At 47.5% G+C, this 56,145-nt stretch overlaps 1 protein-coding gene across 2 annotated transcripts; it reads right to left on the bottom strand.

Annotated features, from left to right (window-relative positions):
• Positions 1-228: 228 nt before the first annotated feature.
• ST8SIA5 (ST8 alpha-N-acetyl-neuraminide alpha-2,8-sialyltransferase 5) lies at positions 229-55,825 on the bottom strand. 2 transcript variants are annotated; one of them, XM_081929912.1, is made up of 8 exons: positions 55,357-55,821; positions 35,595-35,702; positions 20,465-20,557; positions 15,544-15,630; positions 13,403-13,547; positions 10,322-10,434; positions 7,978-8,070; positions 229-2,925 (listed from the first exon to the last, which is right to left on the bottom strand). In XM_081929912.1, exons 1-8 carry the CDS (start codon positions 55,485-55,487, stop codon positions 2,457-2,459), a joined length of 1,239 nt encoding a protein of 412 aa, XP_081786038.1. In that variant the 5' UTR covers positions 55,488-55,821; the 3' UTR covers positions 229-2,456. The 2 variants fall into 2 exon arrangements, with proteins under 2 accessions (XP_081786038.1, XP_081786039.1); XM_081929913.1 differs by lacking the exon at positions 35,595-35,702 and having other exon boundaries at positions 55,357-55,825.
• Between the last annotated feature and the right edge of the window lie 320 nt (positions 55,826-56,145).

The following is a 56,145-nucleotide window of genomic DNA, read 5'->3' as shown; positions in this document are numbered from 1 at the left end:
ATTCCCCTTCCTTCCCCTCCCCTTTTTATGAAGATTACCTGCTCTGGGATCCCACAGCTAATTCTCCCCTGGTCTCCTCGCTGGCCCAAATAGGACTAATTTAGCCAGCTATTCCTGGTGATCATCTAATGTTTATTGGATGGATTTCCCCCCTAAATTGATTTTTGATTTTTGAATTTATTCTTATTCATGTTTTATACTGTATTTTATGCTGTTTTTTGTTGCATCGATTAAGTGTTTTAAATTTGTTGTTAGCCGCCCTGAGCCCAGTTTTCTGAATCGGAAAGGGCGGGGTATAAATAAAAAATTATTATTATTATTATTATTACCACGCAACCTATTATATAACAGGTATTTTGTGATCCATGGGTGCACCACAGAGCAGACAGCGTGTCCCATGCCGTCAAACACTACTGGAAAGCAACCTTCCAATTCAAGATCTGTCCGCTGATAAGCCTTTGGACATGTTTGGTACGTTTCACAGTGACAGATACACATGGCAATAAATACCCATCGGCTTACACAGAAAACATTTATGGCTTTCTAAAGGGAACCTGAGGGCTGCTGCTCATGATCCAGCTTGAAACTGAAGGATCGATGCCACGGGACACTTCCTGGGCATCAGCTGGCCGCATGAACCGTCCCTCCACCACCGCAGCCATATCATGAGAAACAGCTCCCAGCTATAGCAACAACACTGAGGCCTGTGTTATTTATTTACACGACTCTAATATCAGGTGCGCTCAAAGCTTTCTATGCGTTTTGCTAAGGCAATGGTTTTCAGACTAGGTCCTGCTCCGCTTGCACCTTCCAACGTGAACCAGAACCAAAATAGTTCTATGCTTTGAAGGAGAAGGTCCTTTTTAAAAAATCCTTCTTTAACCCTAAGGCTGTGGAACTGGCAAGCAGACGGAAAGTGGTTATGGGGTGTTTAGTCCACAGTAAGTTGTTTGAGAGAGCAGACTGGCGGGGAGAGGAAAGAGACGTGTATTATTTCAAGGAGCTCTGAACCCTGATCCTCCTGCCAGTGGTACTTATGGAAAACTAAAAGGGAAACAGCAGATTTGCAGGAAGGGTACAGAAACAACGTCCCTTTGGCCACATCCGTACCACACATATAAAGCAGTTTCTCTGTTTCTACTTTTTAACCCCTTCTCCCTCTTTATCTCTATTGTCTCTTTCTCCTTTTCTATTGCTTCTTTTTCTTGCCTTGCAACTTAAAGGGACCCCTGACCATTAGGTCCAGTCATGGCCGACTCTGGGGTTGTGTTAACATCTCGCTTTATAGGCCAAGGGAGCCGGCGTTTGTCCGCAGACAGCTTCTGGGTCATGTGGCCAGCATGACTAAGCCGCTTCTGGCGAACCAGAGCAGCGCACGGAAACGCCGTTTACCTTCCCGCCGGAGCGGTACCTATTTATCTACTTGCACTTTGACGTGCTTTCGAACTGCTAGGTTGGCAGGAGCAGGGACCGAGCAACGGGAGCTCACTCCATCACGGGGATTCAAACCGCCGACCTTCTGATCGGCAGGTCCTAGGCTCTGTGGTTTAACCCACAGCGCCACCCCACTTAGCCACCTCTAATAAAAATCTTATTGGAAAAAATAAATAAATAACCCACATGGCTTCCCGCAAAGAATCATGGGAACCGCCGTTTGTTAAGGGTGCTGGGAATTGTAGCTCAGCGAGGGGGTAAACTGCAATTCCCAGAATTCTTGCTGTGGAAGCCTTGGGCTTCAAATGTATGGAGTAGATGCAGCCTTACAGTGTTTTTCTTAAGCACCCCCTGATGAGTGCTAACGTTGTCACACAAGGGCATTGGCACTACACCTTAAGAACAACGGGTCGAGATCCTCAGCTTTGTCAAGTACGCTCAGGTTTGGTGCGTTTCCGGAGGTGAAATAAGGAATCATAACAGTGATGTGCTCTATTTCTGGCCTAAAACCACTAGTCAATGTGCTTCTCCTGTTTGTCACGGGCTCCAAGGCAGGGTGTAGATTCCTGCGGTGGAGAGAAGGTGGGATTCAGCCCAAACAGCAGCCACCCCACAAGGCTGGCTAAGCGAGGGAGGGTGTCAGAAACCCCAGCTCATGAGGAACAACGCAAAGCCTTTGAAGAAATGTATGGTTATCAAACATTATTGCATAAATCTCTCAATGTCATCATAAAAAAACACACCACTCCGCCCTCTCCGACACAGATTGTGCTGTGCCAATCCGCACAGCCGCAAGTCTTTTTCAGAACGTGGCAGCTGATAACCGTACCACGGGGAATCTTTCAGGAGACATGGATGCAGAAAGGTGCCAAAGCAGCCTTGCAGAGACTCTTCCCCTTACAAAAAAACCCAGTTGTGCAACTTGGTTCTTGAGACCCAGGGCTGCGGGTGAGTCGTCTCCCTTTCTTCCTTTCCTTTACACAACTCGGGAGAAGAACCGAACTTCCTCCTGTCCTGACCGCTCAGGAGCAAGTGCAGGCATCCGTGTGTACCCTCAGAATGCCTCTGCTGTGCATATGGAGAAAGTTGAAGATTTCCGAAGGCATGGCATGGAATCCCGGACGAGGTTTGACGTTGTCGTAGTAATGGTGGGTGATAAATATCCCTGAGGGGTTCATAGGGAAAGCCCAGAATCCAAAGAGGTGAACTTCCTCGCACAGCTCCAAGGCCGCCGTCACCAGGATCAGGCCCGTGCTGATGCGCTTGGCGCGCACCCCTTGAGCCAGCCAGTAGCGCGAGACGTTGATCAGGTACTGTGGGTGGAAGAAGTAGACGGCCTGCTGGGACTCGAAGTCGTCCAGGACGTACCGGACCCGGGTAGAGACGTCCGTGTTGCGGGTGTTGTAGAAAGCCGGGAGCAGGACTGAGGCGTTTTCGTACACCTGCAAGACCTCGAAAAAGGGCTTCCTCCACTTCTCCAGCTTGTGGAACCTGGTTATTTGGGAGGATTAAAGGGAGAGCAATCAGGGAGACTGGAGAGCCACAACTCTCGCAACCGCTGCCAACGCTAGGAAGAGCTTTGGCTTTTCCAGGCAAAATAGCAGCAGTGTAAGAGAACCAGATAACAGATCGGTAGGGTGGCCCCAGTGGCGTAGGAAGGGAAGGGCTGGGAGCCATGGCCCGGGCACAAATTTCTGAGGGGGCGCAACCAGGTGCGCCCACAACAGGCTCCCTCATCGAGGCTGGAGCCGTGGGGAGGAAAGCAATGCCCAGACCGGGCCTTCGGACTGGGATGGTGCTGCCTCCTCTTCATGGTCTGCGAAGAGACAACTGTGCACACCCAACCCCTAATAATAATAATAATAATATTAAATTTTATTTATACCTCGCCCTCCTGGGCTCAGGGCGGCTAACACCAATAAAATTCACAGTAAAAACATAATAAGGGGGAAAGAGAGGGGGGAAACCAATTTAAAATACAATTTAAAATGCAGCCTCATTTTAAAGTAGCTGATAAATCAAGGCCAGAAGGGGAAGGAAACATAAGGGTCAGACCGAGTCCAAACCAAAGGCCAGGCGGAACAGCTTTGTCTTGCAAGCCCTGCGGAAAGATGTCAAGTCCCGCAGGGCCCTAGTCTCTTGTGACAGAGCATTCCACCAAGTTGGGGCCAGTACTGAAAAGGCCCTGCCCTAGTTGAAACCAATCTAACCTCCTTGAGGCTCAGGACAAGTGTTGTTATTTGTGGACCTTTAGGTCCTCTGCGGGGCATACCAGGAGAGGCTAGCTGACAAGGAGGAAGGGAGGGGGAGTGTGCTGCACCCCCACCCACCAAGGAGGGAGGGAGGAAGAGGAAGCCAGGAAAGCACTGCTGGAGCCAAGTGTGTTGCCCAGGGCGCATCACTGCAAGGACAGGGGGGCAAGGCAGCAGAGTGGTGTTCCTAGCTTCGCGTATGTCTGTCTTATCTCTGCTCCCAGGTTGGGGCTAGTTTGCAAGGAGACTCCATTGATTAGACGCTGGCCAGCGAAGGGACTGACCACTGCCCAGTCCACCGCGTGGGGCGCAACACTTGGCATGGGCAACCTACGCTACGCCCCTGGGAAGAATTTAAATGTGGGGTCCCAGAAAGGGTTTCTTCATAGAAGAGGAAAGGGAAAAGGGAATAGACAGCAGGCTTTCTCAACCTGTGGGTCCCCAATGTTGTTGGACTACAACTCCCATCATCCCTAGCTAGCAAGGCCAGAGCTCAGGGATGATGGGAGTTGTAGTCCAACAACATCTGGGGACCCACAGGTTGAGAGCCCCTGGAATAGAGGATCAGGCTAATTCAAATTGAAGGCCAGGAGGAATAGCTCTGTCTTACAGGTCCTGCGAAAGGAGATAAAGCCCTGGAGGGCCCTAGTCTCGTGGGACAGAGCATTCCACCAGGTCAGAACCATCACCGAAAAAGCCTTGGCCCTGGTGGAGGATAGTCTGGCTTCCTTAGGACCTTCAAGCTATTATTATTCATGGACCTTAGGGTCCTCTGCGGGACATACCAGGAGAGGCGGTCCCATAACTACGAGGGTCCTCACCCACCTTTCTGTCCTGCTGACGGGAACCTGGAAGGCCACAAGATGTCGTGGTTGATAAATCTTTGCTTTCCCACCCAACCACCCACTTCTTCCCCACATGGCTTCAGGACTGCAGAGAGCCAGTGTGGTGTAGTGGTTAAGAGCGGTAGACTCGTAATCTGGGGAACCGGGTTCGCTTCCCCGCTCCTCCACATGCAGCTGCTGGGTGACCTTGGGCCAGTCACACTTCTCTGAAGTCTCTCAGCCCCACTCACCTCACAGAGTGTTTGTTGTGGGAGAGGAAGGGAAAGGAGAATGTTAGCTGCTTTGAGACTCCTTTGGGTAGTGATAAAGTGGGATATCAAATTCAAACTCCTCCTCCAAGAGAGTAAAGCCTCTCTCTTTCTGGCAGCATGATTCTCATACTCTGGATATGCCAAAGAAAAACATGTCTGGGAGCGGGGGAGGATTAAAAGGGAAAGGCCTCGCCAAATTTAACCTCTTTGAAGTCCTGCTGATTTCAGTGGGCTTGAAATCAACAGGAGTTAAAAGGCCTTTGGTGTGGGTAGGCGGAAATATGCATTATATCAAATAAATACTGCATATATCTGTACATTTTATTGTGAGATCCAAAAACCTGGAGGAGGAAGTAAGTTAGAACGGGTGGCGTTATCACTAGGCGTCCTTCTTCGTAGCAAAAGAACGAGGCAATTAGCCAGAGGTTGAAACAGAGAGACCTGTCATCAGTGAAACACTGGATTCTCAGGAGGTAGGGTATATGGTACAATTTGAAACTTAAAGGTATTAGTCTGCTCGCTGTATTGAGCTTTTTGTACACTTCTTAGAGGTGATAGCAATTAAGCAGCACAGAAATGGTCAGAATAATAGTAAAAAAACAGAGAGGGCAGACGAGGAATTTTTTTTAGCGAAAAACAGTCTCTACCTATTCATTTGCTATTTGCGAAGCTCAACATCAAAAAAACTAAGATCATGGCCACTGGGCCCGTCACCTTCTGGCAAACAGAAGGGGAATAAGACAGCAGTCATGAAATTAAAAGACTCCTGCTTCTTGGGAGAAAAGCAGTGACAAAACTAGACAGCATCTTAAAAAGCAGAGACATCACCTTGCCAAAAAAGGTCCGTATAGTTAAAGCTCTGGTTTTCCCAGTAGTGATGTATGGAAGTGAGAGCTGGACCATCAAGAAGGCTGACTGCCGAAGAATTGATGCTTTTGAATTATGGTGCTGGAGGAGACTCTTGAGAGTCCCATGGACTGCAAGAAGATCAAACCTATCAATTCTGAAGAAAATCAGCCCTGAGTGCTCACTGGAAGGACAGATCTTGAAGCTGAGGCTCCAATACTTTGGCCACCTCATGAGAAGAGAAGACTCCCTGGAAAAGACCCTGATGTTGGGAAAGATTGAGGGCACAAGAAGAAGGGGACGACAGAGGACGAGATGGTTGGACAGTGTTCTCGAAGCTACCAGCATGAGTTTGACCAAACCGCGGGAGGCAGTGGAAGACAGGAGTGTCTGGCGTGCTCTGGTCCATGGGGTCACGAAGAATCGGACACGACTAAACGACTAAACAACAACAACACCTATTGTGTTTCTGAAAAGCCTCTCCTCACAGAGGAACACGAGACATTCCCGCGTCAGCAGGGGGACGTATTCAGCCCCCTGCATCTCTTTCCTGGCTGCCGCACCGCACCCACCAGGCCAGCCAATAGGGTTGGCTTGGGGGTGGGGTCTAGCCGCATTCAAGCGGCTGCAGCAGCACTGCATCTCATTCTGCTCAGCGAGGCGGCCCCGTTTCGAGACGATGGCGTTCATTTGCCTAATCAAGGAAATGATATGTGGTTGGCTGCTATCATCAGTTGCATTAGGGATTGGTTGGAGCTGTGAGGGTATTTGGCTGCGAGCTTGGGTGGTGGTTCGGCACTGGAATATTTGTCGTGTGTTGGTGGGCAGGGTGTGGCCATCACCTATCTCTCCCCTTGTTGGGTATTCCGTTAAAGGAATGCAGCAGTCGTGGATCCTGTCCAATGCCCTGCTGGTGGCTAGGGCCATGGCACTGTTGCAGGAACCCGCCTCCCCAATCATTCAATTTGTACAAACACGACACACATACTCACACATGACATACGCGATGTTTCTGTTATAAATTCATAGTAATTCAATAGTACATTGGATTTACACCGGTCCACTTTTATTTTGCTCCATGAAGAAAGGACTATCAAAGAGGGATGGTTTGATACAGGACGACCATAATCCCTTAAGCGTACCAACACGTACTCAGGAGCCCTACCCAGTTGGCATGCCAACCTTGATGGTCCCAGACAGAAGACCATCAGGGTCACAAAGGACTTGCATATGGGAGTGGATTCAACACGGACTGAAACAAAGGACAATGATCAGATCTTCCCTCTGGGGGCAGGAAACTGCCAGCTCCCCTTTGTCCTCTGGAAAATACTCATGGGGAGGGGGAAAGGAGGAACCAGCCAGGTGACAAGATACTCAGGTTACCTCCACAACTCCTCCCTCAACCCCTCCGTTTTGTGATGTAGTTGTGATGTATTTGTGATGTGGTTGTGACGTAGTCTTAGGGGTGTAGTTTGGGGGATTAGCAACTAATAAAAATTGGGGACTTTTTTGTGCTGGGCTTCCATTTTGCTTCATCTTGTAGTGGGTGGGAGTCCTATCGCAACAGTCTACAATAAAGACCAAGCCTACAGGCTGCTGTTTTGCTCCAAATTGTCCTGGTTGGTGTCCTTGTCTTTTTGTCCAAGGGAGCCCTCGGATTCCTCCATTAACAGCACAACCCCGGTGACATCAGGGGAAGCTTCCAGTTGTATTTGCATCAACAAGCTCCTCTCACTGGTTGTTAACCCTCAAATGACTCCCCGCCGAGTGGGGTGGAGTCATGTATAGATTCTTTGACCCAATGCCTAAGCCAATACCACTCACACGCTGTAACCAATAAAGTTGTAGCCTTCTTTAGCCCATTAACCTAAAATACATGTGTCCTTGTGTCTTGTTTACCACTGGTGGAGGGTCCTCGACTCACAACAAAAAGGTACTATAACTATAAAGCTTATTGGGAGTCTCGCAAAGGCAGATAATTAGCGGATTTATTTGAATTTCTTTTTCTCCTCTCTTTTGAAAATGCAGAGCATCAAGGGATACCACTGTTTAATGCATTACTTATTGTGGATCTTACTTTTTCCAGTAAGGAAGAAGAAAAACGTCAGAAAAGGAGCCAGGTGAGTTGTAGGGCGGAAGTGTGCAGGGACCTTCTGAACACATTTGCCTCGCTGAGAAGAAGGCCCGGTTTTGTTCTGATTTCCAGTTGCTATGAAATTACAAAGTCAAGAACCGCCAGAGCTAATAATAAGGCGCCATTGCTCCTTTCCTGAGGTTTGTCAATTTCACAAAGTCGCAGGAGGAGGAAAGTGTGGGCAGAAGTGGGCAAGGAAGAGGCAAGCGACTGACCTCTCGGTGATTATGCTGGGGTTAACCGTCACGACGTCCGTCTTTACACCAACATCTACAACGTATTTCTCCGAAATGGGAGGCAAATTGCACCTAGAAAGAACAGAGCAACAAAGAGGCCATTATTATTTCCCTCCTTCAAGGAGCTAAGATGTGTAGGCTGAATAGACTGAATGAGTGAGTGATCTGGCTTAATGGAAGCGCGATTTGAACCTAGCTCTCTCTGATTCCAAATAAAGTAGGGTGGGTTCCCCTTCTGCAGACTGCTTCCTCTGAAAGGAATATCTTCCTGTACTGATCAGCTGGTTATAAATGATGCTCTCAGCGCCGCAAGAGAAATGACCCATCCGGAGAAGCCATTTGTAGTGGCAGCCCTCCATTCTCCACCTCAGGCAAAGAGATTTATAAAACAGGCACTCTTTAGACGTTCCCTCGGTCCTCTTTCCCCCCTAGATCACTGTTTCTCAAACTCAGCCCTCCAGATGTTTGGGGACTACAACTCCCATCATCCCTGGCCACTGGTCCTGCTAGCTAGGGATGTTGGGAGCTGTAGTCCCAAAACAGACCTAAGCTTGAGAAACATCGCCCTAGATGTTCAGCACAAATATTACCTTTATAGTTAATTCCGTCATCCAAAACATTTCAGAAAGAGTCAACAATAGGTGCAGCTTGTGATTCCTTAATGTACAACGTTCTTTAAAATTACAAAAAAGGGGCTTAAATTGAGAGCCTCTTGTCCCACACCCTGAGAAACCGGATAGGTTCACCCTCTGAACTCTAGGTGGAGCCAAGCATCAGACAGAGTAGGGACCTTCTGCCTTCAGAGAACTCTGGCCACTTCGGATTTGTATGCTGTGGGAGAACACCAGTGCAAGAGACAGGAGCCATGGCAAAGGGTTGCCGTAGCTCAGTGGTAGAGAATATGTTTTGCATGCAGAAGGTCTCAGGTTCAACCCTGAAGTGGGAATGGGGATGTCTCAGTCAGTGGTGACAAGACTGAAACAGATGGACCAGTGGTCTGAAGCAGTGCAAGCCAATTTCCTTTTACCTTTAGTACCTACTTTTACAGTAGGTACTAAAGGTAAAAAAAGGTAAAAGACCCCTGGATGGTTAAGTCCAGTCCAAGGCAACCATGGGGTTGCAGCGCTCATCTCACTTTCATGCCGAGGAAGCCGGCATTTGTCCACAGGCAGCTTTCCTGGTGTCATGTGGCCAGCATGACTAAACCGCTTCTGGCACAACTGGACAAAGTGATGGAAACCAGAGCGGACGGAAATGTCGTTTACCTTCCTGTCACAGTGGTACCTATTTATCTACTTGAACTGGCATGATTTCGATTTCCTAGGTTGGCAGAAGCTGGGACAGAGTAACGGGAGCTCAATCTATCATGGGGATTTGAACAGCCAACCTTCCAATCACCAAGCCCAAGAGGCTCGGTGGTTTAGACCACAGTGCCACCCGCATCCCTGTGGGTGCTACAGCAGTCTTCCTCAACATGGCTCCCTACTGATGTTTTGGACTAGAATGGCCTGCAGGATCACACCAATGGCCCGTCCTGTTCTCACAGTGGCCAACAATATGCCTTTGGGAACCCCACCAATCATAGCCATTGATAGCCTTCTCCCCCATGAATTTGTCCAATCCTGTTTTGAAACCATCCAAGCTAAGATCCACCACTACTTGCTGTGGGAGTAAGTCCCAAAGCTTAACTGTGCTTTCTGCTTGGCTTCCCAAAGAAGTTTAGTGAACTTTTGGAGACTCTGGGCTCCTTCTAGGATACAAAGCTTAAAACCTATTCCCTACTTTTAAGTCAGGGATCCCTTCCCACTTGCTCTCTTTTACTGCCTGGTATTGATGATATATGCAAGGCCCAGTGAACCATGTGTGAAGAAAGATCCCAAACGTTGATCACATACACATCAAAAACTCACGGCAAAACATTCATGTGCTATGGTAAATGGACACCTGACCATTAGTTCCATTCGTCACCGACTCTGGGGTTGCGGTGCTCATCTCGCTTTACTGGCGTACAGCTTCCAGGTCATGTGGCCAGCATGACTAAGCCGCTTCTGGCAAACCAGAGCAGTGCACGGAAATGCCGTTTACCTTCCCGCTGGAGTGGTACCTATTTATCTACTTGCACTTTGACGTGCTTTCAAACTACTAGGTTGGCAGGAGCAGGGACCGAGCAATGGGAGCTCACCCCGTCACGGGGATTCGAAATGCCGAACTTCTGATCGGCAAGGCTTAGTCTCTGTGGTTTAACCCACAGCGCCACCCGCATCCCCTTCATGTGCTATACACAACTGCTAATCCCTTGAAGGAATTGCACCAGAACTGTTACCGGAACACAAAATCGGCACTGTCGATCTCCCGGCCACATCTGCTGTTCTTCAGAATCCCTCCGTTTCCAACCACAGCGCACTTCTTGAACTGGGACCGATAGTACGGCATCTCCTAGAGAGAAATGGAGTAAGCCGGTTCATTAGCAGTGGCAACCCTCGCGGGAACTGGTTTTGTTCCCTTGGATGAAAAGATGAAACACAGTTAACTCTGGGCTCACACATGCACACACAAATATGGTCATCTCTTGAGTTTTCCCTGCATCTGATTACTCTACAGCAGGCTTCCTCTAACTCGGCCCTCCAGATGCTTTGAAACTACTATTCCCATCATCCCTGACCGCTGGTCCTGCTAGCTAGGGATCATGGGAGTTGTAGGCCAAAAACATCTGGAGGGTGGAGTGTGAGGAAGCCTGCTCTACAGTCAGTGACTGGCAGTGCAATGGATGGACTAACTCTGCAGGAAAGCTCTGCTGTTGCATTTTAGGTCATACATACAAAACATCCATGTTATTAGATCTTGGTGGCCTCACCCACTACCCCATCATGACCAGCAGCGACCAGGACACTGAGTTGGCAGCTAGTGTCCCTGGCTAAGGAGCCAGGCCCAAATTCCTAGCTCTGAGCCTGAATTCTGGTGATCAGAGCCCAACTGAACCCAAGGCTGTCCCATCAAGATCCCAAGGAAACGAGCTATCTCACCAGTGCAGTGACCTACGAAGAACACAAAGGCGGGAGGTCATGGAGTGAAAGAAAAGTGCTGGTTTTCAGGCCAGAGTTCTGGACCCTTGAGACGTAGACTGAATGCACAAGTCTCAAAAGTCCTTGTTTAACCCACCCCACCCATCTTCCACCCCTCTCCCCCTTTTCTTCCTAATGTCTCGACAAATGAAACTGATGTGTAAAAATGTTACATGGAAAAAATACAAGAGAGAGACATTACACATACTTCTGTAAATCATGAAAATCTTTAATAAAAATACCCCCAAAAAAGGTCCTTGTTTTATGTTGGAGCCAAGTGCACACTAGGAGCTCTCCATGGTGCTGAAGCAACAAAACCTGCCTTGCCTGGTGTCTTCCTCCACAGGACCAAAACAGAGAATACTGTGGTACCTCTGGATGCGAACGGGATCTGTTCCGTAGCCCTGTTCGCATCCTGAGCAGAACGCAACCCGTGTCTTCAGAAGTTGGAGTCAAACCCATCCCTGGTTTACATGGACAAACGATCTGATGCATTAGCTTCCTTATAATGCCTGGCACCTCACGGAGATGGAAAGACTTGCTTATGTAAGCATGCAAATGCTGCTATTAGTACATGCATAGTTTATGAGTAATTCCGCAACAGTAAAACAAAAATACATCTGAAGGAAACGGTGACATGAAATGTGGTGTGGTTGTTGTTGTTGCTTTTAATGTGATTTATTTATAGCACACGTTACATGGTGCTCATAATGGCAGAAAGCCCAATGGCGCAACGAAGAGTCCTCTGAGATTTGGGGGCAAAGAGAACCACGTTCAGAAATGGACCAGCAACATTAGGTTGGAACTGACATATGGGAAGCAATAACACCAAGGGTCAAACGTTTGATTGATCCAGCACGCAATTTAGGAAAAGGGGTTGAAAATAAAGCTGCCATTATGGGGATCAGGCTTCAGGCCCCAGGCCCTGTTTGCAGACCAACTGCGTTTTACAAAGATGTCTGCAACTGTGACATGAAGGCTGGTAACATCAACCTTGATATGTGGGGATCTCTTGCAGATGACGGCAGTGCTTAGAGACAGGCAGGCAGTCGTGCATCCAAAGCAGTGGACCAGAGGAGGAACGACCACCGGGAGGAGCGTGGAAAGAAGAGATGCCATGGTGCATCTGCAGCAGCACAAATGAATGCCTTCATCTGCATGGATGCATGACCTGACAGCCTGTCTTCAACTTGTTATAAGTGGCCTTCCAATAGCCTTCCAGACTGCTGATCAAGTCCACCTGCAACCACTTTCTACGATGCTACAGTATTGGCACCTGTAATTCGTTTTATACCTGTAAACCACTTAGAAGCCAACTTGGTAATCTGAATTAATTTAATTAATTAATTAAAGCAACTACTCTATTCCAAACTTAAAAATGGAAAGCGTAATGCTGGTGGCCAACAAAAGAGGTTTAAAGACTGTCTCGAGGCAAATCTAAAAAAAAAAAAAATGTAGTATAAACACCAACAATTGGGAAACACTTGCCTGCAAGTGCTCCTATTGGAGTACAGCCTTTACCAAAGGTGTCATGGGCTTTGAAGACACTCGAACTCAGGACATAAGGGAGAAATGTGCTAAGAGGAAGGCACGCTTGGCAAATCCACACCGTGATCAACTCCCGCCCAGAAACCAATGTCCCCACTGTGGAAGGACGTGTGGATCCAGAATTGGCCTCCACAGTCACGTACAGACTCATTGTTAAAACCATGTTTATGGAAGACAATCTTACTCGGCTACGAGTGATCACAGAAGAAGAAGAAGAAGAAGAAGAAGAAGAAGAAGAAGAAGAAGAAGAAGAAGAAGAAGAAGAAGAAGAAGAAAGAACTGGTTTTACACCTGTAAATCACTTAGAAGCCACCTTCTAATCTGAATTAAAAACAGTAATAATACAACTGGTCTCCCAGACCAACCACTGGGCTCACCATAAGGAGCAATGCACTGTATACGAAAAGCACTTTGGAACGCTTAATGTGCTATATAAATGCTAAGCACTGCTGTCAGTCAGTCTTTCAGGGTCACTATTGGACATCATCTCGTTTTCTTAGCTATAGACCAGAAGCAATTCTGCACTCATCCCTGCTAGAGAACACTCGGCTGTTGATCAGTCATTTTCCACATGGATATGATACTCCCGTGATGTAAAGCTGCTAAATATAAACTAAGCTGCCTATCAGCTGTTGCACAGGAATGTGACGGCAAGGAGAATAGTTGGCCTGCGATCAGAATGGTTACACAGGAAATCATTGCAGCGCAGAGGATGGCAAGATTGCCACCCGACACACGCCTCTGAATAGAAACGGCGTCTTGAGATTATGCTAAGTCAACAACATGTACCACACCTTTGGAAACATTCGGAATATTTCTTGATTGATGTGAAAGATGCCGCTTGTGTCCACTTCGTACTTGAGTTTTGTTCCCAGAGGCGTGTTCTTCTGGGTGGTGAAGAGGAAGGCTGGGGCGTTGCAGCACCTCGACAGAGTAGCCCTAAAGAAGGAGAAACAGGATTACATGGGTCAACCACAGGATGAAGGCAGGCCCTCGACCCAGGCAGACACCGAGTGTGGCAGGGAGCTGTGAATCAACTGCTGTTGATGTCAATGTTGCATGTACACAACACTGTTTCTCCAACGAGTTTAAGGTGCCACGCATGTGGCCCCTGCCCAAATTTTATGTGGCCCCCAGCCTAATTTCAGAAGTCCTCTGGGGTGAGAGAGAGATCTCTCCTGGCACCAGAAGCCACCTGGGCAGAGGAAGAAGAGGCAAGGAAAGGGGGCAATGAGGGTGACAGAACAGAGACAGATGGGAGAGTGAGGGATAGAAAAAGAGAGAGGAAAGGGTGTGGAGAGAAAGAGAGAGAGTGTAGAGCCTGTGGCGATCACACAGGGTCCCCAGACGTTTCACCGTCTCTTGATCTCTGTGCCACCACTTTATTTCTCGCTGCCACCACCCAGGCCCTACCTGGTACAATACTGAGTCCAGTCAGAATTAAATTGGAACATAAACTTTTGTTTATTTTTTGCAGTTTAACAAGCGTGTGGTTTCATAAATGGTATCGGTCAATTACAATCATGGGGTGCCTATCCAGACCTATAACTTCCACTCCCTGCTCTCACTCACTACACCACCTCTCAGATATTTACTTGTCTTCCTAGCTCCTAAGTGTTCCTGACTCAGCTTATTTTGCTACACTAACTCAACATACCCACAAACTCTATCCCAATTCACTCCCATTCTAACCAACCACCCAACTCCCAACAAACTCCTCCCAGAGCTGGTTTTATAGTCCCTCTGACTCCACCCCCCGGGTCCTGACTGGGTAACCTGTTTAACTATTTCATCTCCAGCACTCTCATATGTTCACGTCACAGAGCCCCACCCACTTTTTGCTTTGGCCCTGCCCACCACTGGCTTCAGACCCGCTCTTAGCCACCCCATGTTGCTATGGTGAGCAAATATCTTCCATCTTTTGAAATACGGATATAGTGGGCGGATGCCCTGTCAGAGAAACTAGACATACCAAATCAGTCCCTACTACAAAAGGTTTTTCTATCCTACCCCACCTCCCTACAAATACGCCAAATGCCCTAAAGAATCAACTACAAAATGCCCTAAAGAATCAACGGCTGAAAATATCTGTAAAGGTAAAGGTAAAGGGACCCCTGACCATTAGGTCCAGTCGTGACTGACTCTGGGGTTGCGGCACTCATCTCGCTTTATTGGCCGAGGGAGCCAGCGTACAGCTTCCGGGTCATGTGGCCAGCATGACTAAGCCACTTCTGGCGAACCAGAGCACCACACAGAAACGCCGTTGACCTCCCTGCCAGAGCGGTACCTATTTATCTACTTGCACTTTGATGTGCTTTTGAACTGCTAGGTTGGCAGGAGCTGGGACTGAGCAACGGGAGCGCACCCCGTCACAGGGATTCGAACCGCCGACCTTCTGATCGGCAAGTCCAAGGCTCTGTGGTTTAACCCGCAGCGCCACCCACGTCCTGATGCAAATATCTGAGGGTGCCCCAAATCCAAAAATCCAAGAATCAGCCAATGCCCTAAATATCCTTTCCTGGAATGTGGCCGGCTGGTCTAGATGTTTATCTCAATCTACAGATATTCCATTCTATCGCCAAAACTTTAACATCATCGCCCTCCAAGAGACATGGGCGGCAGACACTCCAGTTCTGGGAGGTTTTTATGTTTATGCAATTAGGGCTGTCCCAGGAAGAGGCCCAGGAAGGCTAAAAGGGAGGCTTTCATCTTGATTTCTCAATGTCTAAATGCCAACTGTAAAGAGCTGCCCTCCCTAGACCAACTAGCAATGGCCTTACTTATATCATTGGGAAGATCTAAAGTGTTAGTTATAAAAAATCTTCCATCTTGCAAAACCAAGAGCAGCTCCTGCACAATGCAAGAGCCAAGAGCGGTTCTTCAGCTAACAGTGCTTGCTGAGATCCTGCCACCCCAGAGCTGAGACGCCTCTTACTTGAACTGTCTGGCTTCGGTGATGTTCATCTGCCACTTGCACATCTGAAGGTTCTTCCACCTTTCAAACAACTCTGTCTGCTTCACCCTAAAAGAGGGAGAAAGGATCTTTTAATTAATCTTAGAGGGTAGGTCCAAGAGGCTATCAACTCCCAACGCAGAAACAAAGTTTGCCACTTGCCTGAGGTGGGCAAACATTTCCTTGATATATAAATCTAGGGCAGCCCCCAATTTTATATACAGGTATTATTAACTGCCGTTTATATCTGGTTCAACAAAACAGCATGGAGAATGAAAATAAAACAAGGGTCTTTCCGTTTAAATTTGTCATTTCTGGTATCTCATTAACAATTAAGGGTGAGCTATTTTTCTGCATGCTATCAGGCTGCTTTTCATCTTCTACTTAATTATTATTAAAGCGCTGTAAAGCAAGCCATGATCTGTATCTGCCAACAGCCCCTTTTCCTTTTCTGTTGTTAACACGTTCAAGAAAATCACCCCACCTTCTCATAAAACTTGTCACGTCTTTTTTTTTTTTTTGTGGCCCATATCTGAGAAAATGAGCTAACTCAGCAATCACAGCAGATTCCCAGAGTGTTATCAACTGACGCTTGAATAGATAGTACAAGTGTCAACCTCCAATTCCTTGCAGAAGGCAATCTTAATGTGCAACCAGCATGATAAGATATCAGCTCTGCATGCTTGTGCCCTCCCTGATTCCTCCACTTCATTTAATTAGAGGGGGGAAACCTCAGATGCCAACGTTGACAGATGCTGTGCTCCTCTGCCTCATTGCGGCTACCTCTTGCTCGCTTGCGAGACAGAGCCAATGGCCAAGCAGGTAGAGGGAGTGTTGTCTCCTTCCTCCTCCTCCTTGCCATTGCTGCTGTTCACTTCTTCCTCTCCTCTGGGAAAAATTATTTTATTTATTTATTTATACCCCGCCCATCTGGCTGAGTTTCCGCAGCCACTCTGGGTGGCTCCCAATCAAGTGTTAAAAACAATACAGCATTAAATATTAAAAACTTCCCTACACAGGGCTGCCTTCAGATGTCTTTTAAAGAGAAGATAGCTGCTTATTTCCTTCACATCTGAAGGGAGGGCGTTCCACAGGGTGGGCGCCACTACCAAGAAGGCCCTCTGTCTGGTTCCCTGTAACCTCACTTCTCGCAATGAGGGAACTGCCAAAAGGCCCTCGGTGCTGGATCTCAGTGTCTGTGCAGAACGATGGGGGTGGAGACGCTCCTTCAGGTATACAGGACTGAGGCCATTTAAAGGTCAGCACCAACACTTTGAATTGTGCTCGGAAACGTACTGGGAGCCAATGCAGATCTCTCAGGACCGGTGTTATGTGGTCCCGGCGGCCACTCCCAGTCACCAGTCTAGCTGCCGCATTCTGGATTAATTGCAGTTTCCAGGTCACCTTCAAAGGTAGCCCCACGTAGAGCACATTGCAGAAGAAGAGCTTGGATTTGATATCCCACTTTATCACTACCCTAAGGAGTCTCAAAGCAGCTAACAATCTCCTTTCCCTTCCTCCCCCACAACCAACACTCTGTGAGGTGAGTGGGGCTGAGAGACTTCAGAGAAGTCCACCGCTCTAACCACTACACCACACTGGCTCTGAGACGAGTGAACAAGCAAGATGCAATGGAGAAGACAAGGAGCAGGTCCAGGGGACTTCTGTCAGCAAAGTGTATTTCCGCAACAGTGGCCCTGGGGCATTTTGCTTGTCCCAAAAGAGTCATTGCCTTCTATAGGCCCCTCCAAGCATCCATTTCCTTGTGTGTTTATGATTATTCGTGCTCACAGGGTGCTTATACAGATACTGTTTGGCACCTGCAAAAGTATTGATTGATTGATTTTATATTCTGCCTTATACCTGGAGGTCTCAGGGTGGCTCACTGAACAAAGCCAAAACACAAAACCACAAAATATATAATCAAAATAAAAACAACAACCCAATAACCACCCCAGGGGGAAGAAAACATTTTAAAAGGGCATAGGATGCCAATCAAATCAACCAAAGGCCTGGTTAAAAAGGAAGGTTTTTGCCTGGCGCCTAAAGGTGTATAATGAAGGCTCCAGGCGAACTTCCCTGGGGAGAGCATTCCCCAGATGGGGAGCCACTGCAGAGAAGGCCCCGTTCTCGTGTTGCCACCCTCCGGACCTCTCAAGGAGGAGGCACATGAAGAAGGGCCTCAGAAGATGATCTCAGGGTCCAGGTAGGTTCATATGGAAAGAGGTGGTCCTTAAGGTATTGCGGTCCTGAGCCATGTAAGGCTTTATAGGTCAAAACCAGCACTTTGAATTGGGCCCAAAAACTAATTGGTAGTCAGTGCAGTTGGACCAGGATTGGTGTAATATGCTTAAACAGTCTTTTTGGGTGGTCATACTGCTTCGTTTCCAAACACTGCATGTCCCGCAGCTGAAATAATGTAATCTTTATACCACAAACGTTCCAGTTTCTTTCTTTCGTTTGTTTGTTTGTTTGGTGGTGGTGGTTTGCTATTGTGCTGGAGTGCAAGAGTGCCCCTCCAGATAGCAAGAATATAGTATCGTCAGGAAAACCTTGCAGAAAAACTAACAAAGTAGAGAGATATGTGGATGGTCCAGTATGAATCCATCGCTAATGCAATACTATTGCATCAATGGCATGTTGCAAGTAAAGGTAAAGGTAAAGGTACCCCTGCCCGTACGGGCCAGACTCTAGGGTTGTGCGCTCATCTCACTCTATAGGCCGGGAGCCAGCGCTGTCCGCAGACACTTCCGGGTCACGTGGCTAGCGTGACAAGCTGCATCTGGCGAGCCAGCGCAGCACACGGAACGCCGTTTACCTTCCCGCTGGTAAGCGGTCCCTATTTATCTACTTGCACCCGGGAGTGCTTTCGAACTGCTAGGTTGGCAGGCGCTTGGACCGAACGACGGGAGCGCACCCCGCCGTGGGGATTCGAACCACCGACCATGCGATCGGCAAGTCCTAGGCGCTGAGGTTTTACCCACAGCGCCACCCGCATCCCTCTAGCATGTTGAAGAATGCTCCCATATAAAACCTTCCAATCCTCAGGGGCCCTTAGAAAAAAACAAAAACAAAGACATTTCCAAACCACCCAATGCAATGCCTTTGAATTGCAGCAGTTTGTAGTACCCCAGAAGAAGGAAAGCACTCCAAAACCTATGGGGAAAGTTTTTTTATATTTTAAAAAAAAGGTTTATGCCAGGCTCGAAAGCCATCCTCTACACACCCTTCACACATTTGTCCAACCTTGCCTCAAACACAATGAGCCTCCTCCCTCCCTCGCTTCCCCTCCAGAGAGAAGGGGTTTAATATTTAAAATGGGAGCAATTTAGGATTTTCCATAAGTCACTCTTCAAAGAAGTAGGTCATTTTGTACTTCAGACCAGCCGAGCGTGATAATTTTGAAATCTTTTCGGGGCACAAAACAGCAAATGGGGGCAGGTGGGGGGGTTCAGAAAGGAAGCTAGAAAACCACAGCGCAACTTGGGAAACAAGGGCGCTTCTCGGTGGAGGGGCTGGTGAGAGCCAACTATGCCAAGTCAGCGTGACTCTGCTATCTGCTATGTGGACGCCAACGCTAACTGCTCTTTAATCCAGCCGCTTCCACCTGTCCAGGGTGTTACGGATAATGGTTTAACTTCCTGAAATGGGAATGTTTTGCCTATGCATTCTTAGCATAAGGTTTTTCCTGTGGCAATAGTTCTCATGTGATTGGCTGGCTGTGAGTCACATGAGAGAGGCATTGCATTCTGTTGTGACTGTTATTCCAGTAACTGTTGTTTTTTAACTGTTATTTCTGGTCTTCTTCCTGTGCGTGTGAGGGAGAACGGCTGCTGAGAGAGGTTTCTGTTGATGCTTCTGAGGACAATGTTGTGTCAGTGTGGCCTCTCTGGGGTGAAGCAGACAGAGGAAGATCTCTAAGTGTTAATAGAGAGAAACCTGTGCTCTCTATAAGGAACAAAGTGAATAAGCATGAGAACATAGATATGCTCTTCTCAGTTATATGTTTATGAAAGTAAAGTTCCTTTTGAATATAAAGAGTCTGGACATTGCATATCATCAGAATTTATTTATATGTATACAGTGGTATCTCGGTTTTTGACCGTCTCGGAAGTTGAACGTTTCCGTTTTCGAACGCTGAATACCCAGAAGTAAATGATTTAGTTTTCGAATGTGCCTCAGAAGTTGAATGGCTTCCGCTGAGTGTTTCTCAAATAAATTTGCACACCGCTCTTTGTGCCTTGGTTTTTGAATGTTTTGGAAGTCGAACAGTATTCCGGAACGGATTACGTTCGAAAACAGAGGTTCCACTGTATACACAACACAGGGCTGTCTCAAAGCCTGAGAGGACACACGGCTTCTTTGTTTGTTTTGTTTTGTTTTGTTTTAAGTGCCCTCTAGCGGTTACCTCCCCTTGGCCGCATGAGGAAGCCATTTTGATTTCCCATCAATGATGTATTTTTATCTATGTGTGCCCAGTTGAGATGACATATTTAATTCTTCTGATTTGGATTAAACACATTTCATATACATGAGGCTAGTTGCCAAGGGAAAACAGCCACAGGCATGGAAAAAGGGAAAGGGAGGGGAGAGGAGAATAAAAATCAAAACTTAGGAACAAGGTAAGCCTGCAGCTGGAGTCCAGGCAGGTGATGGGTCCTGCCTGAAAGCTGGAATGTCCAATGCAGGTGTCCAGACCTGCCTTCGCCATTGTCTCCTGCAAACATGTTTTCCCATACCTTATCATTGCTTAGCAAGCCTATGTTAAGGAACAAGGTGCAAGTTTCCCCTGAGCTCTGTACCCGGATCAGGGATATGTATCCAGGTCTGCCTGGTCAAAGCCCATCAGCATCACTCACAATTGCTTAAGGCTGGAGAACTAAAATGGTGTGGTCCTACTTACATCGAGAGAACCTTCACCGAAATGATATCCTGCCTCAGCTCCAGGCATTTTGTGGAGTTGTACTCCAAAGGACCTTCATAAAACTCAAAGTACCTGGAGAAGAAAAAGAAAAGAAAAATGTAATCACTAGCTATTTCAGAAACAGAAACACACACATACATGTATATATATATATAATCAGGTCAAGTTGCATTTGGACTGTACCAGGCCTAGTTCTGAGGAGCACATTTTCAGAAGGAAATTGACAAACTGGAATGTGTCCAGAGGAAGGCTGGTAGGGGGCATGGAAATCAAATCTTGGGAGGAATGATTGAAAGTGCTGGATATGTTTAGCTTGGAGAAGATTAAGGAGAGATACGATAGCAGTCTTCAAATATCTGGAGGGCAGACGTGCAGAAGGTGATATGGACCTCTTCTCTTTTGCACTAGAAGGCAAAACGTGAGGTCGAAATTGCAGGGAAGTCGATTAGGAGAAACTTCCCAACATTAAGAATTGTTTTTGACATTAAAACAAAATGTATGGGAAGTTTTATTTATTGAGTTTTGGAGTCACAAAGGCATCTGCTGCCCCGGACTCCTGTGGGAGGAAGAGTGGGGTATAAATTTAATACATACAGTGGTACCTTGGTTCTCAAACGCCTTAGTACTCAAACAACTTGGAACCCAAGCGCTGCAAACCCGGAAGTAATTGTTCCAGTTTGTGAACTTTTTTGGAAGCCAAACATGCTATTGTGCTGAGGTCTGTCTGTTTTTGCTATTTATTTTGCGTTTTTGCGGCTCTTTTTGTTGTGTTTTTGTGACTCTGTGGAACCCAGTCCAGCTACTGATTGATTGATTGATTGATTGATTGTGTAACTGCTGTACATTGTTTACTGCTTTCATTTTATGGATCAATGGTCTCGTTGGATAGTAAAATTCATGTTAAATTTCTGTTTTAGGGGTTGTTTTTAAAAGTCTGGAACATATTAATCCATTTGCATTACTTTCTATGGGAAAGCGCACCTTGGTTTTGGAACACTTTGGTTTTGGAACAGACTTCCGGAACGGATTAAGTTTGAGAACCAAGGCACCACTGTAAACAGTAATATATATATATATATTAAGGAGTAGGTGGAATCTTATTTACTGGAATTATTAACACAGATGGGTATGGCATACTCATTCCTTGAATGCTAAACCATGATGATGCCTTTTGACTGCCTGCATGAAGGATGGAGAAGTGTGTCTATATATAGAAGAAACCTCTGGCATTTACATGGTTAGAAGGCAGCCCACAAATGTAAGAGTTGTACCCATTGCTCTGCCCAATTCTGCCTCAGGCCATCCCTCGCATATGGCCCCCAGAAGATGTCTCATGAGAGAACATGGCCCTCCAGTTGAAATGGTTCCCTAGATTATCTCTATGGCTGCTTCCAACTCTAAAATTATATACCGTATTTTTCGCTCTGTAAGACGTACCAGACCACAAGACGCAACTAGTTTTTGGGGGAGGAAAACAAGAAAAAATATTCTGAATCTCAGAAGCCAGAACAGCAAGAGGGAGCGCTGTGCAGTGAAAGCAGCAATCCCTCTTGCTGTTCTGGCTTCTGTGATAGCTGCGCAGCCTGCATTTGCTCCATAAGACGCACACACATTTCCCCTTACTTTTTTAGGAGGGAAAAGGTGAGTCTTATAGAGCAAAAAATACGGTAATTTTGTGGGGTGGGTATTTCCAAAGTTGGGGTGGGGGTACCACCACCCAAATTGTTGTGGCTGAAACTGCAAGGAAAGCAGATTTTGCCTAAGCCTTCCCCCCCACCACCACCACCTTATCACGAAGAAGGGTTACAGATTACAACACAGGCAGGATGAAACACTGAAAATAGGGCGCCCTCATAAAGCCATACAAAATCTAAATTTAAAAGCAGGGAAGCAGACAGCAGTCAACTGATGTAGACTAGAAGCAGATGGGAGATAAACGCAGCCCAAGGCTTTGCACCGAAAGCTGGAAGGCCACAGCTCAGTGGCAGCGACAAGCTCTGTGTGCAGAAGGCCCCACGCTCAACTCCTGACATTCTTCACTTAACTCTGCCTTCACCAATCTGTAGTGTGACCTCTGGATGTTTTGGACTTCAATTCCCATCAGTCTCTGCCAATACGGAAGCCTCCCCTCAAAACAGATACTGTAGAGCTGTGAAAGGGGTTCGGAAAAGGGCAACCAACAGGGCAAAGAGATGGAACAACTCTCCTATGGGGAAAGGCTAGGGGGATGATTTTTAGATGGGGGGAATAAAATAAGGGGGGCAATGGGAACATGATAGAAGAGTACTGTATAAAATTGTGCATGGTCTGGAACTGCCATATTCTGGGATTTCCCGGACATATCCAGGATTTGTCCGCCGGAAATAGCATCTGGGCGGAATTTCTGAAAATCGGTAAAAATGTCTGGGGAAACCCAGGCATATGGCTGTTAGAATTCCTGCTCCATGATTGCAGTCATGGGATTGTTGTCTTTCACATGACGTGGTGTGTTTTGACTCCACAGAGTGGGAAGTGACGGAGACAGGATGTTTGTGTTACTGTGTTCACGTAGAGTGGGACTATTGTCCTTTGTTCTTTTTCTCTTTGCTGTCTGATGCTAGAGAGAGAGGGAGCCATGTTGCAGTGCTCCGTGTGTGTATATATGTAAATAAAGTAGATTAGCCAAAATGCTGAGTTGCTGAGGTCTGTCACGCAAGGTGCACAAACTCTGTGTGCTGGTGTCGGTTGGCATCAGTCGCTGTGATGTTTGGGCTGAAGAAAGCTTATGACCCCCCCCCCAATGATCAACCAGGAGGGAGAGAACATGCCACTTGGGCATGTGTCTCTGCCAGGGTCCTACTCGAGTGTAAGCTGAACTCCTGACAATGACAATCCATAATGAAAGTGTTGTTGTTGTTTTTGGTGAATTTCCTTAAAAAGTAGCTCAAAAACTTTGCCCCCCAAAAAATCTCAACAACTTTTGTGTCTGGATTTTCACTTTTTGAAATATGGCAACTCAGGAACGGTGTGGAGAGAGTAAAGAGGGAGAAGTTTCTCTCTCTCATAATTCTAGACCTTGGAGACGTTGAAGCTCAGCGTTGGACGGCTCAGGACAGACTCTCTTCACATAGTGCATGGTAAACCACAAGAGTAAGTGATGGAACCAACATGGGTGGCTATAAAAAGGGATTGGGCTAATTCATGATGGACAATGGCTGCTTTCTACCTCCACTGTCAGAGGCAGCAGTGCTTCTCACTACCACTTGCCTAGAATCCCAAGTGGGAAGAGCACTGGGGTGTTCATTTCCTACTTGCGTGTGGCATCTGGTTGGCTACTGTGAGAATAGGAGGCTGGATTAGGTGGGCCTAATCCTGAAGGGCTTGTCCTACATTGAGTTCAGTGCAACTGGAGGGTTCCAGGCTGATAAAGGCGGAGTTAAATAGATACAGTAATGTGCTAAGTGTTACAAAAGAAAAAAAACCACCTGGTGAAGCAGGTAATAACGAGCTACAAATGAGAGTATGGCCACAAGGAGCCTTCAGTTTACCATATTTTTCACTCTATAAGAAGCACTTTTCCCCCTCCAAAAATTAAGGGGAAATGTGTGTGCGTCTTATGGAGTGAATGCAGGCTCCATGGCTTTTGCGAAAGCAACGTGAAGCCTCTGGAGTGCAGCAGGAGCTCCCGCTGCACTCCGGAGGCTTCACGTTGCTTTCGCTGAAGCCAGGAGAGCAAGAGGGATCAGTGTGCACCGATCCCTCTTGCTCTCCTGGCTTTGCTTCGCTGGAGAGGCGCCGCACAGTTTTCCCTCTCTGCGCAGCGCCCCTTCAGCAAAGCGGAAGGAGAAATGGAAGGTGCTCCATTTTTCCTGCCGCTTCACTGAAGGAGCGCTGCGCAGAGAGGGAGAGAATTTTTTTCTTGTTCTCCCCCTCTAAAACTAGGTGCGTCTTGTGGTCCAGTGCATCCTATAGAGTGAAAAATATGGTAATTTAAGGTGGGTAAGAAAGGAAAGGGGGGAGGAGGAGGAAGCAGAAACAGATGGAGCAACAGAATGAGTGATGGAAATAGGAGGTGGTGAACAAATGGAATTAGCTAGGTGGGGTGGAAGAGGGAGAGAGAAGGGGATGTCGCAAAAGAGGTCCACTGCTTGCCTATCACTTGCCATGGCCTCGGACCTGGAAGCATCAGAGGCAAGAGCTCTCCAACAATGGCAGCCCCAAGCAGATGGATTTGCTTCCTGGTCTGTCCCATGTCCATCCAATGTGGTGCCACGGGCACCCACAACTCTCCAGAACCCCATGGAGACCTTTGCCCCTGAATGACTGGAGAGACCTTTATGAGCTGTCCTCATAACCTGGAACCTCAGGGCTTAGAAGAGGCCAATGGATGCAGAGCAAGGTAGTTGGTCAGATTTGGAGGGAAGGGCCTCTAGCCTGTGAACGCTTCTAAAGATCTGCCAGTTGCTCTAAGACAGGGGTGGCCAACTCCCAAGAGACTGTGATCTACTTACAGAGTTATAAACTGGCAGCGATCTATCCCCTTTTTTGGGGTTCGGTGTTCGTCCAGTGATCTACCGGTAGATCACGATCTACCTGTTGGGCGTGCCTACTCTAAGACACTGCTGAGACAACTTCAACTGCAGGATCACTGTCCATGGTCCTGAAACACACTCCTTGGTCCCTCTCCAAGGTGCTGATCATGCCATGGCTTGGAGCAGGTGAGAAAATCCAATGAAGAGCCCCTCCAAATGACTGCAAGGAATGGGGAGGTTTGCAGAAGAGAAGGCAACCATTGAGATAACTTTGGTCCCAAGCCGCATAGGCCTTCCTAAGTTGAAACTAGCACTCTGAACTGAGCCCAAATAAGCAGAGGGCTTCGACAAAATCACAGAATTGTAGAATTGTAGAGTTTGAAAGATCATCTACTTCACCCCCTGCAATGAAGGAATCTTTTGCCCAGTGTGGGGCTCAAACCCAGAACCCTGAGATTAAAACTCCCATGCTCTACCGACTAAGCTATCCCTGCATTGTGTGCTCTTACTCAGGATTTCAGCAGTGATGTTCATGGACTTGAATCGGTTTAAAAGAGGATTAGACAAATTCATGGAGGAGAGGGCTGTTAATGTCTACTAGCCGTGATGGCTAGCCATGATGGTTGGAGGCACCAATGTTTCCGAATACCAGTTACTGGAAACGACTGGAGGGCTCTTGTGCTCAAATCCTCCTTGAGGGTTTTCTATAGGCATCTGACAGGCCACTGTGAGAACAGGATACTGGACTAAATGGACTACTGGCCTGATCCTGCAGGCTCTTTTTACATTCCAACCTTCCAAAGCGATGGGAGAAACAGAGACATTTCCTACTACAAAATGTTATAGCCAAGATGATGAGGTGGGGTGGCGGTGCTGGACCAGTCAGCCGTGAAAGACAAATAAATCTTCAAGGATGACGTCCGTCATTCCCTGGCTGTGCTATCTGCAATTCCTAAATTAGAAAAACCCAGCTCACATTTCACAGCTCATCTGCCATATGGGAATCCGGCAGGCTGGAGGGAAACTTGGCTCATGGAGGGACTCCAAGATTGAGGAAGAAAGGAAGGAAAGGAAAGCAAGGTGGGTCAGTGCTAGCTACCAATTTTATGAGAAGGATATAAAAACTCCTCAAGATGTCATGAGGTTTCTTTCTTTCCCGTGGTCATTTCCTGTTTACGCAGATAACTGGATAAAAATAAGACAAAGGTCCGTCCAGAGGCGAAAGCAGCAGGGAAGATGTACGCCTGTCCAGCATTTTGCCACATAAAATTATCAGAAGGAATAAAAGAGGCTGCACTCCAAGACCTTCAGTTGAACTGTGTAATCTTAACTCTGCTGGAAGGAGCCCAAAATCTGGGCTGCATCTTGCAGAGACGCCAAATTCCCTACATGTCATTTAGAGCAGCATATCTTGGAGACCCCTCTCTCATAAACACACACACACACAGACTTCTCTGTCTCTCTGTCTCCTATATTTTAACAAGAAAATGTCCAGTTTAGGGAAGCTTCCTTTTCTTTCACCGTGAGAACTAGAAACATCCTACCTTCTTAGATGTAAGACTTGAGAAAACCTGTGTACCTACCAGATTTTGGACAAGAGACTCCAGACCTCGAAGGCCCTCAAAGCCCCTCTGGGATGTATTCCACCCAAGCACTCCTCTCTTATCACTAATTACAGATAAACTGCCTTGACCACTGTGTCCTACTCAGCCAAGGTGTGATGGCCTGGGAATCTGATTCAGAGGCTGAACCGGAGGAATCCCAGCCTGCACAGGAGGCCCCGCCTCCAGGGCTAGCTGAGCCGGGGCAGGGCCTTGAATCTGAAGCGCCTGCACCTGTGCCAGATCCTCAGGAGCAGACACCAGCTGAATCCGCTCTGGCTCCAGAGGTGATGGAGGACCCATTGCCTGCAGGTGCTCCTCTCCCAGCCCTGTCAGGGGAAGGTGAGGTTGCCTCTGGGTCCAGTAACCCTCCAGCCTCTCCTGAGCTGCAGAGGCTCAGGGCAGAGAGGCGGAGGGAACAAAGTTCTCTCAGGAGGAGTGCTTGCCTTAAGGCCAGGGGAGGCAAGTCACCTGTGGGCCGGGACCGCCCTAGGCCTCAAAGGAGATAAAGGCCAGTCAGCCCAGTCCCAGCTTGTGGGAGCAACAGCGTTGGAAACCTGTTCCTGCCAGCACCCTGACCTGCTCTTCCGGAGTTCCTGACCACGCCCAGCTCCTTGCCTTGGACCCCGCTTCGCCCTTGATGGACAGCCTCCAGACCCTTGACCCAGGACCGGACTCAGACCATGCCGCACAGTAACCCCCCACCCCGGGACCAGTACACAAGGTGGTTAAAGAGGGATCTCCCTGGCCTAGAGGGATCTCCCTGGCTTCTGTTTCACCAATCCCAATGGGCGCTAGCCACCAGTAATGTATTCACAGAATCATAGAATTATAGAGTTGGAAGGGACACCCAGGGTCATCTAGTCCAACCAACCACAAAACAGGAATCTCAACTAAAGCATCCATGACAGATGGCCATCCAACATCTGCTCAAAAACTTCCAATGAAGAAGAGTCCATCACTTCCCAAGCAAGTCCAATCCAATGTCAAATAGCTCTTACTGTCAGAATGTCCTTCCTGATGTTTATTTGTAATCATCCTTCTTGTAACTTGAATCAATTGGTTTGAGTCCTACGCTCCGGAGCAGGAGAAAAAAAGTTTGTTCCATCTTCCCAAAGTGGAGTGTGGGAAAGTTTGGATGAATTTGTTGGTTTCCCCTCCTGTTGTACTGTTGTTCTATGGCACCAGTCTTTTACACTGTGGCCATTTTAAGTTGGTATAGTTTTTATTAAGTTTGTGCATGTTCTTCTTTTTCTGCACACCAGCCTCGGACTCTAAGGTGCAAGGTGGCATGCAAAGATTCACCTCAATGTAGGAAAATAAATAGACCGTGGGCAAGTTTCCCACCACACCTTGGTTAGCATCTGGCAGGGCCATAACACGTTGGATAAAACTTGTGCTGGTCCCGGGGGGAGGTTACCGTGGGGCGAGGTCCAGGACCTGAGTCGAGGGTCGGCAGACAGTCCTCCACGGGCGAAGCGGGGTCCAAAGTGAGGAGCCGGGCAAGGACAGGAACTCTGGGGGAACAGGACTGGATGCTGGCTGAAACAGCTCTTCAACGACGTTGCTCCCGCAACCTGGGACTGGGCAGACTGGCCTTTATCTTCTCTGAGGCCAGGGGCGGTCCTGGCCCCCAGGAGACCCGCCTCTCCTGGCCTTAAGGCGAACACTCCTCCTGGGAGAAACCAGTTCCCTCCGCCTCTCTGCCCTAAGCCTATGCAGCTCAGGAGAGGCTGGAGGGTTACTGGACCCAGGGGGAGACTCACCTTCCCCTGACAGGGCTGGGAGAGGCACACCTGTAGGCACTGTGTCCTCAACCACCTCCGGAGCCACAGCGGATTCAGCTGGAGTCTGCTCCTGAGGATCTGGCATAGGTGCAGGCACTTCAGAATCAAGGCCCTGCCCCAGTTCAGCCGGCCCTTCAGCAGGCCATCACAAAACTGCTTTGAGGCTGAAATTGCCACCTGGGAGACCATTCATCCAATCTAAGCACTTCTGAATCCTGTGCTATATTCAGATCTCATGTCAGTTCCATTAACTCCACTTTTCAGAGCAGCACGTTGCTCTAAAAGCCTCCTTTCCACCGGACTTCACTTTGCATCCTCTCCCAGCCCCCTCCTTCCTCTGCAGCTGATTATAGTCGCTTGCAGATGAGCAGAAAGGCCTCTTTCCAAAGGCAGCGTGTTGGGAGTTCCCCGCCTGGAAGAGCTCTGCTGTGCTTCTCTCCATCCGCTCTCCCTGGTGGGCGTGTCTATTAACTCCCACTCTGCCTGGTGCAACTGCACGCAGCTGGGCTGGCAGGAGCTGAATAGCACAAACGGGGAACAGGGAGGAAGTTAACTTCATCCAGTTTGTCTTGAGAGCCAGCGTGGTGCAGTGGTTAAGAGCGGTGGACTCGTAATCTGGTGAACTGGGTTCGCTTCCCCGCTCCTCTACATGCAGCCTCACTCACCTCACAGAGTGTTTGTTGCGGCGGAAGAAGGGAAAGGAGATTGTTAGCCGCTTTGAGACTCCTTAAGGGGAGTGAAAGGCAGGATATCAAGTCTCTTCTTCTTCTTAATCAACCTCCTTCACCAACATGAAACCAGGCTACTGGGCACAGAGTCCATTTCAGGATTGATTGCCCAAGTTGCATGCTCTTGCCTTAATCTTAGGGATATGGGGTCTTGGGGGAAGGGTAGTACTTCCCTTAATTTTTGGAGGGGAAAAAGTGTGTCCTATAGAGCGAAAAATACGGTAACTAACAGTAGTGGTAAATGAATACAGACAGACAACAAGAATTGCATAAACATGAGCACTTATTTGTTTATGGATACACTATGGACAAAATATGGAAAATGAATAACAATATATAAAATGGAAGAAAAGAATGCGATAAAATTACATGTGATATAAAAAACCATAAAAATGTAATATAATATGTGTATGTGGAGTATCTAATTGAAAAACTAATAAAGATTATTTGGGGAGGGGAACATGCCAAGTTCTTTCAAACATTCCTCATCCAAAATTCACCCGGTGCCAAATCCAATGTCCTTTCATTGCCAACTACAGGCCGTTTTCATGCTCCTTTGAAAATTGCTTTCTAATATTCCTCCCTTATTTATGTTCCCAGGGTGGCTAAGAAAACAGTCAGAAACAATAAGAGCACTATCTGAGCATACAAAATAGCACAGCAAGTTAAAAGAAGCAGCGGCAGCCCATTCAAATAGACCGGGGTGGTTGTGGCCTTCCAGATGTTGTTAGACTACAACTCCCATCGTGCAGGCTGGGGGGAGGCTGGCAACATCTGGAAGACCACCAGTTAGCAAAGGAAACAACAAAACCCAAACTGTCAGAATGGTTACTGATTTTTACATGCTGCATTGCTGCTGTGGGTGTTAGTCTGTTAGTGACCCCGTACTGAGAATGTGATTTTGATTGTTTATTGCTGTTTTAATTGCCGCAGGCTGCTCTGGGAACCTTTGGGCGAAAGAGAAGGCCGCATCATCGCAAGATACAATGCACTGCTAGTGGAAAACAGTGTGGTGCACAAGGGCAAGCGAAGCACCATCTCTCAAGTGACGGCATAAGGTCACAACTTCCGAGCGCTGCAGCTGGCGGCTGTAACGTCGGAGCAAAGTCACCTTGCTAAATAGCATGCTTTGGATCCTTCTAATCGCTAGCAACACATGACCCCCGTATGCCCAGGACTACGGTTTCACTGCAGAATGAAGCTGAAGGTGACTCAGGTTTGCAAAGAGGGAGGAAGATTACCCTCAGGGATCAAATGTCTTGAGGTCAGCAAGGACCACCAACCTAGTCCTTCCCTGCTGCTTACGTCCTGGTGTCCGATTTGTCATGAGAGGAGACAGGGCAGTGATGAAACCTTCTAGGTCCTCGAACTCTCTCCGGCCATTTTCCTCCCCCTCTGCTCTCATTTTATTTTATTTTCCTAAGGTTTTATTAAAGCCTTTTTCATGGTCCAGTAAGAGAAAAGAAACTACAGTGGTGCCTCTGGTTAAGTACTTAATTCGTTCCAGAGGTCCGTTCTTAACCTGAAACTGTTCTTAAACGGAAGCACCACTTTAGCTAATGGGGCCTCCTGCTGCCACCACCGCGCGATTTCTGTTCTCATCCTGAAGCAAAGTTTTAACCCGAGGTACAATTTCTGGGTTAGCGGAGTCCGTAATCTGAAGCGTATGTAACCCAAGGTACCACTGTAATCTAAATATAAAAAAAAGGCAGAGAAAGAAAGAGGAAAGAAAACACAGAGTCTTCATTCAAAGGTAGCTCTCAACCTTTGCCACTCACAGAAAGTGATGGACCTCCAAGCTCTCACCTGGGACTTTCCTTTCTTCTCCAAATCTCTCATCCTGGGAGGTCTCCCCTTCCCTGCCTCTCACTCAGGGTCCTTCCACCAACCATAAACCACCTTAATGTGTGTGTAATCTCTGGGTTCTTGGGCCCACCCTCCGCTCTCTTTAGATCCCCAAAGATTTCCACAACAAAGCAAGAAAAACGTCAACCCTACTGGTCATTTTAGGGACGCGGGTGGTGCTGTGGTCTAAACCACAGAGCCTAGGGCTTGCTGATCAGAAGGTCGCAGTTCGAATCCCCGCAACGGGGTGAGCTCCCGCTGCTTGGTCCCTGCTCCTGCCAACCTAGCAGTTTGAAAGCACGTCAAAATGCAAGTAGATAAATAGGTACCGTTCCGGTGGGAAGGTAAACAGCGTTTCCGTGCGCTGCTCTAGTTCACCAGAAGCGGATTAGTCATGCTGGCCACATGACCCAGAAGCTGTACGCCGGCTTCCTCGGCCAATAAAGCAAGATGAGTGCCATAACCCCTTAGTTGTCCGCAACTGGACTTAACTGTCAGGGGTCCCTTTACCTTTACCTTTAATGGTCGTTTTAGACGAGGCTTGCAATACTTGGGATGACAGTAAGCTGCCTTAAACCAATTACGGCCCTGGCCATGTATACCTGAAGGAGCATCTCCACCCCCATCATTCATGCCAGACACTGCAGTCCAGCTCTGAGGGCTTTCTGGCGGTTCCCTCCCTGCAAGAAGTGAGGTTACAGGGAACCAGGCAGAGGGCCTTCTCTGTAGTGGTACCCACCCTGTGAAAGACCCTCCCATCAGAAATCAAGGGAATAAACAACTACAGTGGTACCTCAAACACCTCAGGTTGCAAACACTTCAGGTTATCCGCTAACCCAGAAGCAGTACCTCGGGTTAAGAAATTTACCTCAGGATAAGAACAGAAATCGTGTGCTGGCAGCGCGGCAGCAGCAGGAGTCCCCATTAGCTAAAGTGGTACCTCAGGTTAAGAACGGTTTCAGGTTAAGAACGGACCTCTGGAACGAATTAAGTTCGTAACCCGAGGTACCACTGTATCTGACTTTTAGAAGATATCTGAAGGCAGCCCTGTTTAGGGAAGTTTTTAATGTTATTCTGTTTTTAGTCCTTTGTTGGGAGCCACCCAGAGTGGCTGGGGAAACGCAGCCAGATGGGTGGGGTATAAATATGATGATGATGATGATGATTGTTCCATCTAGCTTAGTATTGCCTACACTGACTGGCAGCAGCTGTCCAAGGTTTCAGGTGAGGGTCATTCCCAGTCCTACCTTGAGACGTCAGGGATTCTGCATGTATTTTTTTAAAAAAAAATATTTATTAACAGTTTTATTTTGATTACAATACCAATAAACAATACAATATAACACATCTCTTGACTTAATTTTCTTAACTTCTTTGGACTCCCTCACATCTCCCGCTCCTGCGTTCCTGTCTATAAAGTTTTGTCCAGCAAATTTATCCCCTTGTTTCTATTCTTATTATCTAATTTTCCAATGTTATATCTCTAATTTTAAATGTCTTTTATTCCGATCTTAAAACATTGAATATAACCTAAAACTTCCAAATATTTATCTTTTCTTAAATTTAGCTTATCTTCATAATTCACTTCCTCTAGCTTAATGGTGCCAAGTTTTTTATACTCTAGCATCCTTCTTAACATTCATACAGTTTACAATATTTTTGTAGATAAATCTTGAATTTCTTCCAATCTTCTTCTACCGTCTCTTCTCCCAGGTCTCGGATTCTGCCAGTCATCTCAGCCAGTTCCATATAGTCTATCAATTGCATCTGCCATTCTTCCAATGTGGGTAGATCTTGGGTTTTCCAATGCTTAGCTACAAGTATCCTTGTAGGGATTCTGCATGTAAAGGAAACAATCTACCACTGAGCGATGGCCCTTCCACCAACCTGAACACAGCCTACTAGCCAAGTCTTGAGGTCTGTTGGATAATCCCTGGCCCTACCTTTGAAGTCACAGGTAGTAAGCCAAACCAGGAAGTTTATTTAGAATGGCCCTAAAGCTCTCAGTTGGAGGGGGTGCCTTGAAACCACCACCAACCCCACCTCACTTTTTCTCCAACACAGGTTTCACTACGACCAAAGAGGTGATTGTCAGGCTGGCCACCATTTTAATTTCCCAGAAGTCTCCTGGGAACAATGCTATGTGCTTTCCCCCAGAGGGCTTCTGGGAAATTTTAAGAGCGGCCACTGGCTGCTCAGAGGAACAGCCACCTGAACTGTCCCCCGTTTTGTTTGTTTTTGTCAAAAACAGCTGAAAGTCCCTTCCCCCCACCCACACCTATTTTCAAGAAAATAGGGTGGTGAAAATGAGTAAGAGAGCCAGGGTGGTATAATGGTTGCCGTTCAGGATTAAGACCAGGGAGATCCAGGTTCAAATTTCTCTGCCTCTCAGTCTCGCCTCCCTCACAGGGTTGTGCTGAGGATAAAAATGAGGTTGGGGGGAGCCTGAAAGTCATCCTGAGGTCCTTGGATGAAAGGTGGGGTTAAAAACAAAAAACTGCAATCGCAAACTAAAATAAATAGTAAGTTCAGCACTAGGCTCTTATGGAGTTCCCATATGTGAGCGGAAAGGGTCACGGATTGTGCCGGCTGCCTTTGAAGAGCACGAGGAGGAGGAGGAGGGGCTCTGAGTGATGCGTTCTGCAAATATAACAGCCTGCGTCACGTAGCTGCTGCACGAGAGCCATCCGAGCCCATTACGATGCACTGCAGCGTCCAGATCAGCTTTCGCTCATCTTTTCCTTAAGGGTCACATTGCTTCAGATGCTAACTCTGCCGTTTGAAAGGAACGCAGAGCTGACAGCGTGCGAGGGGCACATTTGGACAAATGTGGAGGCCGAATCCTGTTACCGCATTGGAGAGAGGGCCATAGCTCATGGGCAGGCAGCCCTGGGTTCAAATCCTAGCATCTCCAGGTGTTTGGCTGGTTAACATTCTACAGCCTTTAAAATGCGTTTGTGGGATGGGTTTGTCCTGCTTTTATTTTATTATGCATTTTACCTTTCCATTTTTCTTTATGCTATTAATCACCCTGTCAGCTTTGGATGAAGGGTAGTATGCAAAGTTAATTGATTGATTGATTGAATAAGACATCATCCTACATCCCTATCCTTCTGGATCACCCTTCATAATAATAGTAATAATAATTTAGTATTTATATCCTGCCCATCTGGCTGGGTTTCCCCAGCTACTCTGGGCGGCTTCCAACAAAATATTAAAATACAATAACCTATGAAACATTAAAAGCTTCCCTAAACAGGGCTGCCTTCAGATGTCTTCTAAAAATCTGGTAGTTGTTTTTCTCTTTGACATCTGGTGGGAGGGTGTTCCACAGGGCGGGTGCCACCACCGAGAAGGCCTTCTGCCTTCCCAAACCTGGTGCTTGCCAGCTATTTTGGACTACATCTACCATCAGCTGATGGGACATTGTGGTCCAAAACTTCTGGAGGGAGGCACCAATTTGGGAAAGACTGCTAAAGGTAAAGGTAAAGGTACCCCTGCCCATACGGGCCAGTCTTGACAGACTCTGGGGTTGTGCGCCCATCTCACTCAAGAGGCCAGGGGCCAGCGCTGTCCGGAGACACTTCCGGGTCACATGGCCAGCGTGACATCGCTGCTCTGGCAAGCCAGAGCTGCACACGGAAACGCCGTTTACCTTCCCGCTGGTAAGCGGTCCCTATTTATCTACTTGCACTTTAGGGGTGCTTTTGAACTGCTAGGTTGGCAGGCGCTGGGACCGAGCAGCGGGAGCGCACCCCGCAGCAGGGATTCGAACCGCCGACCTTTCGATCGGCAAGTCCTAGGCGCTGAGGCTTTAACCCACAGCGCCACCTGCGTCCCTGAAAGACTGCTAAAGGCTTGCAAATTAGTAGTAGTAGTAGTATTAGATTTATCTGTCCATCAGACCAACTAACGTCCCATCAGCACAAGGATTTGCACTTGTGCAGCTGAATGTCCTGCCCTCCCCAAATCTTTATTCTCTTCTCTTAGCCAGTCCATGACATTCACAGAGTTAGATCTAAAAGGTAAAAATGCAAAGGACCCCTGGACGGTTAAGTCCAGTCAAAGGCGACTATGGGGTTGTGGCACTCATCTCGCTTTTAGACCAAGGGAGCTGGCGTTTGTCCACAGACAGCTTTCCAGGGCATGTGGCCAGCAGGACTAAACTGCTTCTGGCGCAACAGAACACCGTGACGGAAGCCAGAGCGCACGGAAATGCCGTTTACCTTCCCGCCACAGCAGTACCTATTTATCTACTTGCACTGGCGTGCTTTCGAACTGCTAGGTTGGCAGGAGCTGGGGCAGCAACCGGAGCTTACTCCGTCGCGGTGATTCAAACCACCGACCTTCTGATCGGCAAGTCCAAGAGGCTCAGTGGTTTAGACCACAGCGCCACCCGCATCCCATTAGCTAGATCAATGCTATATCCAACCCTGGTGCTCTGACCTGCGGGGATCTCTCCATGGGTGCAGGGACTTTCCCAGTGCTGCTACCAGAAATCCTGGGGCCTCATGCATGCAAAGGACACAGCGCTCTGCCACTGAGCTATGGGGCCTGCCCCGACTGTGCCAAGCGACTCTCCCCGGAGACCACAGTCAACCCCGCCACCACAACGCCCTGGGTGTGTGCGATTGTACCTGGTGCCAGTGTCACCGCCACTCCTCAGAGCTCCGCCATCCGTGAAATTGAGGCTGCCGCTCCAATTGGCCATTTCCTCTCCACTCTGCCAGCTAAACTGCAGCCCACTAGCAAGAAAACGAGGCAATTGGTATTTTGCAGCATTCATCGGCTCAGTTTCTTTCCACCTGTTACACGGTGGACGGAATGCGTTTTTGCAAAGGCCAGGAAGCTCATTGGTTTAGTGCGGCCTTCCCCAAGCTGGTGGCCTCCAGATGTTCTGGATCGCAAAGCCCATCAGCCCCAGCCATGATCTGTGGTCCAAAACATCTGGAGGGCACCAACTTGGGGAAGGCTACTTTATCATTACGAAAGGTCAGGGTCTTTTCTCTTTGGGTTGGGAGACTGCATCTGAATTTGCCTAACCCGCTTTGCAAGGCATCCCAACCGGTGGCCCAATTCTACATCTTGCAGCCACAAATGCAACTTTTCTAGGAGTCTTCTTCTTCGGGGGTGTCCCGTACAGCTACTGCAGAGGCCAGCATCAAAAAACCTGCGGAAAGGGGGTGTCTTGTTTTGATTTCATGTAAGCCACTCTGGGAAACTTTTTTGGTGAAAAGCACGCTACAAAATGCTCCAAATAAATTTATTTTTTAAAAAAATGCTTTCCAAGTCAAAGCGCTTCCTTTCGCTTGACAGGCATCTTCCTTAGCTGAGATCCTTGCCTTGCAGAGGGTTAGACTGGATGACCTTAGGGGTCCCTTCCGACTCTTTGATTCCAATATGCGTATTCTCTCTCTGCCCACTTTTTCCAACCCATGCAGAATTTCATTCCCATCCAGAAAAGTCTCTTTATGTATGCGACAACAGTCGCCAGATTTACATATAAGCTAAACAAGCTATAGCTTAGGGCCCCACTCTCTTGGGCGGGGGGCAAAAAATTTAAAGGGGAAAAAAACGGGGTGTACATTTCCAAAATATAAGATAAAAAAGAAATAAAATACCGTATTTTTCGCTCTATAACACGCACCCGACCATAACACGCATGTAGTTTTTAGAGGAGGAAAATCCGCAGGCATGCCACCCGTAGACATTCCCTCCATAACACGCACAGACATTTCCCCTTACTTTCTAGGAGGAAAAAAGTGAGTGTTATGGTGCAAAAAATACGGTAAAACCAATGTGATCAAATACATATTTTGTTGTGTGCAAATGGCTTTAGATACCTATCAGGTCCATAAAGTACCGTATTTTTCGCTCCATAAGACTCACTTTTTCCCTCCTAAAAGGTAAGGGGAAATGTGTGTGCATCTTATGGAGCGAATGCAGGCTGCGCAGCTATCGCTGAAGCCAGCACAGCAAGAGCGAGAGCTGCACAGCGCTTCTGAGTCGCTGGCTTTCCAGCGAAGCGGGATGAGGGACGGAAATGAGCCCTTACGGAGCCCCTTCCGTCCCTCAACCTGCTTCGCTGGGAAGCCAGCAGAGCAAGAGTCACTGCACAGCTCTCCCTCTTGCTGTGCTGGCTTCAGCGATAGCTGTGCAGCTTGCTCTGGCTTTTCAAGAAGCAGGGATGGAGGGCAGCCCGTCAGTCCCTTCTCCCACCTCCCGGAAAAGCCAGCAAGAGCCACTCTATCTTTAAAGAGCTGCGCCGAGCGAGCGTGTCTGTGGCTCTTGCTGGCTTTTTTTGTTTTCCTCCTCTAAAAACTAGGTGCGTCTTATGGTCGGGTGCATCTTATAGAGCGAAAAATACAGTGCCATGTAGCATATATTCATCACAAAAAAACAGTGACAATTTGTTGTTGACAGAGGACAGCTGGACATATAAAGGGCCCCATTATCTTCAGTAGCTTAGCGCTTCTATCAAGCCTAAATCCGGCCCTGAGCTACTAGCCCAGAGATGGAAAGAAGACAATGTCCCTACCACAGAGGAATGGCAAACCAAGCTGTTGGATTATGCCGAAATGGCAAAACTGACCAGAAAGCTCAGGAACCGAGAGGACGAAAACGTTTAATAAAGAATGGGGAAATTGATAATGTATCTAGGAGACCACTGTCTCCTAGCAGGATTCGAATAACACTTGGAATGCAGCAAATATTATGGACAAAATGGAAAGATACAAAACATGGATGATGAAATAATATGCAGTTGAGAAGGTAGACAATAGGACCCATGGAAGGGAAGGTGGGAAGTCCAGAGATTCGGGGAAATCTCTAAATATGGATATGTAATTTGTACTGTTGTAATTCTGTATTTCCAGTAGTGATGTATGGAAGTGAGAGCTGGACCATAAAGAAGGCTGATTGCCGAAGAATTGATGCTTTTGAATTATGGTGCTGGAGGAGACTCTTGAGAGTCCCGTGGACTGCAAGAAGATCAAATCTCTCCATACTGAAGGAAATCAACCCTGAGTGCTCACTGGAAGGACAGATTGTGAAGCTGAGGCTCCAGTACTTTGGCCACCTCATGAGAAGAGAAGACTCCCTGGAGAAGACCCTAATGTTGGGAAAGATGGAGGGCACAAGGAGAAGGGGGCGACAGAGGACGAGATGGTTGGATAGTGTTTTCGAGGTTACCAGCATGAGTTTGACCAAACTGCAGGAGGCAGTGGAGGACAGAGGTGCCTGGCGTTCTCTGGACCATGGGGTCACGAAGAGTCGGACACGACTAAACGACTAAACAACAACAACAACAATTCTACATTTGTAAAATCAAATAGAAATTATTTTTGAAAAGAGAGAATTTCATTCCCATCTATCGCGTCCATCCATCCCCTCACTCACCTTTAGGGAAGGACCATAGCTCAGTGATGGAGCATTTTGCCTTGCCTGCCAAAGATCCCAGTTCAACTCCTACCACCTGGGGATGCACTGCCACCTCAAAATGTCTGAAACTGGCATGGCGATCTGAACGCAATTTTCGGATGACTTACCAACATATCACCCAGCTCTAGCTAAGAGATAGTGAAATTCTCTTGAATAGAGATAGGGATGTTGGCTCTGGCAGCCAAATCCAGTATTTTGCCTGCTGCACCACACTGCCAGCAGCCACAGCCTTAAGGCTTCTCTCTCATACTCAGGCAGCGTATTGTTAGACTGTGGAACTCTCTCCCACAGGAGGACGGTCACAAACGTGGGTAGCTTTAAAGGAGGACTGGCCAAATTCTTGGAGGAGGGGTCTATCAATGGCTACCAGTCATGACAGCTATGATCTGTCTCCATAGTCAGAAGTCAAATACGAGTTTGCTGGAAACCACAAGAGGGAAAAGTTGCTCTTGCTGCTCAAATCCTGCTTGGGATTACCAACTATCGAAGAATGGCAGATGAAGATGGTGGACTATCTGGAACTTGCCGAACTGACTGGGAGACTCCGGGACCAGAGAGAAGAGACAGTGGAAGAAGATTGGAAGAAGTTTAAGCAATATTTGAAGAAATATGTTAATACAGTGGTACCTTGGGTTAAATACTTAATTCGTTCCGGAGGTCCGTTCTTAACCTGACACTGTTCTTAACCTGAAGCACCACTTTAGCTAATGGGGCCTCCCGCTGCCACCGCACGATTTCTGTTCTCATCCTGAAGCAAAGTTCTTAACCCAAGGTAATATTTCTGGGTTAGCAGAGTCTGTAACCTGAAGTGTATGTAACCTGAAGAATATGTAACCTGAGGTATCACTGTATTTAAATCTTAGAATAGCTTTGGAAGTGGATATAGACCGTAGGGTTAGAAGCAGAGGATAGTCTATTTTAAAATAGTACTAATTGTAAGTGATAAAATGTGAATATTTTTATGGTAAAAGTAAATGTGATTTTAAAAAATGGTTAGAAATTATGAACTGCTAAAGATGAGGTAAAATGAAAATCAGGTAGGGGGGACTTGGGGAAGCCCACCTAGGAATGTTTAAAAAAATAAGGATAAGAAACAAATTTGTTTGCATTGTTTGTTTTTCTGTTTGTGTTGTTTATTTGTGTTATAAAATGAATAAAAAAAATTGGGGGAAAAGCAAAAACAAATTCTGCTTGCGAATTCCCCACAGGCATCCGGTTGGCCACTGTGAAAACAGGATGCTGGCCTAAGTTGGGCCACAGGCCTGATCCAGTTGGGCACTTCTTCTATTCCGTGGTTCTCAACCTGTGGGTCCCCAGATGTTGTTGGACTACAACTCCCATCATCCCTGAGCTCTGGCCTTGCTAGCTAGGGGTGATGGGAGTTGTAGTCCAACAACATCTGGGGACCCACAGGTTGGGAAAGGCTGTATTACATAATGAGCCACTGGGTCCACAACAGCATCCTGACTTGAACTCCCTCAGCATCGAGGGTGCTTAAATTGGATCCCCTCGCTCGCTGTGATCTGAAGGGCAAGCATGTTGAGCCGCTCCTCATAAGACATATCTTTCCACTCCTCAAATTAGTCTGACTGATCTTCCTCTGGCCTTCCTCCAAAAGGAGCTGGGAGGGCAGGGGATAGAGAGAGACCTGACATCTGTTAAACTCGATTTCCTGACAGCAGCCCAGAGAACTCCCACGAGGGCTTCAGGTCAGGAGCAATTACAGGGCAGGATGATGCCCAGCCCCTCGAAGGGCTCCTCTCGTCGAATTGCTTTCCTCTTCCACCAATGGCGTCTCCAGATTAGGGCGCCCCTGGCTGATTGTGCGATACCTGAACTGGGTCAAGGAGGTGCTCGATGTTTTCATTTGGGCTCTGGGCTTTGTGTCGGCAGAGCTTCAGTGCATAGCGGAGCAGAGACGGGCAGAGAAAATTCGCCACCAACATATGTCACAGCAGGGACGACGGCATCATCTCCCCAGGCACTATTTCCTCCGCACGTCAAACAAATAAGCTTTTCTCAAGAGAGGAACCCACCAAATAAGCCGAGCGGAGGAAGACGTAGCCTACATGAGCATGCATGACCCTGGGGGTAAACTGTAACTTTCCCTTGGAAAAAATTCCCAGCACCCTTTTGTTGTGAGCGAGCAAAACATCCCAGAGCAGTGAGCAAGCTTTCAGGTCCACCTGAGCTCTTCATCGAGCTGGAGAAACAAAAGCTGGCTTGGTGCTGAAACCATAAGGCCTGCTGCAGCCCCAAAAAGGATCTTTGTTGTATAGACATAGGCCCCATATCTGCACTATACCTCCAAAACAGTATCATACCAGTTTAAATGGTCATAGCTTCCCCAAAAGAATCCTGAGAACCACAGTTTGATAAGGATGCTGAGAGTAGTTAAAGGTAAAGGGACCCCTGACCATTAGGTCCAGTCGTGGCTGACTCTGGGGTTGTGGCGCTCATCTCACTTTATTGGCCGAGAGAGCCGGCGTACAGCTTCCGGGCCATGTGGCCAGCATGACTAAGCCGCTTCTGGCAAACCAGAGCAGCACACAGAAACGCCGTTTACCTTCCCGTCGGAGTGGTACCTATTTATCTACTTGCACTTTGACGTGCTTTTGAACTGCTAGGTTGGCAGGAGCAGGGACAGAGCAACGGGAGCTCACCTCGTCTTAGGGATTCGAACCACCAACCTTCTGATCGGCAAGTCCTAGGCTCTGTGGTTTAAAGACCCAAAAGGAGTCACCTCACAGACCTGAAATTTGTCTCAAAACCCTACAGATACACCAACGTTCCTTAAAAATAGCAGAAGAGACTTGTGGCACCTTCAAGGCCACCACATTTGCAATGGCATAGGCTTCTGTGAATTCATCATTCTGAAGGAAGAAGGAAACTGGGTCCACGGCCTCCCTGTGGAAGGACTGTGGAACTTTATTACAATATATGATTACGGCTGCGAGACTTTTATACGCACAAAGATGGGAGGACCCATTATTACCAACAATGGAAGAATGGCTGTTAAAACTAACAGACTTAGCTGAAATGGCTAAATTGACATGTTTAGTCAAAGACTAAACGTTGTTAAGTCATTGTTAACATCATGTTAAAGATTGGAAGCCCCTCACAGACTTTTTACATGAAAAAGAAAAAGACATAATGATATCTGGATTTGAGGATTGAAGATCATGTTTGTTTATAGAAAGTGGCTTTGTTGGGTGGATTGGACAAACTGAATATTGCTTTTTTTAACATAGCAGATAGATGAAGAATCAGAAGTTATTTATTTTCTGAATCTTAGTTTTCTACCTTTCTCTTTTAACCTCTTTTCTGTTCTTTTTTTTTCCTTTCCTTTTCTTTCTCTATTTCTCTCCCCCTCCCCCCCTTTGTGTTTTTATTGTATCTAGATAAAAGTCTTGGTTTGTTTGTTTTTCAAAAAAAAAAGGTTAAATATATTAATTTTTGCGTTTTTCTCTATAAGCCTTTATAAAAATTATTTTTAAAAGTGGTATAACTGATGCTTCAGTTTTTGCTTTTCCGTAATTGAGATGTGAAGTTGTTGTCGTCGTTCAATGATGCTCAGAGAACCGCCATCAACAGAGAGCAGAAAAACTGGACGCAAAAAAAACCGGAGAAGGCGACAAAGGGTGAAAAATAGGGACTTCATTATTTCGCCTCACTTGGCTTTCGTCTCTAGCGCTGGCAGAAGGATGCCAAAGAACTGTGCCAAGGGGAGCTGCTGCCAGACTGTGTTGGCATGGACATTTCCAGAGCACTGAGCAGTTGATGGGGGAATGGAGAGCAGTTGTCAACAAAGGAGCAAGCCATGGATTGGCCAGAAACAAGAACACCCAAGGTCGCCCCAGGAGGTATGGCAGGTTTTCCTGCCTTCAGGCTTTGTGGACTGCTGAGTGATGAACACCCTTGGATATAGCCATCGAAAAGAAAATGCCCGCATCAATCATGGCAGAGAAGGGCAAGGAAGCAGAGTCACAGCCGCACGTGTGTCCGTCCCCCCTCCTTGCATCCTTAAAGGACAAGGAGCAAAAATTAGCGACCCAGTTTGCTGAAGGAGAGCTGCAAACAAATTAATATGCTCCAAAGGTCTTCCCTAAATGTTGGCAGCCAATATTCTCCAAATACTGGCTGTGTTTGCCATGTTCAGCGAATATCCAAAATTCAACATTTGACACCGGACAATCAAAGCAGAGGCAATCAGACATTTCGGCAATACAGTGGTACCTCGGGTTAAGTACTTAATTCATTCCGGAGGTCTGTTCTTAACCTGAAACTGTTCTTAACCTGAAGCACCACTTTAGCTAATGGGGCCTCCTGCTGCCGCTGCGCCGCCGGAGCACGATTTCTGTTCCCATCCTGAAGCAAAGTTCTTAATCTGAAGCACTATTTCTGGGTTAGCGGAGTCTGTAACCTGAAGCATATGTAACCCGAGGTACCACTGTACAGTGGTACCTTGGGATGCGAACAGGATCCTAAACAGAACATAAGACGCGACGGCACATCTGCGAGTGCGTGGGTCACGTTTTGCTGTTTCCGCGCATGCGCGTGACGTCGTTTTGACCGTCTGCTCATGCGCGAGCGGCGAAAGCCGGAAGTAATGCCAAGGTATGACTGTATCCGACACCTTGCAATTGTATCTCATACGTCTTCTCTCATTTTGTACTGACTTTCATGGTTTACTTCCTACAAGGTAAGTGAATCATAGAATCATAGAGTTGGAAGAGACCACAAGGGCCATCGAGTCCAACCCCCTGCCAAGCAGGAAACACCATCAGAACACTCCTGACATATGGTTGTCAAGCCTCTGCTTAAAGACCTCCAAAGAAGGAGACTCCACCACACTCCTTGGCAGCAAATTCCACTGTCAAACAGCTCTTACTGTCAGGAAGTTCTTCCTAATGTTTAGGTGGAATCTTCTTTCTTGTAGTTTGGATCCATTGCTCCCTGTCCGCTTCTCTGGAGCAGCAGAAAACAACCTTTCTCCCTCCTCTATGTGACATCCTTTTATATATTTGAACATGGTTATCATATCACCCATTAACCTCCTCTTCTCCAGGCTAAACATGCCCAGCTCCCTTAGCCGTTCCTCATAAGGCATCGTTTCCAGGCCTTTGACCATTTTAGTTGCCCTCCTCTGGACACGTTCCAGTTTGTCAGTGTCCTTCTTGAACTGTGGTGCCCAGAACTGGGCACAGTACTCCAGGTGAGGTCTGACCAGAGCAGAATACAGTGGCACTATTACTTCCCTTGATCTAGATGCTATACTCCTATTGATGCAGCCCAGAATTGCATTGGCTTTTTTAGCTGCCGCGTCACGCTGTTGGCTCATGTCAAGTTTGTGATCAACCAAGACTCCTAGATCCTTTTCACAGGTGTCACCCATCTTGTATTTATGCCTCTCATTTTTTTTGCCCAAGTGCAATACTTTACATTTCTCCCTGTTAAAATTCATCTTGTTTGTTTTGGCCCAGTTCTCTAATCTGTCAAGGTCGTTTTGAAGTGTGATCCTGTCCTCTGGGGTGTTAGCCACCCCTCCCAGTTTGGTGTCTTTTTTAACTTTGTGTGGGGCTTTTTTAACTTTGAGGGGAGAGAGAAAGCAACCACTATACATGACACTAGTGAGGTTGTTTCCCCACGGAACCTCAGAAGCTGAACTTACACTGGGTCAGATCACTGGCCCACCTAGGTCAGTATTTCCTGCGCTGGCTGGCAGCTCTCCAGGATTTCAGATGAGGGACATTCCCAGCCCTACTGAGAGATGCCATTGAAGATTGAACCTGGTGCCAAGCAGATTCTCTACCACTAAGGTACAGCCCTTGCTTACTGCATTTATCTTAAACAAATATTGGGAAAGGGAGCTGAGTTGGATGAAATGGGGGGGTAACCTTTTTGCCCACCACCACCCAGAATGGAACTCCCTTCCAACTGGGATTCAACTGCCCCACTCCTTTCTAAACCTCAGGCACTTTGCTATTTCTTAGTTCTCTATGATGGATTTTAGTTGCCTCTTTTCTTTGTATAAGGGATGCGAGTGGCGCTGTGGGTTAAACCACATAGCCTGGGACTTGCCGATCAGAAGGTCAGCGGTTCAAATCCCCAAGAAGGGGTGAGCTCCCGTTGCTCAGTCCCTGCTCCTGCCAACCTAGCAGTTCGAAAGCACGTCAAAGTGCAAGCAGATAAATAGGTACCGCTCTGGCGGGAAGGTAAACGGCATTTCCGTGCGCTGCTCTGGTTCTCCAGAAGCGGCTTAGTCATGCTGGCCACATGACCCAGAAGCTGTACGCCGGCTCCCTCGGCCAATAAAGTGAGGTGAGCGCCACAACCCCAGAGTCCATCACAACTGGACCTAATGGTCAGGGGTCCCTTTACCTTTCTTCGTATGCTTTCCTGCACGTTTCCTGCACGCCACTTGGAAATTATGAGAAGGAAATGCATAAATAGCAGAGATAAACAAATAAATCCCCAAACACCCCATAGCTGGGATTTGCAACAGGAGAAAAACGTCTCGCTGGTGGTGTCAAAAGGAGTTTTCCTCCCATTGCGTACTGCAGACGTGTTTAACAAAAAAATTAACTTGAGCGCTGTGATGCTCAGGTGTTCCTTGGAGGGTTCAAATAGGCACCTGGTTGGTCCCTGTGACAGCAGGGTGCTGGACTCGATGGGTCGCTGGCCTCAATCCAACAGGGCCAGCAACTTCTTACGCTCCTAACTAAGCAGAGAGAAACTACGCTAGAAAAAGAACCTCCAGTTTGGTACGGAGGTGGAGAGGATGTGATTGACTTTCATAAAATTGCACACATAGTGGAATAAATGCGGATGGGGAGACATTGCTCTCTCCTGATTCTTGAACTCGGGGTTATCCAATCAAACGGATGAGCAGATTACGGACGAGCGAAAGGAAGCATTTCTGCACACAGTGGATAATTAAATTCACAGCAGAGGAGGGGAATCTTTTCCAGCCAAAGGGACACATCTCCTCATGGGCAGCTCTCTGGTACTTAGTGGGGCCAGGAGGAAAGTAGATGGCGCAACAGAGACAGTTCTTCCCTTTTTGCAAAGCAGGCTACGTTGTGGAAGCCAGAGGATTCTACTCCCAGGCCTCTCTGCATCCTACATACAGGCAAGCCAGAAGCATCGTCAAGGACGCATGTCAGCCGGGCAAAAGCGCTCATCGAGACGGCAAAGCAAGGCCAATGAGGGACATGGTCTGGGCTTTAACACAAGCTGGGAAGTGTCCTGAGGGCCAAACAGAGCGGCCTTGAAGGCCACATCTGGGGAATGTCCTGAGGGCCAAACAGAACCCCATTCGGTGGAGCAGCGCCCCTGTCAAGACACCTGCACCTTCCAAAAATAACCGAAGACTGTTTTTCCCCCGACAGGCTTTCCCAGTTGGATAAATGGGTCTTTACCTCTGGTGTCCATTTGTTGGGGGGGGTTGTTTGCTGTTTTTAATTCTCTTCTGTGTCAGTCTCCTAGAGGTGATGGTTTAGATGCGGTTCTCAACTTGTGGGTCCCCAGATGTTGTTGGACTACAACTCCCATCATCCCTGAGCTCTGGCCTTGCTAGCTAGGGGTGATGGGAGTTGTAGTTCAACAACATCTGGGGACCCACCGGTTGAGAAAGGCTGGTTTAGAAGGTGATTAATAAATCAGTGATGATGAAGATGAATCTGACATCCAGTTGCGTGTGATCAGTGGACTAGGGGAACTAGGCTAGTCCCCTAAATGTTCCTGGTAAATTAGAGGATTAAAGTATTAAAGCCTGACACCCCCTTCCCAAAGCCTGGGAAGCTTCTGCCCTGCTTAGAGAGGGAGGTGCAATGCTCATGCGTGCAACGTCAAGACATCACAACATCACCCCCCACCAATTGCCCTCACAAGCTGATTCCTCTGGCCCTGACCATTCCTTTATGAAAAAATTCACCACACATCACTGGACCAGCCAGATGTACATGGGAAGCAATCAATCAAGACTTGCGCACAAGAGCTCTCTCCCAACTTGTGATTCACAGCAGCTGCCCTGCTTCTTACGGCACAATCCTACACAGGTATACTCAGAAGTAAGTGCCGCTTGGGTCAATGGGGCCGATTCCAAGTTGATTGAGTGTAGGACAGGCATCCCCAAACTTGGCCCTCCTGATGTTTTGGGCCTACAACTCCCATCATCCCTAGCTAACAGGACCAGTGGTCAGGGTTGGTGGGAACTGTAGTCACAAAATACCTGGAGGGCTGAGTTTGGGGGTGCCTGGTGTAGGACTTGCTATGTATTCAGTGGTCTGTGTTTGCCTGAGCTTGAGTCTGGACCATGGGTAGGCAAACTAAGGCCCGGGGGCCGGATCCAGCCTAATCACCTTCTAAATCTGGCCAGTGGACGGTCCGGGAATCAGCGTGTTTTTACATGAGTAGAATGTGTCCTTTTCTTTAAAATGCATCTCTGGGTTATTTGTGGGGCATAGGGATTCATTCATTTTTATTTTTTCCCCAAAATATAGTCCGGCCCCCCACAAGGTCTGAGGGACAGTGGACCAGCCCCCTGCTGAAAAAGTTTGCTGGCCCCTAATCTGGACTAAGGAATCTGAGCTCCCGTGTTCTGAATCGGTACATGTTGTCCAATCACAGCACTTTTCAGGATTTGGGCCTCTGCCATTGGCCCCTGAACTCTGAGTCGTGATTTGCAGTTTGGGAGTTTAGACAGCCAATCACGTTGGTAGTGGGAGTGGCCCAGGCTTTCAGAAATGTATATAAGCAGTTGCTTTGCCTGTTTCCCAGTTATGTAGTTCAATAAAGGTTCTTGCTGTTATCGCTGTGTCTTGCCTCGTGGGAACCCACCTACACTTCAGGACTGCAGCCACAAACTCTTAGGTTTTGAAGTGTGGGCTTTCCCACTTCACTGAATTTTCTCCTTGCGTTGTGCTCTCTCACACTGTGTTTTTAAGGACTCATTTCAACGCCAGCTTGGCATTGTTTTATTAATTGGTGCAAACCGCTGAGAGCTTTTCAAGTCGGAAAAGGAGGCCTAGAGGTTGAAAACTAAACAATTAAAGCACACACAGCTTTGGTGGGAGGAGGAAATTGTGCTGAGGCAAGGACACCTTTGAAAGTATTTTTTATTGATTGGCTTTTATTTTCTTTCCCCAAACGAGGGGGGGAAGAGAGAGAGAGAAAGCTGGATGAGTCAGAATGAAATGTTCTTGCTGTTAACAAGGCTGCAGTTTAAGAGCAGAGGTGCTGATGTATGTATCGGGAATTCTTACACGGTGCTATTTTCACAGCCAAAAAAATACTACCTCGCAGGGAGCGCTTGAACAGCAAGCGCTTGCAACATTCCTGCAGGGATCTTTTGAAATCACAGCTCTAGTGTGTGTGATCTGTTCTCTCCCCTACTTTACCACCCTTTTCATGCTTTTGTTTTTTTAAGGGCAGTGGAGGAAAGGGGATTGTGTAATGCAGGAGAAATGGGATACATCACCAGGCATTTGGTGACAGAGGGGCAGGTGTCCAAGGCACACTTCTGGAGATCCACAGCCTATGCAGAATAAGAAGTCAACACCATTTCAGACCTTGCTCTTGCAACTCAGAAATTGAACCCAGCTCTCCTGCCTTCTCCCAGGCCCAAAATACACCTGCACATGGTCTTTCCTGAACAGTGAACAGGGGTACAAATTGAATTTGCCCACAAGGAAAATAAAGACAAGCCAGCGAGAATTTTATTGGCACAGAAATGGAAGCAAGAATAACTACCGACGAAAGAAAAGTGGCAAATGAAATTAATGGACTATGCAGAATTAGATAAGATGACAGGAAGGATCCGAAACCTGCGGGATCAGAGATTCTTAGAGGACTGGAGTAAATATTTGAACTATTTGAAAAACAATTGTAATAAACAGATTACGCTAGTAGGACTACAAGAAGTTTTGTAAGGCGGACTATGCGAAATATTGCAGAGAAGACTATGAAGAGAGTTATTAGTTAAGGACGATTAAAAGTAATAGACAAATTAAGAAATGTAGACTAAGTGATAAAGATTGAAAAATCTTCAGAGGAGGCTGATAGAAATCCAAAACATTGTATAAGATAAGAAAATATGTTAAACGATTGTTGGAAATGATATGTTAAAAAAGCACCCTCCCCACAAAGAGACTTGTGGCACCTTTTTCATTTGTCGTTTAAGGCAGCCTTGAAGATTTCTCCATTCTGAACTTCTTTTAATCACTCTTTCCGTGTTCTGCTGCTATTTTCAATCTATCTCTCCCCCTTTTAGCTGCCTTGATTTAATACTTAAAATGATTTGTGCTGCTTGTATTGTTTTTAACTGCTGGTGGGGTGTGTGTCTATATTTTACACACACACACACAATTTCATAAAATTTATACACCACCTGATTGTACAAAAACCATTGAATTACAAAGAGAATAAAACAACAGCATTATCGGTACAGTGGTACTTCAGGTTAAGTACTTAATTCGTTCTGGAGGTCCGTTCTTAACCTGAAACTGTGCTTAACTTGAAGCACCACTTTAGCTAATGGGGCCTCCTGCTGCCGCCACGCTGCCGGAGGACGATTTCTGTTCTCATCCTGAAGCAAAGTTCTTAACCCGAGGTACTATTTCTGGGTTAGTGGAGTTTGTAACCTAAAGCATATGTAACCCGAGGTAAAGGTAAAGGTAAAGGGACCCCTGACCATTAGGTCCAGTCATGACCGACTCTGGGGTTGCGGCGCTCATCTTGCTTTATTGGCCAGGGGAGCCAGTGTAAAGCTTCCGGGTCATGTGCCCAGCATGACTAAGCCGCTTCTGGAGAACCAGAGCAGCGCACGGAAACGCCGTTTACCTTCCCGCCGGAGTGGTACCTATTTATCTACTTGCACTTTGACATGCTTTCGAACTGCTAGGTTGGCAGGAGCTGGGACCGAGCAATGGGAGCTCACCCTGTTGCAGGGATTCGAACCGCCGACCTAGAGTCCTAGCTCTGTGGTTTAACCCACAGCGCTACCCGCATCCCTTCACCATTGTGATATATCACCAGCTAAACATTGTGATATACCGATATATCACGATGTCTGAAATAAGGATGGAGCCATGTAGAGGCACTGGCCGACTTCATGGTTTTCCCCACATTGTGATTTTTGCACAACACACGCAAGATGTTTTGTAAGGTGAATGATTTGAAATATTGCAAAAAAGACAATGAGGAGAATTATCAGTTAAGGATGTTAAAGGTAATGTGAAATCAAGAAATGTATAATATGTGATAAATAATGGAAAATCATCAGAGGTGTTGATGGAAGCCCAAAAATATTGTATAGGAGGAGAAGTTATGTTGTATGAATGTTGGAAATAATATGTTTTTTAAAAAAATTAAAATGTATTTTTTTTAAAAAAAGGAATTTGTTCATCTTTTTTTCTTCCAAAATATAGTCCGGCCCCCAACAAGGTCTGAGGGACAGTGGACCGGCCCCTGCTGAAAAAGGTTGCTGATCCCTGGCCTAGACCAATGGTCGGACTCAGAATAAGGGAGGTTCCTATTTGTGTTCCAGTGGGGTTCATTTCCTACATTCACTACCTCACTACTCTATTCCAAACTTAAAAATGGAAAGCGTAATGCTGGTGGCCAACAAAAGTGGTTTAAAGACTTTCTCAAGGCAAATCTTTAAAAATGTAGTATAGACACCAACAATTGGGAAACCCTGGCCTGCGAGTGCTCCAGGTGGAGAACAGCCTTTACCAAAGGTGTCATGGGCTTTGAAGACACTCGAACTCAGGACACAAGAGAAAAACGTGCTAAGAGGAAGGCACGCTTGGCAAATCCACACCGTGATCAACTCCTGCCCGGAAACCTATGTCCCCAATGTGGAAGGACGTGTGGATCCAGAATTGGCCTCCACAGTCACTTACAGACTCATTGTTAAAGCCGTGTTTATGGAAGACAATCTTACTCGGCTACGAGGGATAGCCAAAGAAGAAGGGCTGTTGTATGGATAAAATGGGGCAGCACCAATGTACGTCTCCCTGAGCTCCTTGCGGTAAGGGCTGGATGGATCCATTGGTGAAATAAACGAATAAACCTTTGGAAGGGGGGGCACCGTGCCTGTGTCAATTATATATAAATTATATCCATTTATAGTGCATCATTATTACTTCTAAAAGCCCTGTCTGTTTTGTAGCAAGTTCCAATTAACTGCCTCTGCCACATCTGGAGATGTTTGGTTTCATAATCACCTAAATTACAGCTATTTAAAGAGGAACGATTAAATGTGCACTGCACGACTGGCGCCTTCCATTGGACTGTCAGCTGCTGGAGAGGGCTGGAGAGAGAGGAATCCTGGATACCAGGCAGGGCTTCCTCCTGTGTAAAGTGCCCTCGCTTCGCCGAAAGAGTCAGCGGTGCTTTAAAATACTGGATGGCAGGAGTGCAAGAGCTCCGTTTACTAGCTGTCTTCGGCGATGCTAGCTTTCTGAACAGCTGTGATCACGCAGAATAGAAACTGGGACTTCCAGCAGCTCCCTGAGAATCCCAGGTTTAAATCCTTGTTATTATTTTTAGTTCCAGCCCTCATGGTGCAAGAGAGGAAAAACACTTTGTAAAAGGTTAAAAAGGTCCTGTTTCCTAAAGGACTTTCTCTCTTCCCCGATGGAGAGCTGTAAGCTGAAGGCACCTTATCTCTTTCGGAGGGGTAGAAGGCTGATATGTGCTAGTGCAGACTTTGCCAATGTGCTGCCCTCCAGATGCTGGCTGTGGCTGATGGGAGATACAGTCAAAAACATCTGGAGCACATCAGGTTGGCTGTTGCTACAATAAAGGATATGCCACCTGCCAGGAATCTATGAACTGCTGGCCTCCATGGAAGCCCTAACCTGGAGCCTGAGGCTGTAAATGGTTATGGGTTCAAGTCCCAAACTGAGCAAAAGATTCCCGCATTGCAGAGGGTCAGACTGGATGACCCTGGGGGTCCCTTCCAACCCTATGGTTCTCTGTTCCTGAGCTTGGGGGAACTTGCTCTACAATACGATAATCTATATTGTCTTTGTCCCGTACAGAACAACGAAACTGAAAAAATCTACGTCAGACATTCAAAAACCAACAAGCCTGCTATCCCAGCTATCCCAGCCTGGTTAGCCCCCTAAAAACTCTGATAGCCCATAATTAAATACAATATGCTCCCACAGAGACTACCTTACACTGCGTTTAAAACCAAAATCGCATTTGGATAGAAACTGTTTCTCAGGCGGCTAGTCCTAGTCTTTATAACCCTGTACCTTCTTGCAGAAGCTGAAAGAGATCATTTCCTACTTACAGGCAACGGCCTGTTTGCACGGGGATTGCATTCTGGATCATTGCGCGCTTGCGTGAAATCGTGTATAATCGGAACACCCATTGGAAAAGCCTGAAAAACACCCTGTCCCCCTTCCCTGTCCCAATAGTTTTTGAGACGTTTTCGGGTTCGGCGCGATGCACATGCACGCAATCACACACATATGAGATGCACCTAAAGCAGTCGCTGCCTGTATAAATTTGTGAATAAAGCAAATATTATTCTAAAAATATATATAAATCCACAGATCTCCATTGACCTCACTTCCAGGAAGAAGCCGAACACAAGAAGGAGAGCAAGTAAGAATAAAAAAGCAAGCCACATAACCATCAGCACCAAACTGTGTATTGTGTGCTTTGACTGGCAGCTGCTCCTCAAGACTCCAGGTGGAGAAAAGCTCTTTCCCAGCCCTAGATCATATCTTAGATCTGCCAAGTGGTGGACTATGGAATTGAAAGTGGCAGCTTCTGGGTGAGGCACCCTCAGGCCCAGGGAATGACAAGGGCTAGGCGACAGGTTGATTTGTTGATTTATTGACTTTTTACCTTTATCCTCTGTATACCGCATTTTGTTTGTTTTATTGCTATGGCTGGCGGCTGATGCAAATAAAGATTCATTCATTCATTCTGTCCTGCCATGTGATGCCCAAAATCTTCCTGACACAGCGCATTTGGGCCGAAGGGTGAGGGAGTGCTATAGATACGATAGACTAACAGCAAACTCACTATCCAAGTGACAATCTTTATACAGCAAAAATCTCATTACCTACATGCAACACAGTGGCTAAGGAAAAACTGTGGGTTGTCAAGACTACCCCTCCCCCTCCCCCCCAAAAAAGACCTTTAAAAAAGATCCTAAAAGGGGGAGGGAGCCAAAAGCAGCTCATGGAGAACTCAGAATGTTTGCTGACTATTTGGTGGGAAAGAGAGAGAAATCAGTGGGAAAGTAATGGAGTAGCCTAGGAAAGGACACAGCTGGCTGGCTGGCTGGCTGGCTGGCTGGCTGGCTGAACTGTGCAACTCCATGCTGCAACGTTTTGTTGTGGATCCCCCTTTAAATAAAGAAGCAGCCCTCCCAAGGTGGCTTACGAAAGCCCATCAAAAACATAACAGATTTTTTTAAAAATATGTACAAATTAAACAAGCCAATTTCAAAAGCTAAGAGCAACCGCACTTTTAACAGAACACAGTTTGAACAAGCAAGTGTTTACGGTCTGTTTAACAGCTGTCTAAAAAAACTGAGCCGATCGAGCTTCTGGAAGAGAATTCCCAACATATGCAGGGCTAACACAGAAAAGGCCCTGTCTTCCACACCCACCAGTCTGATGGATCCCGACAGCAGGCTCATGAGCCAGACCCCAAAGGATGATCTTGACACCTGGGTGCATTCATAGAGCTGCAGGAGGTCCTGCAAACAACCCAATCCCAAATCATTTAGAGCAGCAGTAGCCTTTGGGGTGAACTCTACTTCTTGTTAGACTTCAACTCCCAGCTGCCACCTTGTCCAACAGTCAGGGATTGCAGACGTTTTAGTCCAGCAACATCTGGAGGGCATCAAAATTGGTGAGGCTGGGTTTAGGGCTTGAAAGGCGATGGTGTGAGCTTTCCATTAAAAATCTGTGTTGTAACTTTTTCCAGAACATTTTCCTTTGCAAGTTAGTTTCCATGTGGGGAAATCCTTATGCTCCAATAGAGAGTGATCTAATGTAGCATGTTTTATTTTACTTGTATTTAGTAAGCAAAGCTAAAAATGTTGAAACTGCCAAGCTTGCTTAATACTGTATTTGCAATTGGCACCCGTTCATTATTACTAATGAACTTATGAAACGAGAAAAGCAGGCGTCCCGCGCCACTGTTTAAAGGGCATAACAGGCACTTTTTAATTGAGCCTGGAAATGAATAGGCAGCCAGTGCAACTGGCATAGGATTGATGTTATATTCTCTGAACGCCTAGAACCCATTTGTCCTTTCAGAAAAATCCCCTTTCACAATTTACATTGTAAAAAAAAAATCCTTCCAGTAGCACCTTAGAGACCAACTAAGTTTGTTATTGGTATGAGCTTTCGTGCGCATGCATGAAGTGTGCTTGCACATGAAAGCTCATACCAATAACAAACTTAGTTGGTCTCTAAGGTGCTACTGCATGGGTAGGCAAACTAAGGCCCAGGGGCCAGATCCGGCCCAATCACCTTCTAAATCCAGCCCGCAGACGGTCCGGGAATCAGCGTGTTTTTACATGAGTAGAATGTGTCCTTTTCTTTAAAATGCATCTCTGGGTTATTTGTGGGGCAAAGGAGTTTGTTCATTCCCCCCCCCCCAAGAAATGGGTGACAGCATTTCACCAGTGAGTAGCAGGAGATGAGTGGGGGAAAGATGGGGTGTATTCTCTGCATATGAAAAAAGGCAGCAAACTTTGCAATTTCTCAGGTTGAGATCATTCTGATAAAACAAGGCTGTTCTGCAGCCCTCAAGACACAGTAAAGCTTAGAATGCTGTAGAAATATATATAATGCTAAATTAGATAATATATATACATATACACACACACACATTACACACACACAGAGAGAGAGAGAGAGAGAGAGAGAGAGAGAGAGAGAGAGAGAGAGAGAGAGAGAGAGAACTGCAATTTTTGTCTCCACATAGTCCAAGAGTGCTGGATTAGTGGGATGGGAAGAGCGGGCTTAAGGCAGCCTTTGCAATGCAGTGTGTTTTGGATTCCTATTAGCTCCAGCCCCGAAAATCTGCAGGGCACCACCAGGCTGGCATAGGCTGCCTTGAGGGCACAGGGCATCTGCCCAGCTCCCCAACCAAAACAGAGTGGCACGACTCCAAAGTGTGCAGCAAGGTGGTTTAAGCTGCGCCTACACTAATTTAAGAGCCTAGCATCTGGTACCCCCGTACAGCTGCATTTTGTACACTTTGTAGATATCACTCCAAAGGCAGAAGTTTTATCTCCCAACAGCCCTCTAGCCCAAACTCTAGCCTTACAAGGTAAAGAATGGCTGCAGGGAGTTCTTACAGCGACACTAAACCAGGAAATGTGTTTATAGCCATCCAGGCATGCACAGTGCCTGCTTCTGAAACATCTGTGGCTATCTGCCCACACAGCATCGCACAGAGCTTGAACTCTTGCATGTCTTGGCCATTTGGCCTCACTGCGTTACAACACACACAACCACCACCGGTCACCAACACGCGTCCAGGCTAAGGAACCAGCACCGCTCCGGATCTGGCGCAAGTGGGTTGGTGCAGCCACAAGCCCAAACCCAAAGGCAGCCCGGACCTATCCTGCGCTTCCTCAGTCCTGTGAAGAGGATTGCAAGCCCCGCAGCCCAGACCTGCGCCCGTTTCTGCGTAAGTTACGGGATGTAGAGGGTGCCGGGCAAGTCGTACGGCGCGATCCGGCTCACGTTTTTACTCGGGAGTAAAGTCCTGCTCAACTCACTCCTTGGGAAGAGCGCGCGAGGCTGTTTGCACGGTTGGTTCCGAAGGTCCCAAAAGCCTCTTTTGCATACTTTCAGGAGGGTTAAAAATAAATAAATCTGCGACCCCCCCCCGCCCGCCCGCAATTCGTTTATCCCCAGGATCTCTCCCTCCCTCCCCAAAAGACAGCGGGGAAAACTCCTCTCGTACCTCTTGAGATAGTTTCTCCCGTACAGGATCTGCTGCAGGAGAGTGACGACGGCGAAGGCGCAGATGAAGATGAAGAGCAAAGTTCGGTTCCCCAGCAGATCCCGGCTGGAAGTGGGGTCCGTGTAGCCCATGCTGGCGGAAAGGGGGCCAGGAAACCGAGCTCCGTCAAGGTCTCGCTCGCAGAAGGAGCCGCATCCTCCTCAAGCCCCGCTCAGGCGCGGCTGGGGCGAAGGGGAGAAGCCGAGGGGGAGGAGCAGGAGGCGGAGGCGCGCCATTCAAGGGCACGGCGGCCCCGCATCGCCGCCCCCCGGCGGAGGGAGAGAGGCGGCGGCGGCCGGGCGGAAAGTTCTTCCCCGGCGCGGGAGAGCGTCTCGGCGGCTTCTCGCTTCTGCAAAGCAGCGCCCTCCGGCTCGCCTGCTCGGCGCCTCCGCCGCCCGCGCTGCGCCAGAGGAGGAGGCCCCCGGCGCGCAAAGGAGGGCCGGCGCTGCTCCTCCTCCGCCTCCTGCGGGGCGGGGAATAAAAGCCCCCCAAAAATCCCCCTTTCTACTCAACGAGGGGCCTGCCCCGGTCTCCTTTCGGGGAGGGGGCGGGCAGAGAGGAAGCCGAGCAAATCGAGAGAGGGTTCCAAGCGAAAGGCGACACCCCCAACGGAACTCCTGCAGCGCGCTGGCTGGCCTCTCCAAAACGCTGCGCTTTGGTTAGGTGCTGCTGTGGTGCGGGCGCGCATGGAGATTTCCATGTGGGCGTCTGGCACATAGGCTCCGGCGAGGAAGAGGAAGGAGAAGGGGA

The sequence above is a fragment of the Podarcis melisellensis genome (genome assembly GCF_964234715.1).
Source record: "Podarcis melisellensis genome assembly, chromosome: 11".
Lineage (NCBI taxonomy): Eukaryota > Metazoa > Chordata > Lepidosauria > Squamata > Lacertidae > Podarcis > Podarcis melisellensis.
Note: the sequence above shows the minus strand (reverse complement) of the source record. Positions and strands in the feature narration are given on the sequence as shown.

Bases quoted from the DNA above. Each gene is read 5' to 3' on its own strand.
- ST8SIA5 (XM_081929912.1), bottom strand. From the start codon at position 55,487: ATGGGCTACACGGACCCCACTTCCAGCCGGGATCTGCTGGGGAACCGA. The intron at 35,703-55,356 runs GTACGAGAGGAG...TTTTCTTGCTAG, and splicing joins GGGAGAAACTATCTCAAGAG to TGGGCTGCAGTTTAGCTGGC. The intron at 15,631-20,464 runs GTAAGTAGGACC...TCCCTCTTTTAG, and splicing joins TCGGTGAAGGTTCTCTCGAT to GGTGAAGCAGACAGAGTTGT.